Source organism: Citrus clementina, unplaced genomic scaffold (assembly GCF_000493195.1).
Source record: "Citrus clementina cultivar Clemenules unplaced genomic scaffold, Citrus_clementina_v1.0 scaffold_1, whole genome shotgun sequence".
In the NCBI taxonomy this organism is placed as follows: Eukaryota; Viridiplantae; Streptophyta; class Magnoliopsida; order Sapindales; family Rutaceae; genus Citrus; species Citrus x clementina.
Genome location: NW_006263303.1, coordinates 11,503,297 through 11,575,385, shown reverse-complemented (window position 1 = coordinate 11,575,385; position 72,089 = coordinate 11,503,297). Strand labels below are relative to the sequence as shown.

The window sequence follows — 72,089 nt, the reverse complement described above, 5'->3', positions numbered from 1 at the left end:
TAACTAATGTTGGGTTTTCTATCCATCCTTGTATGACCTAGTCTTCAATGTTATAACTTTGAAATAACTAATGTTAGGTTTTCAAATCCATGCTTGCATGACCTAATCTTCTATGCTATAAAAACTATGACCTGCTCTCCTATGCTATAACAACTATTATCGTGTAATGTAGAAAAACATTTGTCATGAGTTGATGCAAAATCTATATAAATTGTGTATACATTAACACGTCTTTTTCCAACAAATAAAACTTTGTCATCACATGCATTTTGTTTTATCAAAAATAACTCTATAGGTTTTATCACACGATTGTCTAATATTAAGCAAGTTATGTTTCAAATTTTCAACTAAACACACTTTTTCAATAAAGGTAGAGGAATCTTTATTGACATTCCCAATACCAATAATTTTTCCTTTTGAATTATCTACGACAGATACTCTTCCACTATTTTTGATCTTGGTAAAACTCGAAAACCAAGAGTAATTGCCTGTCAGATGTCTTGAGCATCTATCCAGGTACCGTTCTTCCTCTTTTTTGATCCTTATAGAAGAAATCTCAAGTTTCAGGTACCAAAGCTTTTTAAGTCCATTAGTGTTAACAATAGTTCTTTTTAGAACCTAAACACATTTGATTCTATAATACACATTTTTCTTAATTGGACATTTATAACTTATGTGTCTATTTCTATTGCGATGATGGCATGCAATTTGATCATTAGTGGATGTAGCTTTCACAAAGTAATTCTTGTAACATTTTTTTCTCAAATTTGGTAGTTCCCATCAAGAACAAATTTAATCTTTAAAAGTCAATTTAGTTATTAGACAGTCAAAAATGCATTTGACAATTTGTGGTGTTGCAATAACCCACAAGATAAATTAAAAGTAGCCAATGCACTCATGCATTATTTTAGACAGATTAATGAACATGTACACAATAATCACTTTTCATTTTTCATATTAGTTAGAGGTAGACAACCAGGCATTTATAGTCAGTGGAGAGAGGTAGTTGATTTAATAACCAATTATCTTGATCCATACTATAGAGACTTTTATACATTTCATGAAGCCAGAGAATTTGCTAAACAGAAAATAGGACCAAATTACCATGTTACCCATTTAATAAATCCTTTAAACAATGCATCAACATAATCAAATAGACAACGCATTATCATCATCATCAATACAATTTTGTAATCATTGTGAAGTCATGTAGGAACAGTTAGAAAGGTTAATGAAACCAGATATCATTTAGATAGCATAGTAGAAGCATGTAGACAAAAAATAAAAAAATTGCATTAGAAAGTGCTAAAGAAGAATTAGTTAAAAAAAATATTACATTACAAAATAAATACCAAATTCTGCTATTAGATCACCCAAAAAACCCAAAAAATCCAAATACAAAAACAACCATTAGACAAATTATTTTACCATACCCCAACTGGACAATTAACCAAAATCCACTGAATCTCATCTTTCCTTGGGGATACTATAGACATTGTAAAGGAAAAAATAATAGAAAAACTATATACAAACTTTGTTTCATTAGCCAATCAGTTATTCTATAGCCAGCTAAATTTCTTAATTGAATTTGGACCTAGTTGGTCAAAATTAAGAAACATTACTTTACTTAGACATGATTTTCCTACTATTTCCTCCGATTATTCCTTAGCCAAAATATGAGATAGTGAAGATATCTTGTAAAAGAAATGATATGTACTATTTATTTTTTTAGTCTAGACATATTTAAAATTTTCCCACCAACCCTAAACAGAGCTTTATCCATTATAAAACCAACACTTTTAATAATAAATTTTTGTTCCATACCACCTAGACCTCAAATAATCAATAAAACCAAAACCAGCATATCATGTCATTTTTATCTACGAAGAAGCAAAAAAGTTTAGAAGAAGATTTTATCATGACAAGCCTAGCTTCTCCGCGAAAGACATATACAGAAGAACCCATGAAATGGCAGCCTTCTACAAATGGGTAGATATTGATGACAAGATTATAGCCTAAGCAAAACATTATCCAATCATAGCTAAAAAAACATCTTGTCTAAGAAGAACTACTTATTCCTTCACTACAAATTAAAGTTGATAATTTAGAGAAACGTGAAGAATATTTGGAGGCGTGAATCGAAATCAATGACATGCCATCATCAGGAGCATGATCAGATGCTATAAGTCATCAATCTTTGGATGAGCATATCACTGGAGCTGTTGACGAAATGATGGACAAATAGGAGACACCATAAAAAAAATTAAGTCAATAATAAACAACTAGTATTAGTCAAAAGTTAAAGTAGACAAAGTCACGTATTTTTACAGATGGCCTTCCTTTACTTACTACCTGATAAAGAAAAAACTGTGAAAGCATCTTTTTTCGTTTTGTCTTTTATTACCGACAATGAGTCAGCATAAAAAACAATAGTCAGTCGCTATTTATAGATAGTGTGTCACTATAAAGTAACAATAGCTAGTTAGTCTTTTAGTTTTCACCTTTTTTAATTAATCATTGGCTTTTCACCAAATGTAAAGTGTAACTTTAAATTTTTGTCTTTTGTACAAAGTCATAAATTATGTCAATAACTGTCACAAGTCCTTAGCTGTATATATAAGACTCTCAAGTCAATTCGAGAGCACAACGACGAGAGAGTGTGTGCAAGGTGTATGTGAAGTCAATACTTTATACTCATAAACAAAACCAATAAAAAGTTCTTTATTCATAAATACTTAGCAATTCTTTAGACAATAACGAGCAAGCTTCTATCAAGTCAGTAGGTTAACTACTGAAAAAGAAATGTTAGCAGTAGTGTTTGCATTGGAAAAATTTTGGTCTTATCTCATTGGTTGTAAAATAATTGTGTTCACAGATCATGCTGCTCTTAAATATCTTCTCACAAAGAAAGATGCAAAAGTTAGACTAATTCGTTGGGTGTTACTTTTGTAGGAATTTGACTTGGAATTCAAAGATAAGAAAGACACAGAAAATGTTGTGGCGGACCACCTCTCTCATCTCCATTTTGACACAATTACAGAGCCATTAATATTGAATGAGTCATTTCCAAATGAACAATTAATGAGTGTGGAAGTATTACCTTGGTATGCTGATATAGTTAATTATCTTGTTACAAGTCAACTTCCAGAGCATTGGACCAAGCAAGACAAGGCTAAATTCTTTGCAGAAATAAAGAATTTCTTTTGGGATGACCCGTATTTGTTCAAGTATTGTGCCGATCAAATTGTTAGACGATGTATCCCAGAAAGTGAAATTCAAAATATCCTTTCATTCTGCCATGAACAAGCTTGTGGAGGCCATTTCAATGCTAAGAAAACAGCTACAAAAGTTTTACAATGTGGTTTCTATTGGCCAACTATATTTCGAGACGCTTACACTTTTTGTTCTTCATGTGATAGGTGTCAACGAATGGGGAGCATTACACGAAGGAACATGATGCCACTAAATCCAATTTTAGTGGTTGACATTTTTGACGTATGGGGTATCGACTTCATGGGACCATGTCCCCCTTCTTTTGGCCATCAATACATATTGGTTGTTGTTGACTACGTATCGAAATGGGTAGAAGCAATTCCATGTAGAACCAATGATCATAAGGTGGTGATAGGAGTTTTGAAAAGCAACATTGTTTCGCGCTTTGGATTCCCTCGAGCAATAATCAGTGATGGTGGTGCCCACTTTTGTAACAAAGCATTCAAAGCACTTTTGACAAAGTATTTCATCACACACAAAGTGGCAACCCCATATCATCCTCAAACTAGTGGCCAAGTTGAGATCTCCAATTGAAAAATAAAGCACATATTAGAAAAGAAGGTGAGGCCAGACAGAAAAGATTGGTCATTAAGACTTGATGATGCCTTATGGGCATATAGAACGGCTTTCAAGACCCCGATTGGGATGTCACCCTACAGGCTAGTGTATGGAAAAGCTTGCCACCTACCTGTGGAACTCGAGCATCATGCATATTGGGCTATCAAGAAATTCAACTTTGACATGCAGCAAGCCAGCTCAGAAAGAAGATTACAGCTGGGAGAACTTGAAGAAATTCGCAATGATGCATATGAAAATGCCAAGATTTACAAGCAACGAATGAAAGTCTTCCATGACAAGCAAATTATGAGAAAATTGTTCACTCCAGGTCAGAAAGTGCTTTTATTCAATTCTCGCTTGCACCTATTTCCAGGTAAGTTACGCTCTCGATGGTCTGGCCCATTTATTGTTCATACTGTTTTTCCACATTGGGCAATTGAAATTAAGGACCCAAAGAACAGTTTCACGTTTAAAGTTAATGGTCAAAGATTAAAGCCATATCTAGAGTACCAACCATATGGTGAAGACACCGAAATAAATTTGAGTGACCCACCAGATTTGAATTGATTTTTTTTTCTTTTTTTTCGTTGATTTGATTTTTCTTTCTTTCTTTTTATTATTCTTTTGCTAAATGAAATTATTTTTGCATAAGTGTGTTTGTTTAACTATTAAGTTTTCTCTTATCATTTTTAATCATGAGTACCTTACTTAGACCGTTCCTCCTAAACATTCTTAAACCACTTCAACGTGTCAAAACTCATCTCAAAAGACAAATTCAATTTTGTAAAACACATCGCATTTGGGCTCTACAGCCACCAGAGTTAGTAGCCTATATTGAGGGTTTAGAAAGCCAACTCAAAGACATTGAGAGAAGTGTTTACGACATCTAGTTGGAGCTTGAGGTAAATTCAATGAGAGGATGATTTTAATTTTCTTTGTGTGTTTTAATTTGTTTTTCTGTTTGTGTGCTTTAGTTTGTTACCCTGGTGAAGTGGCGGATAATGGTACTCCGTGACAATCAAGTCGGTTACTTCAGTTTCTCATAATAACTGATATTCTGAGGCGAATGTATAGACAGAAATGAGAATCTAGCAAAGCTTCATAAGCGATTCCCTTCACTTCCTCAGAATGCCCTCCTTACAATCTATAAAGCCCGGTCCGAACGCATGCGATTACTCATGAGGAATAGCATACCTTCTGACATCTGTTGGTTAATCGAGGCTAAAGTACGATCGACAAGTGAGTTACCTCTAAAATTTATTGCATACATGCCTGGTTGTGGTAAAGGAAATTATGCAAGAAAACGATGAGCTCGAAGAATTTCTGTTGCTTGTCATAAGTGTGCCAGAATGAGATGCGATAAAAAACCATGTTCTTTAGGTATGTTGTCTGATAACAGGGAAGATAAGATTCAATTCATTAGGGATGGCTTGAATAAGAAGTCATTGGATGATATCCTTCTGTCTCTTGAAACGCATCCCAGTGGATATGTGCAAGGAGCGATTCTCCAGTTATGGCCATTATTCCAGAAAGAGCATGCACGATATAGTCTCGGAAATCTGACTATAAACGACCTTGTCTGCCAGTTTATAAGAAAACTGGATAGGAAGCCTATCCTCGACCCATAGAGGGCGTTCAAGCCGTTTCTGGACGTAAAACCAGAGGAAGATGTGAGCGACAGTCGCAACTACCTGTAAATATCATTTTACTTTACTGTTATTTTATTTCATTATTGTTTTATTGTGTGCATTATTGTCTTTAATAATTTTATTACTGTTTACTTTTTCCTTATTACTGTTTGCTTTTTCCTTTTTACTGTTTCTTTTTTTACTTGCGAGCCACGTGCTTTACGCGTTATTTGACACTGACATGTTACCTCATACACAACTGTGACCCACTGTCACCAAGACTCTTAAATGTGATTTTTTTTGTCAAGCGCTCACAAATTATTTTTTGAGAAGTATCCCAATGGCAGCTACTCCCAATAGACAATTCAAGAACATTTGTGTGCTTTCTAGATTTAACTATGGCAAACATAAAGAGTTCGTTGAGCAGCCATAGATCTTGGTCGAAGCATAGCAGCGAGAAAATTACACTTGGTGTATGGAGGAGGTAACCGAGGGTTATCAAAAATGGTCTCAGAAGCTGCTTTTATCAGAGGAAGTCAAGTATTAAGCACCATCCCTAGAGCCGTAAAACCTTTAGGCAGTTTGTCTGACTCATCGACTGGAGAAGAGTTAGTCGTCTCAGGTATGCAAGAAAGAATAACTAAAATGCTTAATCATGCTGATGCTTTTATTTTCCTTCCAAGAGATCTTACAACACTAGAGGCACTTATCACACTAGCATCTTAAGCCCATCTGCACATTCACCAGAAACCCATCGGTTTGTTAAATGTCAATAACTTTTATGATGGCTTTATCGCATTTCTTAACCATGCAATAAAAAACTATTTCATTCCTTCCAATGCGAAAAAGCTTTTTATTTGCGCTCACACTGCTAATGAGCTACTTGATCTGTTACAAGCTTATAAACCGAAGCCAGACCCTTGGACCTTTGTGTTGGAGCGTCCAAATAATGATGGTAACAGTAGTCGCAGTAAGAAGTACAAATTAGATTTAACTCTCCACTTGTAAATATTTTCTTCTGTGTTGCACCACTCAGGTGATGTCTTCTAAACTCTACTTCTTTCCTTTCAAACATTGAGGACAATGTTTCGTTCTGGTTGGGGGGAGGGAATAGTCGACAATTGTGGAATCTTGGTTAAGTTTTTACTATTTTTTTATTGTAGAAACTAACAGTTGCTAACTTTTTATGTTGAAGATGGCTGAATATGGAGTGTAGTGACTCTAGAAACGCATCTTCATCGTTTGAAAAAAAAGCAACAAAAAAAAATTTAAAAAAAATTCAGACGTTTTCTTTTTCTTTATTAAGTTTTGATGTTCATTTTTCTTCTTCTTTTTAATTTCTCCTTTATAAATATACATTTTCAAATATTTGAGTCGAAGATGGCTGAATATGGAGTGTAGTGCCTCTAGAAACGCATCTTCTTAGTTAAAAAAAAACATTTCTTTTTCTAATTAATTTTTCTGCATCATTTTCACATTTCTGCATGCATATTTTCCTTTCATGTTTAGAATAGGTTGGGGGGTAGAATGTTGTTTAAAAAAAAATTATGATTTGTTTTAACATTGGATGACATGATTAATTTCAAATTTTAGTATTTGTATTATATTTGGTCTTAAGTGATGTTACCCTATGTTTGCTACTCTACATGTTGATGTTGGAGACAAATATGAGTTGCTTGAAGGAATGAACATGTCTTTTTTGAAAGGTTATTTAGAGCCCTAAAAGACGATGGAAATACCATTTTTGATCTTTTTGAGCCTTTCTAGTCATCCCTTTTTTGAAATATCCATAGTTAACCATTTTGAGCCTTTTAAAAAAAAAAGAAAAAAAAAGCCTTTTATTTGTTAAACTTATCATCTTGACCCACTCCGATTTGGAGTATTACCCGATGTCTTATAAGTTTTATCACCTATTTATGTTTGAGAAAAATGTAAATAATTATTTTGTTCAGTGACGTTGTGCCAAGCAAAAGCAAAAAAATAAAATAAAATAAAATTGTTTCAAAAAAAAGAAAAAAAATAACAATAATAGGTGAAATCCACCTTGCAACTTCCAAAAAAAAAAAATTCCTCTATATTTTTCTCAAACATACACTTTGTTTTCCTTATTTCCCTTCTTTGTTAACCATGTCCCTAGCCTACGTTATGTCCTAATAAAAGTCCTTCTTGATTTTAGGGAACTATAGTCTGAAGTAGAAGCTAGTTATATGGGCTAAAAGATGTAGTGATGCATAATAAAAGAAAAAAAGAAAAAAAAAGATAAATAAAGTGGGTTGACTACCATTTTTGTTTGACTTGAGATCGTATTATTTCTAAACTGAGGGCATATTTCTTTCATCTTGGTGAGAGCATGTGATATCACTTCTTTATTATTTTCTCTCAATTACCATTCATTGGAGTGACTATTTTTATTGGGTTTAATTTCTTTGTGAGAGTGTCACTACTTCCAGTGAGATTTTGGGGTTTGACATGTCATTCTTGAAGGTAGCTATGACAAAGTCTACTAGGCTTATTCATGTGGATGGTTGATGTGGGTGTGATGTTTCTTTAGACTTGAGATAATGCTTATACTTTTATTTGATTATTATCATTAGTCTAATTGAATAAACATGATAAACATGAGTGTTAAAAAATATATATATATATTATTTTGGATTTAAATTTTGTTTTCGCTTTATTTGCTAGGGACTAGCAATAAGCTGGTTGGGGGGTGTGTTAAGTGTTAGAAAATGTATATTTATAAAGGAGAAAATCGTCATTTTACACTTCAAGTTTTACTAACACCCTTACTTTTATGTATTTAACCTTCTTTTGATTTAATTCCGTATGTTTTATTTTCATTATGTTTTATTTTCATTAAGTATTTTATGTATTTTAGGGGCATTATAGTCATTTCATAATAAACAAGAGATCAGACGGTAAAACGGACATCACTTTTGAACTCAGAACGGTCGAAAACCTTAGGACGAGCATAAAAGGAAAAATGGCACTGTTTACATGTACGATACTATTCACGTGTACGGTACTATCTACGTTACTGTTCACGACACTGCTCACATAGACGGATCGATGACGTGGCATTGACCGATGATGTGGCATTGACTGATGAGGTGTCATGATTCTGTTGGACTAAAATTCTTATGTTCTATTGATGGTGACATGGCAGCATATCAGTGGACCAAAAATCTCGCGTACGGTACATGCATCACACAGGATTATTTTCAACCAAACCGCGTTACTGTTCAACCCGGGTCAAACCGTGTTACTGTTCATCCACGTGGTCAAACCGCGTACTGTTGACTGATGACGTGGCGCAATCCTGAGCGTCCAAACTGTTTTTAATCCGATGGCCATGATTTACTTCATGTATCTATAAAAAGGGGGCCTCCCTCCCCTAATTTGATATCTCTGAATCCATTTTTGGGATCCATTTGCTGTAATTCCTTCTCCATCTTGTATTTTCTATGTATTTTAATAAATTCCCATTTTACCCCTAGTTCAATTATGAGTGGCTAATTTTCTTTCAAGCTTGGGTTGAAGGTGAAGTCTCAACATGTGTCATGGGCTTTATTTGGTAAATTTACTTTCTCTTCCCCTCTAATTTTTGTGGATGTTTTGACTTCTCGTCGACAAATAATACTAATCTTGTCTGGTACCGTCTTGGTTTCACCGGCCCCCTAGTACAAGGTTATTATTATTTGGCACGATAAGCCCTTAGCACCATAATGATTAGAGTGTGGTTCGTGAGGTGTGGATTCCCCCCTCATGATTTAATTGGTATTAATAAGGAATATTTAGCCCATGATGCATGTTGATACGGATTCAGATACCCAAGTACGTCATCTCAATAGATTTCTCTTCAATTTATTCTCGCCACTTCAATTCCAATTTTAGAATTTATTCTCGCCATTTCAATTCCAATTTTAAGATAATCTAAGTCACTTTCACCAAAAATCCAACCACCCTCATTCAAAATTAATTCTAGATATAATTAAAATCCACCTCCTCATGAGATCGACACTCGTCTCCATTAATCTATTCTACAATAGGTTCGTGCACTTGCGAGTTCAATAAAATTTGCACAACACGCATTAAAAATATGGTGTCACTATTTAATAGGGTGTATTGTAAGATTTACATTTATCACAAGAGCCTCAAATACTTCTTTACACAAAAGGAGTTGAATATACGACAACAACGTTGGCTGGAGCTTGTCAAGGACTATGATGCAAAATAAACTATCATCTTGGAAAAAGCAAATGCGGTAGCAAATGCATTAAGTCGAAAGTCAAGCCTGTCAGTTTTAAGGATTCTACCTAAGCCATTACAAAATGATATATGCAAGGCAAAGATTGAGCTAGTAGTAGGAAAATTGGCCAATATAACACTTCGCTCGACCTTATTAGAGAAGATTAAGGAGCGGCAGGAAAGCGATTCCTAATTGAAGAACTTGAAGATAGAGGCCAGCTCTAGGGAGACGTCATTTAAGAAATCAGATAAGGGAATCATCTTGTTTAAGGACAGGATATGTGTGCCAATAATGAAGATCTAAATAAAGAAATCCTACTTGAAGCTCATACAACCACATATTCACTTCATCCTGGTGCAACAAAATGTATATCTAGCATATGTAATTTTTCACATTAATATATGATACTTATAATGTTATCTTTAGTATATTGTATGATATTTTTAATTTAATTATGTTAGCCAACCAAGAATTATTTAAGCAATTGAATTAAAATTAATGTATTAAATAATATTCAAATCTATTATAAAACACACTCAACTGAAGCCTTTTTATGTTTACAAATCTCATTCATGTTAAAAAAAACAAATTTATAGTTGCACACGCACTAAACAAAGAAAAGGGAAGCTGATAAATAAAAGAAAACAGGAAAAGAATAATCATATGATAGGAAATAAATGTACTTAATAGGGGAATTAATAAGAAAATATTAACGTTCTATTCAAACATTTTAACATTCATAAAAAAATTCAAAATATTTAGCTTTTTCTACTCAAATCTAAACATCTTATAATCAAACATAAATTATAGAAATTAAAAAAAAACTAATGATGTGTTTACTTGGAATGGGAAATCAAAATAGAGGAATGAGAATGATTATATTGTTTACTTGCTTATTTTATATTTGGGAATGAGAATGAAATCAGTGGAGCCTACCAAATTTGAGAAGGAAGAATGGAAATCCCACCCATGGCAAGAGGTGGAAATGGTGTTCTCAATGCTTGAACCAACTATAATAGTAATTAGTATCAATATAGTAATTAATTTACTGTTATTACAAAATTAAATAATAACAATAATATTAATTACTATATTGATAATAATTACTATTATAATATTTATAATTGTAATAATAATTACAATGATTAATTACACTAATAATAATAATGTAATAAATAATAATAATTATTATTATAGTAAGAATAATAATAATAATAATAATAATGGTTGTGTAACAAGTGAAGCAAATTAGTAATGTTTGAAACGACATGGAGTATCAGCGTGTGAAGTTGTTAGTGAATCAAACTCAGGAGGTTAAAACGACAGCGTTTTTGTGTGGATGTTATAAGCTGAAGTCACATGAAGAAGCACATGTTTCACTTATAACCAATTAACTTTGAAACAGTAACTTAGACATGTCGTTTTGAGCATCACTTAAGTGGTATATGTGAGAGTCATGTGAGCAACTTTAGCTCAGAGTCGTTATTTCCATTATCCACATGTCAACAAGCTGTGCAATCTGGATTCATGGTTCTTGTTACTGATGCAGTTATAAAGCTGAGTAAGGGGGTCCTTTTGGGCAATGACTCTAGAGTGATAGGAATTAGAGAGAGAAAATAATTGGTTCTAGATAATTCTTTGTATACTCTGGTATTACTCTGTAACAGATTCTCCATTGTTAATCAATAAAAGCCAATCAAAAAGCTTCTCCCATGGATGTAGGTTGTTCCATTATAGGGATAATAGAACCACGCAAATCTCTCTCTATTTCTTTCATGTTGGTTTGTGAGTTTATTTTCTTTAAACTTGACCTCGAATCTTGATTGTTGTTTATGGAATTCTTACTTAAGTTCTCTGGATTTAGTCTAGTAAATTAGCAACCTGGCTTAATCCTATTCAAGGTTCGGGGCAGTGGTTGATCTTGTAAAGAAGCAAAGCATATCAATTCACTATAACTGGTAGTAGAACTTTGGGGTTCTTTGACAAGATTTAAGTATGGCTACACCAAAGATTGATTTGGAGAAATTTCATCGGAAGAATGACTTCAATATGTGGAAAATCAAGATGGAAACCTTACTTATTACTCAAGGATTAGGAGATGCAATTGAACCAGTATCAAAGGTCGAAGGGAAAGAGGCTTCATCATCCAAGACTCTAGAGGAACTAGCTAAAACTAATAAAAAGGCCAGAAAAATTTTAATCTTGAGTCTAAAGGACTTAGTCATTAGAGAAGTGGCCAAGGAAAAGACTGTGGCTGGGTTATGGGCAAAACTCGAAAGTCTCTACATGACCAAATCCCTGACAAAAAGATTTTACATCAAAAAGAGGATGTTTTAGGATGGTTGAAGGTTTATCTTTGAAACAGCACATAGATGAATTCAATAAGGTGTGTGACATCTTGGAAACAATTGATAAAGGTTTAGATGATGAAGGTAAAGCTATCTTATTAATTAGTTCTCCACCTAAGTCCTTTGAACATTTTGTTGATGCCTTGATGTATGGAAGGCAAACCTTGACTCTTGATGATGTTAAGGCTGCACTTAATACAAGAGAATTATAAGAGAAACAAGATGTGATGGAGAATGGCACTAGGAAAGATTAACAGCAACAGGTAAATTTGACAAAAAGGAGGACAAGAAAAAGAAGTAGGGAAAACTGAAGAATAAAACAAAGACTTGGAAGTGTTTTCATTGTCACAAGGAAGATCACTTAAAAAGGGATTGCCCTGAGAGAAAGAATTAGCTTAAAGATTCTAAAGGTTAGAATGGAGATGTAGCTACTGTGGAAAATGAAGATATGAGTCTGCTGGTGTCTGTGTTGCAATAGATAATAGCCAAAAAGGTAAATGAATCTTAGATTCAGGGTGTACATATTGTATGAGTCCTTACTTTACTGAGGATCAAAAGTTTGATGAGGGTAAAGTATAAAATGCAAGTTATGCAACCCAAGAGGAAGGGTGAATTGAGATTTTAAAACTTACGCTAAACAATTCACACAATAATTTAATTTATTGCCTTAATCAAATAAAATAATAATAAATTTAGTAAAGCATAATAATAAAAGAGTAAGGGAAGAGAAAGCAAACACAACAATTTTTACGTGGCTCGGCAATCCCCGCTTACGTCCACACCTCCAACCCAACCAAGCTCGAGGATTTCATTATCCAAACCTCCCAAGACTTCAAGTTCTTACAATTGACTTCCAAGGTGCCAATGAATCTTTACAATCAAGAGATTATCCCCTCCAATCTCTTCATCCCAAGTGTTTCTCACATTTATACACTCACAATTTGATGAGAAATGAAAAATTACAACAAAAACTCTCTTTAAGAGTAGATTTGTAAATAATAGCAGAATCATGATTCAATAAATGATGATTTATGAAATGGAAGCTCAATATATGTTATATGATCTTGTTTATTCTTTCATTAGTCTTGAAAATGAAGATGGAGTTGAGTTTTTATAGCTAAAGCCTGAAAACTAGCCGTTATAGGCATATTCCAACGCTCCATCGGTTAGCCCCTTAATTTATCCAGCTAGCCACACCAGAACAGTGATGTTACCGTTAAATTTGAATTTTGCTACAGCACCACTGTTCACAAAATTACATTTGTACCTAAAACTTTCTGTAATTATACTATGACCCAAAACGTCACAAAACTTTACAAATAGGTCCAATTTCAGAATTTTTAAATAATACTTTTGCATTCCAAAAACTTTTTAAAATTATGATATGACCCAACATATAATAATCTTTTTCAAAGAGGTCCTTTTCAAAATTTAAAATAATACCCATAAATTTCAAAGCTTTTAAATCTTTTCAATTTAGTCCAAAATTTGAAAATATGAGATTTTCCTCAGGCGGTTAGCCGCTCACTCTCTGTCCAATTTTGGGTTTCAAATGTTTAAATTACGTTTGGGTCCTCAAACTTTCATAAAATTTGAGTATGACCCAAAAGGTTTCAAATATTTGCAAATAAGTCTAAATTCGAAATTCAAAACAATACTTAATAAAATCAAAGATTGCAAAACTTTTTTCATTTTAGTCCAAATTATTCAAATCCACAAAGTACTTTATCTTATAAATATAAAATATTTTGGTTTACAAAAAATAATGATTTAAATAAAATTTTGAGCTTCTTAAATGCTAAACCATGCATCAATTAAATCATACCGGCTTTACAAGATTTTTTTGCAATAATTAGCCCGTTGAGCTCTAAACTTTATTCTTGATTGCGCCATTATCCGTTGAGTGTCTTGACCTTGATTTCACGTTATTCACTTCAACATAAATATTATCCTTCAAGAACTAGTAAAATGTGAAATACAATATTTTTCAATTTACTTAAGACACATGTTAGTTATTGATAACTCTATGAAATAAGAGTTATTAAAGCAATTCTAGACTTAAATCAAGATCACTTAGAGAGTAAATGAGGTGTTTTTATTATATTTTTGTTATATTTTGCATAAACATTCATTTTAGCGAGTCTTAATAAGTTTTGCTTGGATTAAAGTAATTTGTGCTCAAAACAGGTGCATAATTGTAGGTTTTCAGAAGTTTATAATTCATGAAGGGATGTTGAGATATTAGACCAGCAAGAGGAGGACAAAATATTGCCACAAAAGAAGTTAAGCACAACCGAGAACAGTGCAGTGTTCTAGCCGTTGTCAGAGCAACCATTGTTGTAGCAATCCTAGAGCACTGAGGGAGAAAACTTAGTGTGGGTCAGCTGCAGAATTACGATCTGCAGTTTTTTAATTTAACTCATGCACACTTGAGGCTTTTGTTTACCCTAGTTTTTAGTTATAAAAGGAGGCGCGCACTACATAAAAAGGAGGCAAGAAATTATCATTAAAGGGATTTTAGAGAGAAAAAGAAGATGAAAGTCAGAATTCAAGAGGACGGCTTCAGCAGCATTGAAAAATCCCACAGAGTTATTTGGATTTACTTTTTACCGTTCTCAACTTATATCTTTCTTCTTTCTTCGTCTAATCTAATGTATCCCGTGAACAATATATTGATGTTTGTTTTTCTCTTTCAGAATATGAACTAAATTTGCTTGTAGTTGAGTAACGAACAATCTAATGGGTTCTTGACTGTTCTTATGAGGTGTTATGTCATTACTGTAGCATTTTACTCTAGTAGCTATTATTATAACTGTTATTTCGGTTGACCACCTATTTAATAGTTCAAGTTAAGATAGAGCCGCAAAAGGGCATGTCTTAGCAGATATTATTAAAGTAATACTTGATCTTAATTTAAGTTTCCTGGATTAAGTTTATCTTGAATCTCATAAGGGCTATACTTGAAGTTAAGATTTGTGACACACTAGACATAGGTACTTACCTTGTAGGGCGGAGAGACTAAAGGGTCATAAGGCCATGCCATATGTAGCATAGCAACTGGTCATTACTAATATACTTAAGGGTGTGAGAGTTCCAATACTCGACAGCTGAGGTTGCAGATTAATTCTGCCCAGTGCTGTAGCAATTGATGTAACAACTGGTATTAACTTGATGAAAATTAGTCAGCCCATAAAGAGAGTTCAATCATTCAATTACCATATTCTCAATTGAATCTTAGACACATTTAATTTAGTTTATTTCATTACTGCATTGTTTTATTTAATTCTTTCACAATTATCAATTTCGATAGAACCTACTTTATATTTATTAACTTCGGACTTAAGTAAGATTGCACTATTGTGATTGATGTAGCATTTCTAGTGACATCAATCCTTGTGGAGATGATCTTGAATATTCATCACTTTATTACTTGTTGTGTACGCTTGCACATTAACATTAATAGCATGTTATTATAAAAATTTACCAACAAGCCGGTATGATTTAAAAATTTATCAACAATTTACCAAAATTTGAAAATATGAGATTTTCCTCAGGCGGCTAGCCGCTAACCGCTAGCCCTCAGGCAGTTAGCTGCTCACTCTCTGTCCAATTTTGGATTTCAAATATTTGCAAATGAGTCTAAATTTGAAATTCAAAACAATACTTAATAAAATCAAAGATTACAAAATTTTTTCATTTTAGTCCAACTTACTCAAATCCACAAAATACTTTATCTTATAAATATAAAACATTTTGGTTTATGAAAAATAATGATTTAAATAAAATATTGAGCTTCTCAAATGATAAACCATGCATCAATTAAATCATACCAGCTTTACAAGAATTTTTCGTAATAATTAGTCTGTTGAGCTCTAAACTTTATTCTTGATTGCGCCGTTGTCCGTTGAGTGTCTTGACCTTGATTTCACGTGATTCACTTCAACATAAATATTATCCTTCAAGAACTAGTAAAATGTAAAATACAAAATACAATATTTTTCAATTTACTTAAGACACATGTTTGTTATCATCAAAATTACAATATGTGTAGCTCTTTAGGCTAACAATATGTGTAGCCCTTTAGGCTAACAATCTCTCATTTTTTTATGATGACAAACATCTCATATATTTTAACATTTATACTCCCCCTTAATATATGGCATACATGATTTCAATATATAAATCAAAGTTAAAACAAAACTCCCCCTAAATATATGGTCTATAACAATTTGTAAGCTCCCCTTTAATATTTCAAAACTATGCACAAATACTTCAAGATCAAAATACTTATTACCTGTCTCTGATTCAAAATACATGTCTTCTCCCCCTTCATCATCAAAATTACTATAAATCGATGCTCACACCAAAAATAACATCTTAATGATTAATCAAGAAACATATAAAAAAAATTAAGCATGCAATTAATCCAAAGAGTTATAATATTCCAAGAATCCAGAAAATATCATCCAAATATAAAGTAAGCTATGGCATCTTAGGTTGGGACATATAAGTGAGAGGGGACTGAAAAAGCTTGAAAAGCAGGGTGTATTAAGAGGAGATAAGACAGGAAGTATAGAGTTCTATGAAGATTGTGTGGTAGGGAAATCAACAAGATCTAGCTTTAACAGATCAGTCTATAAGTCAAATGCTATCTTAGACTATGTACTTTCGGATCTTTGGGGACCAGCTCAAAAACGATCTTTAGGTGGAAATAGATACTTTGTTACCTTCATTGATGATTTGTTTGTTGAAGAAATCATTATATGGGTTAAAACAGTCCCTACGGCAATGGTACCTAAGATTTGATAAATTGACAAATGGATTCAGTAGATGCAATTATGATTGTTGTGTTTATTATAAAGTAATGACGGACAACACATATATATATTTGCTATTATATGTTGATGACATGTTATTAGCAAGTAAGGATAGAGAAGTGATTGATGATCTCAAATTGTTGCTCAATTCTGAATTTGATATGAAGAACCCGGGGAAGGCTAAGAAAATATTGGGGATAGAGATCAAAAGGAATATGAAGGATGGTATATTGTTTTTGTCATAAGAAGTTATCTAAAGAAAGTGTTGGTTGCATATCAAATGAATAACTCTAAAGCAATACAAACACCCTTGGCCACACACTTCAGACTTAGTTGTTCACAGTGTCCAACAGAGGAAGAGAAGCATGAAATGATTAAAATCCCTTATGCAAATACAGTGGGGTATTTAATGTATGTAATGGTCTTAATTAGGCCTGATATTGCACATGATGTTAATATTTTAAGTAGGCATATGGCCTCACCTGGAAAAGAACATTGGATGGTTGTGAAGTGGATAATGAGGTATCTTAATGGATTATGGGGTTATGTAGACTTCGACTATACTGGAGATTCGGATAGAATAAAGTTTTGACTGGTTATGTGTTTATGCTCAATGGATGTCAGATTAATTGAAAAGATACACTGCAATATGCAGTTGCCCTTTCAACCACTGAAGTTGAATATACAGTTGTAGCATAAGCAGTAAAAAAAAATGTGGCTTAAAAGGTTGGTGTCGGAGTTGGGAAAAATGCAAAGGTCAATGCCAGTCTTCTGTGATAGCTCTAGTGTAATTCACTTGAGCAAGAATCCAACACATCATAAGAAAACCAAGCATATTGTAATAAAGTTGCATTTCATCAAATATAAAGTCACTAAAAGGGTTGTCAAATTGGTCAAAACTCATACAGACCAAAACCCTACAGATATGCTTACTAAAGTTGTCCCAACAACTAAGCTCAAGTTATGCTTGAACATAGCTGGGTTAAGTCATTTCTAAAGCTGCTGATGTTGGAGAAGGAATATGTTTGGGAGTATTGATTTGAGGTGGAAAATTGTGAAGTTGTTAGTGAATCAAAGTCAGGAGTTTAAAACAACAACGTTTTTGTGGATGTTATAAGTTGAAGTCACGTGAAAAAGCACTTGTTTCACTTATAACCAATTAACTTTGAAACAGCAGCATAGACTTGTCATTTTGAGCATCACTTAAGTGGTCCATGTGGGAGTCATGTGAGCAGCTTTAGCTCGGAGTCATTATTTTCGTTATCCACATGTCAGCAAGCTGTGCAATCTGGATTCATGGTTCTTGTTACTGATGCAGTTATAAAGCTGAGTAACGGGGTTTCTTTGGGGCAATGATTTAGAGTTATAAGAATTAGAGAGAGAAGAGGATTGGTTCTAGATAATTCTTTGTATTCTCTATATTACTCTGTAACAGATTCTTTATTGTTAATCAATAAAAGCCAATCAAAAAGCTTCTCTCGTGGATGTAGGTTGTTCCATAATAGGGACAACTGAACCACGTAAATCTCTCTCTTTTTTCTTGTTGGTTTGTGAGTTTGTTTTCTTTAAACTTGACCTCCAATCTTGATTGTTGTTTCTGGAATTCTTACTTAAGTTCTCTGGATTCAATCTTATAAATCAACAACTTGGTTTAATCTTATTCAAGGTCCTGCACAGTGGTTGATCTTTCAAGGAAGTAAAGTAGATCAATTCACTACACAGCGTTTAAAGGTTAAATTCCCCTAAGCGAAATGACGATGAGATGCGACGTTTTATACTATGAGCATGCTGCTTGATCAAAACGACTTAAAGTATTCCGTTTTGGTTTAACGAAGCATACTGTTTGGGGGAAAAATAGGAAAGATAGCAAAACGCCACGTGTCAACGAATGGAATAACTTCAGTGCAATCCGAGGTACCCGACAGCATTAGAGGTACCCCACACGATTAGAGGTACCCCACACAATCTGAGGTACCCCGCACAATCTAAGATACCCGGCATGATTCAAGGTACCCTGCGCAAATAGAGGTACCCCGCATAATCTGAGGTACCCCGCACAATCTGAAGTACCCGGTCTGATTAGAGGTACCCCGCATGATTAGAGGTACCCGGCGTGATTAGAGGTACTCGGCCTGATTAGAGGTACCTCGCATGATTAGAGGTATCCAGCATGATTAGAGGTACCTGGCCTAATTAGAGGTACCCCGCACGACTCAAGGTACCCTGCGCAAATAGAGGTACCCCGCACAATCTGAGGTACCCCACATAATCTGAGGTACCCCGCATAATCTGTGGTACCCGGCATGATTCAAGGTACCTTGCGCAAATAGAGGTATCCCACACAATTAGAGGTGCCCCACACAATCTAAGGTACCCCGCATAATCTGAGGTACCTGGCATGATTCAAGGTACCCTGCGCAAATAGAGGTACCCCGCACAATTAGAGGAACCCGGCTGATCGGATGCAAGAGAATCCTCCAAAAATATCTGCTATGAGAAACGTTTCCATCTCTTAAAAGATATTATTCGATTTTGTCAGAATTATGAGTCAAAAATGTCGTGCTAAAAGGGGGGACAGCCGCTTGTCACCTCTACCAAAAGTGAAGGACACTGTCCCAAGGACAGTGGTCCTCAACCGCCTACCCGACAACTACTGCAGAGGTACCCTGGAACACTCTCCAGCGCGCGCCACGTTTCCAAAAGATGAGATACGCCGCTAACATGCGCATAATGGCCCAAAAATCATAAAAAGGAAAAAGGACGTTAGCCAAAAAGGGTATGCCACATGGCAGTTGAGGTACTCCATATATAAAGGCGCCTAGGTTTCATTCTCCAAGAGGTCTCTCACTCACCATTAACACTCACACTCCAAAAAATAGGTTTCCTTTAACCTTAAACCCTAATTTACAAATGGCTAGCCAGCTCTTTTTGCCATAAAAGCTTGAGTTTGCTAACTTGAGCGTCAGAGTGTGAACGCCGAGGTACCCCAGCTTCACCTCTAACCTCTATTTCATTGTTTTGCAAGCGTGGAGCCCATTTTGAAGGACATCTCTCTTGGTTTTGACCTTTCACCATTGTTACCACTCCCCCTCCCCTTCTCACCTCCCCCAAATTTCAGATACATCGCACCGCACACAAAAAACCAGTGAGGTACCCCATCTTCCCTAAAAATACAAATTCATTGTTCTAGATAGGTTTGGTTTTTCCTCCCCCAAAATCTGTTGAAAACACATACGAAATGAACCTGCCCGAAGAAAGCTTTGGAGGTCTTTTAACAATCCGTTATTGCACATGCTGCTCTTGTGCATTTCCAGGTGTCATATGGGTTCACTACAAGTTGTTGACACATCTGCTTTCTGGGCAACAAATTCTGTTGCAGTGAGTGATATGTAGAGAGAGAATGCTAAATCGATTGAAGAATTCTTGTTCTATATATTGAGCTTTGAAAACCTTTATCACTGTTCTTGAAAAACAATCATTAAAGATGATTAATTTGTTCCTCTCGTAGATGTAATTTGGTTAATGCAAATTAGTTGAACCACGTATTCTGCTTTTCTATTCGATGTTGTGATTTCTTGATTCAATTTTGCTCTTAATAGCTTTTGTATAATCATCATATTGCTTCTGTATTCAATCTTGTTATTCACCAATCTAAATAATCTTTATAAGCATCTTTTTTATCTTGATTAGAAACCCTGGACAGTGGCTGAAGGTGTTTGTTTGCACAACCCTAAAATTACTACAATAATAATATTAAATTATTTTATAATATAATATTTACATTATATTATAATTTATTTATATATATTAGATATTCTAATATAGTATGATCATATTATAATATGGTATAATTTAATATTATAAAAATACAGTAATACGTTATTAAAATATAATCCTACATAAATACATAATATAATATAAATTATAAATTTATTTTTATTTATCAATGTCGAATATAATTACTTAATTTAAATTAATTTTTAATTTAGAATTTTAGTAAATAATAAATGATTAAATAAATTAAAATACTTTATACGTAATTATAAGTAAAATATTTAAAATAATTCTATGTATTAAAAGTAAAATAATGAGTTATCATTTATTATTAAAACTTTAGTTTTGTTACTGTCTTATATTATTATTTAAATTAATTTTTTATTTTACTATAAATATAATTTAACATTTAATAAATTTAAATTTACTTCAATTTATTAAATAATAAAGTCTAAGTAATAACATTTAATAAATTTAAATTTATTAAATAATAAAGTCTAAGTAATAACATTTAAAATATGAATAATATTTTAATGCAATACTTAAATTTTACTATTCTTGTGGGTTTATTTTATACACCTTTCATGGTATTGGTCACATTTATAATGCAATGTAATGTAACCAAAAATTGCAATCAAACATGGATTAGCATAATAATAGTATTTTAATGTAATGCATGCTAAGGGTACGTTTGACACACTATATTATATTATTTAATGTAGGTTTATTGTATTATATTGTATTATATTAACATTGTACCGTAATAATATTGTACATAGTTTGTTGCTACACTATACTGTATTAATTTCTAATTACACTCTATTTGGCATTGCACTACTTTGCACTGTATTAATTTTTTGGTTATTAATTTAAATTTTATATGTGGTATAAAATTTATTATTGCTTAAAAAACTAAATATAAAAATTCTTCAATTTAAAAAAATTACATCATTTTTTTGTATAAATTAAAAAATATCATAATTCTTCAAAAAAGATATATAAAAAACTAACAAATTGTAAAACTTTTGGCAGCATAACATTTATTTTTTCAACATTTCCCAAAATATATATCCTTTCAAATAAAGATCGAAGCAAACAATTCAATAAAATAATCTCCAAAAAAATACAAGATAAATAAATTGTTGGAAATACAAGATTTGTTAAAAAGTCGTCTAAAGATGATAGCATAAAATGTAATACATACTGCAACATAGTAACATATTCATAAAGTGATACAATAGATATAAGGGAAATTCACCTATTTGACCACTTTTCAACTTTCAATATAAAAAAAAAAAAACCAAACTTCAATTTTTCTTCCAATATCAACCGTTTGCAAGCTTTTTAGACCAAAATACCCATAAACCTATTCTTTCACCCAACATCTTTGATCACCCTAACTACCACCACGTCCAGTTCCAGTGTTTCTTGAATTCCTCCAAGTTCTTTCACTTTCAATGGTGATTTCGTGCGAGCTATAGTTTCAATTTTTAACAACATTTGGCTTAGGTATTGTTCTATTACCTTTATTTTTCATTAATTTAGATTAAATGTTGTTTAAATTGCTTGATTGATTGATCATTGATGATACTTAAGCATTAAGATATGTATTGGGCATGAAAATATTAGAACCTTCTTAAGATTAGGATTTATAATAAAAGGAACACTAAGTATTTGTTTAAATGCCTCTAAGAAATTATTGATCTAAACGTAATGTTATTTTAAGGTTAAAAAGATGGTTAGTGTGCCGACCAATTGAGAATGTGGATAGATGGATGTCTTGCCCAAAATTTAGCCATTCCAAGCTTAGGCAATGTAGGTGTCTTGTCCCCATCGCATGGCCATGCATGGGTAGTTGGCTGGGCAACACGAACAATAGGCCTGCTTCGCCTAGCAAAATGTTCAAACATTGTATGGGTTAAAGTGACACAATTGCGTCGCCCAATAAGATGCCCAACCACTGTAAGGGTTGCTGGCTGGGTAACGTGGGTGACATGCCTACATTGTCCAGTTGCCCAACATGCCTTTGTCCAAAGAAATTTGGGCGACAACAAGTTTTTTGAATTTTTAATTTTTTTAAAAAAAAATTGCTAACGTTGTCCTAATTTATTGATTAGATATGTCTAATAAAAAGATTCATCCCTAGTCACTAAAGATACCAATAGAGGATCACTTCGTAAGTTGCACTATAAATTTAACAAGATTTACTTTTGTGACTACACGTATACAAACCAAGTTAACTAATACTCAATTTGAGTTGTTCAAAAATCAATTTCTGATCATTTTTTGATCATTTTTTGTCCACCAAGAATCCTGGATTTATCAGCAATTTCGTTCATTATTTGTTAGTCAGACTAGTCATGCAATAAGTTAATGATAGAGTATTAAATGTGGTTTAGGATTGGCAAAGACATGTTACATTTATCAATTCAAAAAGGTGCTTGGTAACATAGAAATGTGGTAACACGAAAATTTTGAAAAAAAAAAGAAAAAGACTTTCGTTGCAAATATGTGATCAGTGTTTTAGTATAGCATAGTACTTTCAGCTTAATAAATTAGACAGTAGGTTTGATGATCTTGATTTCATTAATATTTGAATTGACAACACTGACATTGATTAGATCACTGTAAAAGTGGAATCAGGAGTAGTGTTTAAAGGCTGAAGTTTGAATTAATGGCTTCGAAAGAGGTTCTACCAAAACTTTATGAGTTGTCATAAAAAAAAAAGGAGTACATGGATAGTTGATTGGATCAGAGCTCACACACATAATATCCCTCACCAATATGTCTTAAGGAGTAAATTTGTGTCGAATAAGTTGATTTCACATTTGCCTTCATCGTAGGGGAATATTCATTCAGACTTTTGTTCAGAATTTCATACAATGTTGTAACAAAATTTTCAAACATTGCATCTTCTAGAAAAAAAAATGTGATAACTTTTCCATTATCGTAATCTATATGACTATCCTTTAAAGTATCCTATGCTCCATTAATATATGTCTCAAGGACAACCGACTCCATTAATCTAATGCAAAATAATAATAATAATTTAATAATATTGGTCTAAAAAAATTACATTATTACATTAATTAATAATTAATTATCAACAAATGCGAGCGATTTGGGTGACAGCACTTGTTGACCAGGCAATAGAAACAATCACCTGAATTACATAAGATTGTATGTTCAGTGATGCAGGCAACAATCACCCAATATACAATATCCTATCACTCGGGCAAAGAGTCATTCTAAGTTTGGGCAACAATAAATGTTTCATTAAGATCCAAATAAAATTCAGTCTTTAATAACAATATAAATTTTTCAGTTGCTTCAATTTCAACTGTCCTACCATCGCTTGCACAAATGTATCTTTCACTATCACTTAGCTTTTGGCAACTCAGGCAAGCTTGTATAGAGACACTGATGTGAGTGGTTGCATCAGAACCTATCCACCACACATGTCTAAGTACCAAAGTTAAATTAACTTAGAATAAATCAAATTAAGAAGCTTGCTCTTCTTAGGATGCCATGCGTGTTGGTACAATGCTTTTTCTTATACCTTTGAGCTCCACAAAAGAAGTAACTAGTTCTTTACGGATCATTCGATATTTTTTGTTGTTTCTTTTGAGGTGCTATATCTGTAGCTTCTTTATCCTTATTTCTTTTCTTGCTGTTATCCTTACCCTTAGAAGTAGAAGTAAAATGAGCACTTTTTGCCTTATATTTTTTTCAACTTTTCCTTTTCTTAAACATAGTGTGATATGAGCTCATTCAAAGACCAAGTCTCTTTCTGACAGTTGTAGCTCATTTTAAACTAATTAAACTATGTTGGTAAAGATATCAAAACCAAATGCACTAGCAAGTTCTCAGAGAGTTCAAGCTTAAGTGCTCTTAGCTTAGAAACAAGATGATATATCAACAATGTAATCTCTGATATTACCTTTGTCTGCATACCTCATTGAAATTAGACTTGTCAAGAGTTTACCTATTTCAGCCTTTATATTTCTTGATAAACTTCATCTCCATGTCTACAAGGCACTCCTTAATCGTAGTTATATTTTCATATATTGAGCTGCTAAATGCTTCTGGAATGGCCTTTTTCATGATTAATATACACATTTGATTTGATTTCTCCCATCCTTCCAAATCCTTCTTGACATCAGAGGTACTCTCATCTGAAAAAGATGGCGGAGAATCAACTCTTAATGTAAGGTCGAGATCCATGACTACAAGAACTATTAAGAAGTTATCTTACCATGACTCGAAGTTAGAGCCATTTAGCATAGGAATAGAATTGATGTTAGTAGTAATAGTCGCAAGAGTCATAACTAAATAGAGAACAAAAAATAAATAAAACAAGCTCATATAAGTATCAACAAAAATAAATTCAAATAAAGGTAAACCCTATCTCAAGATACCTAATACTTCATTAATTTTTAATTTTTGGACAAAATATTAAATTGAGTGATATCTTTGTATAGTAATCAAACGAAAATAATAACAACGTGTCAAATAATAAACCTTCCTTTGGATCGATTTATTGTTCACGTGTAAAACTGAAAAATCGTCACACGTTTACAACCACAAGTGCACATGCAATTCTGTCAAACATGTTCCTTCATTTGGATATATCAATATTAATAGATTTTTTTTCCACAAGAGAGGTAACTTTAGCGACATGTTGATTCAATTAATTCATATAAAGAAGCTAATATTTGAATACAAAATTATACCAAAATTACCCTTCAAAAACATTGAGTCAAAGTCAAAGTCAATAATCAACAGTCAAGTAGTGATCGGTCAATTATTGACCGGGTCAAGGACAACCATGATATGAAACTAGCCCTAAATCTTGAAACTATTTTTTTGCTTTTGTTGGGCTGGCTGCTGGCACGGCTGCCCATTCTTTTTTTTTTTTTAAATGTCACCGCTGCCCGTTTCCTTTTACCACAGTGTTGAGCCGTGGCAATTCCTTTGCATTGCGGCCTGGACAACCTAGGCTGAAGTCCAAGTTGCCGATGGCAATGGCTGCCACTGACCATTAGCTCGAAACCTTTTTTTTTTTAATCAACCTGAATTTCTGAAAAAATTAAAAAATTAATTTTCCAAATCTTAAAAAAATAAATTTCTAAAATTCAGAATTTCCAAATACTTTTCTTAATCTCATAAGACAACCAGCAACTATTCTCAGTGATTCAACATGAATAAGTTTTGATGCCATTCGTTAGAATAATAAATCCTTTGATAAAAATCATTACCTAAAATTCAAGAACATTGATACTGTATCACCAAGAATCAACAATTAAATTTGTAAAAGCATACCCAAATCCATAATGCTGAATCAATCCCTTGAGTCGTGTGCTTAGCCTTCCATATTAGCACATTATCCTAGAGAATCTTTTAATTTTCCTCATTGCACACTCTTTGATGATGGAATATTAGAAAAATTAGAATGTTACATGTGACCTGAGACCATAACAATTTTTATAAATAAAATTCCTCATATCATTACGTATTCTTATTTCAACCTATTATAGAAATAGAAATTACCTTTAAGTCTTTACTTATTAAAAGTCTACACTTTATCAAATACATTGAAGCCCAAATTACCAAAACCTTAATAGTTTACTTTTAATTGGACTTAATCTTATATGACAGTTCACAATATATAATTATTCACATACAAGCCCAATGCTGATTAAAGATCCAACAATGTTGGATTAAAGATCCAACAATGTTGGATTAAAGATCCAACATGACTTACATCTAAATTGGATTGGTACATTGACTTTTTCTACTAAGGGTTCATCTGAAATTATTTTTGGGAGGTTTAAAATTAATTTTGTAATGTTAAAAGTTAATTTTAATATTTAGTAAATTTTGTTAGAAATCATTTTTGACAAAATCACTCCATCCTAATAGAAGATTTTGAAAATCAAGAAAGAAGTAGTTTTTGAGAATTAGTTTTATACTTGATACACACACGCGTGCATATGTATGTATGTATGTATCTTATAGAAATCTAAAATTATCCTTATTAATTAAGAAATAAAATCATTAACTTTAAAAAGGTTATTATTATTACTAATTATATTGAGATAACAAAATAAAAAAATATAATTGATAATATAAAATATTTATTTTAGTTATTAATAATTATATATAAATGATAAAAAAATATTTTATAGACATGTTTATAAGTGTAAATAATTTTTACTAAGCATTATATTTAATTCAATCATTTACATTTTTACAGCAGTTTCACAATAAGATTTATAAAAATTTTATGATTGCTTTTAAAACTCACAGCACTTTCAAAAATGAATTTTATTACACATTTAATTGATTTTGTTTATAGTTGATTATTTCTATAATATAGCTAACAACAATTATTTTAAAAATTAAAACATCACCAAACTAGCCTAAAGCCTTGTAAGATTTGGATTCAACAATTAAGAGTGTCCAAATCAGTTCTAATTAAGTTGATCAATCTAAAACAAAAGAATAGTGGGGCTTTTTAGCTAATTAATGTATTCTTCAACCCACACTTTTTCTTTTAAGCATTTCCAATTTTTTTTATATTTTTTTATTATTATTCTAGTTTAGTTGATCATAAACACAAAAGGACCCCCTATATTAAAAGAATTATCATTCGAATGATCAACAAATCATATATGTAAAATGTATTCACGACCTTGTTACATCAAAACAGCTCACAGCAAATAAAAGAATCATATAAATAGCTCACACATGTAAATAACTATACATATACAAACCAATAGAAAATAACCCTTTGGTGAAACCATCATCTAAAATTATGGAACATTATATTATACCACCATGAATCAATAATAAAAAAAAAATGTGAAAGCTTACTTAAATTTATAATAACTAATTACTCTTTACATTCGTGTGGTTTGTCTTGTTTTCTAGTACAATCCTTTAATCTTCTCTCAGCACTCTCTCTAATAATGGGATGTTAGAAAAGATTAAAATGTTATGTATGATCTAGGAACTATAATTACTTTATAATTTCTTCGTTACGTTTTGGTAATTTTATTTTAACCATTATAAAAATAAAAATTACTTTTAAATCTTTACACATTAAAAACTCACGCACTATCAGATACATTAGAGTTTAAATTACCAAAAGCCTTAATAGATCATTCTTAACTAGACTTAATCTTTTAAGATAATTAGTAACACATAATTATTTACATGTAAATCCAACGTTAAATTAAAGATCTCACACATATATGTTGTATTTTTTTTTTTAAATTATACATGGTTAAAAGAAATGAAGATAACATCCTCCTTGGGTTCAACCCATGGTCCCAACCCAACAAATAAGGCCAAAATGATGAACTCATCATCATTAAAACTGTGATTCATGCTTTTTGCCGTAAAAGGAAAGAGTTGGGATTATCAGAAGCTCCTCTGAATCACGAAATTAATTATGGCCCACGTCGAGTTTCAAATCTATAAAAACAAAATGATCAGATTCTTTTTCTTAATTTCATTATTACAAGAATTAGGGATGCGCGCTTATTAACCAAAGTTGTTTAAGAACCGTTTTGGTTTCATTTTATGTAGAGGGAGTACCAGAAATACTGATTTGTGTCCCCGTATATAGCAAAAAACACCCCCGCTTCTCTATCATTTGGTTTCTGGATTGCGAAAGAGAAAATGAACAATGTTAAGCGATGAGACGGTGGAGGAGACAAATGGGGATTCATTTGGAAAGGTGAAGCAGAGATTCAAGGATCGATCTCAGGTAATTTTTAATTCTCAAGTTGGTGATTTCGCTTTGCTTTTGCCTTTTGTATGCTGCCTATGATCTGGGTATGTTTTGTTTTGTGTAGAAAGTGGTTCAAACCAAGGCGATCATGTCTAAAAAGGCTGTTCAGACAAAAGAGATGTTATCCAAACAAGCCGTTAAGATCGCTAAACAAGCCGAGGAACATGAAAGATTCATTAACAAGGTTAGTATTAGAGTTACTATTACATATCATCCTTCATCATTTGATATGTTGGTGTTGGATTGAACTTTTTAATTTGATTTGTACTTAATATGTATCTTTTTAGGTGACACATCTTCTGGGGGTTCTTGGTTTTGGAGGATTTTGTTTCCTATTGGGAGCAAATAAGTACAACAGTTTGATTGATTTTCAATATGCATTAAAACCGTTGCTCCTTTGACAAGTTTATTAGTATAATTTGTTTGTTAATTTTCGATTCACAGGACCTCATGATATTCATTATGTATATTGTTTGTTCTATATCATCTTTGTTCCTCTTCGGTGGATTTATTATCGGTTCAAGAAATGGCATTACTATCTTCTGGTAAGTAAGTTCTCTCGCTTTATTATTGCAACAATGACTTATTTATTACAGTGTGCAAATTTAGATTATGGTGTCTGTTCTTTTTAGAAGCGGTAAGGTGGAGATTGGACAATAACAGAGGATAGATATGAAAGGAAATTGTGATCATTCTTATGATATGCTAAAGATGCTGGAGTAGTCGATTTTTTCATATTCAACATTGTTCAATGCCTATTACTACTGAAAGCAAAATCAACATGCTGTTGTTTGTATGTTGAGTAGAAAGCTCAGAGGAACTACTTTCATCTCGTTGGCTTTCTCGAATGTTAAACGTAGGGCTCCCATTTAGTCTGTTTCTTCCAAGACCAAGGGAAGAACATCTCTATTTATGTAATCTTAAGTATTTGCCTGCTATGTTCACTTTATTGAAGTTTCTACCATGTCCCAGAAAGATGACAAGTGAGAAAAGTGACATGTATGCTCTCGTGTGTCAGGATTTTTGTTATTATGCCAATACAATCTTCTTGGTTGACCTTCTTATGTATCCAAAAAATGAGAAGCTTTTCATGGTGTGCTTCTCATTTGCAGAGGTAAGCTAAGAGTCTTGAGTTACCTCTACCCAGTCTAGTGATGAATGTTTCACTTTGTTAACTTTTTTCATCCTCTGAATTCTTCTTTAGGGGCCATTAGTGTGGGCTTTAATTGTTTGGCGTTGTAGCTTGGTTTTCAATTCCGTTGACAAAATTGTTAGTGTCCTAATCCATCTTTTACCTGGTGAGTTGGATCTTTTACTAGTTACATTTGATCAACTTATGAGCCATTATTTGTTAATAGAACAGAATTTTCTGTGGTCATGCCTGTTCATTTCATTCTATTAGTTCTTATTTATATCAAATTTTCCATTCTTCTTTTATAAGGAGTTCAACATCAAGTTTGGCTTTCTGAAGTTATCTGCTTGTAGCAAAATATAGATCTGTATAATAAAGTAACTTGTAGTTTATTTTAATGATGTACAATTTAGTTTGTTGTGAGTTGAAGAATTTAGAGTTGTGATTGAAGTGGTTGCAAGTAGAAAAAGGGATGCTGGTTTCATTGAATATTGATGTCAGCTCTATTTCATTAACTCCCCCCCCCCAAAAAAAACAATAATAATATTAATAAAGGTTCACTGCTACCAGCAAATCAATTGGACCAAATAGAGAAGGTTTGTTCTATTTGGTATACTTTTGACAATCTATTTTCACATTTCTGATGCAATATCTTGTCAGGGTTAGTTTTTTTCACCATTCGTTGGTGGAATCCAGAAAGTTTTGCTGCCATGCATCCTGAAGGAAGTTCTCGAAGAGCGTCGTGGCCTTATGTGGAAGACAAATCCTACCTTTTGACTTGGCTATTTCTGGTTCCATTAGGGGCTTACACCCTCTGGCAGGTTCTTTATTTTCTCATTGTCAATGTACTACGTCGACAAAGGCTGGTAAGGGATCCTGAAGTCATGACCTCTTACAGGTTCTCAACTCCCTCTTAACTTTTCTACCCACATAAGATCTGTTGTATTAATACAGCTGTTTCCACAAATCAAGAAGGATTGCTATTCTTTTACATTCTAATTGTGACTTGGTTTGGTAGGGAGCTCTCGAAAAAGGCGCAGAAAGCTAATAATATATGGTGGCGTTTAAGTGGGTTGCTTGGCGATCAGAATCGCATGTTCATGTATATTGCATTTCAAGCCATATTCACTGTTGCAACCATGGCACTCACTGTCCCAATTTTTCTGTCATATAAATTGCATGTGATTTTTCAAATACTCAAGATTTCTGCAGCCATATGGAATGGAGGAAGCTTTCTGCTTGAAGTAATGCCTAAACAGGTGATTCTGAAAGAGAAGAAGAAAGCAGAGATACAGCCGGCACAGCCTCAACGACCACAGGATCAATCCTTGGTTTTGATGGAAAATTCAATTGAAACCAACAGGTCTACTGAGGCGAGTTAGTCCTATCCGATGTATACCAGTGTAATAGATGTAATACTTTATCATGCTTTGCAGGTTTTTCCCTCTACTCGTTCTTGGCACTTTCTATTTGGAGAAAATGACTACATTCCTGTTTCTCACTAAAAGCAGTTACATTGTTTTGTTAAGCATGTCCTGACAGAAATTTTGATTATCTTGTAATTTGTGTAGTACTTTGTTGTATGCTCACAATGGAACCCATATTTTGTAGAAATTGCATTCAAAATCTGATCATCTGATGTTTGAAAATGACATGGTTGAATAGTTCTGTTTTGGATCAAGTCATGATAATCTCTTGGTAACTTACAGGGGTTCTGCTTTTCCGTCACCATTACACAATTGCTGGAGCATCACTTAGTTAATTGGATGTATTATGGATTATGGTGACTCGATTTAGAAGTTCTTCTAGATGGTATTACATGATTGATATCATCAACAAATATTGATTATGGTGACTAGATTTAGAAGAAGTTCGTCTAGATGGTATTACATGATTGATATCATTAGCAAATATTAAGCGCTCTGGTTCGAGATTTTTTCATCATATGTTGCTATATTCAAATTTCTATCTTGCACACTGCTCAAATTTCTCTAAGTATGGATGTTTCTGTAGAAAGAAAAGTGGCTCTGCGGGGGATGAGCTACAGGTCTTTTCTGACTTGCTATGTTTTATAAATCAATAGTACGAACAAATTAGCATGCCTGCTTCTTATCCTCGTGTGCGCTAATGAATCCACCTCCTGCTTGGGTGACTAGGCTTTTAGTATCGCTGTTTGGCTTATCTCTAAGCAGAACATATTGATCTCAACATCATAAGAGCAACATTAATCTTTTCTTGGTGATTCATAACTGCTTCTTCAAATTGCCACTAAAGAGATGTGCTACTGTTTTTCTCATTTCGGAATCTCTCTCGAACCTCCATTGTACATGCAAAAAGATTTGTACTGTCAAAAATTCTCGAGAGTTAAATGCATCCACAAAAGCCATATCTAGAATCCCGAGTGTAATGTTACTCTTTAGAAACAACTCACAATGGCTTCTTCAATTTGTCAGTGAAGAGATGTATTACTGCCCTAATGAAGTGATTGATGCCGTTTTTGGAGTACTAGAATTTAAATGTAATGCCAGAGAGATAAGACAGAAATCTCATTTCCTTTGCTTCCGGTATTGAAAGAAAATAAAATGTTACATTCAATACAAATGCTTCCTCGTACAACACAATAGCCTACAAAATACAGCTATTGTGTTTTAAAAAAAAAGAGGGAAAAAAGGCTTTTGAAAAAATATTAAAAAAAAAAAAGCCCACTACAAAACGATGTAAACCCCACAAATAACAATATGAAAGAAGCCTAAAACAAAATTGAATCAAAAAAATCGAAAAAGAAAAGAAAGCAATCCAGGCATGTCAGAATTTGCCCAACACGGATGCCTGGTTATATAAAAACTGCACATTATCACACCGAGTGATATGGCCTCAAGCAAACACCCCTCCTGTTGAAATAACGTGAGGGAAAGAATAAATTGACCCAGATGTCAATGATTGTAGCATGGGTTGATAGAGAATATATTATACACATGATGGTGGCAGACAATGAGATTATATGCACAGATATGCAAAGCGTGCTGGGCTGCTAGCGCACCATGAACATGGGATTGAAAATTTGACTTGTTATTTTGAACATCACTCTGTGCGTGGTAGTAAGAACCCAAAACCTGAGTTTTCACGAATTACTGCTGGAGGTTCAACATCAGCTATGTCCACTTGTTGCAATGACTTGGAGATGTCATCAACCGTAAAAGGGATGCTGTATTGATAATTAATTTGTAAACAGACCGACAATGGATTGTGTTAAGTACGAAAATAGACAAACAAGTAGGTGCAGAAGGTATTGGAAAATATTACCTCGAGTCATCATCTAACAAAAAGGAACTGCTGACAGCGTTGTTTGAGTCCTCAGTCATAAGAACTCTCATACTCGAAATAACCTGCATTAGAGCACTTTCAGAATTATATTCATCCTTATGTGGAGTTCAGCAATCAGAAAAAGCCAGAAATAAGTTTGCTCATAAAGAAACTTTAACATGGGCATTAAAATTACTATTTGTTAGTGCCAATTTCAGTTACTTACTTCTGAAGAGACGCTATGTGTACCATATTTGTCATCCCAGTACATTGTACTGATCCTGTATAACTGTTGTATGCTGAGTACCTGAGGAAATCGCAAGCCAGAAGATAAAATAAGAATGTAATATAACCACAAAGGTATAACAAGAAAACATAAAATCAAACATGAACTTTCTACAAGCTTGAACAGGAGAAGGCACTAACAGGGCAAAGTTCTTTCGTGATTTCATTCAAAGTCTTCTTGGGCTTTTGATTTATGACCTGAGTCATAAAGTGAACAAGAAAAATAGTAATCAGCACAGTATAATGATAATTATGACAATCAGCTACTGAATGTATAAAGAAAAGAATCTTACAAGGAACCCTACAGCCTGCCTAATATGCTTCAACTCATCCCAAGCAGAACCTGCATACTGAGCACACAAAGAATATAGGTAAGCCATAAAGTGATGATGCAGGGAAATTAAAGGATACGAATGATTGTAAGGTGCTTACTTCCTCAGTTGCATCATAGCACCACTGTTCTAATTCAGCCAAACCTGCTTTTACATACTCCCCATTACTAAATGAGCAGCACTCGCGCCTCAGAAGAAGACTGCAAAGGTTATGAGATATATTTCACATAATTCCATATTTGGTGCATACAAACAGGCAGATAGCCATATGCTCACACACACACACATGCACGCACACACACACGCACAGAGAGAGCGAACCTATTGAACAGTTGGACATTGATGAACGAGAATATTTGTGTGAATACTTTACGGACTAAGAAGGGGGGAACCTGAAAATCCAGAACATGGAATGATGTTATTCCTAGAGGTAAAATCACAAGTGATCAAGTCATTTTCAATGGAACTCATAACTCACATAGTTAACTTTCATAGTCTTCAAATAACTATTCAAGCTTTTCACAATGCTTTGCCAATGGGCAATTAATGCTTGCTGAGCAACAGCATTAGCTTGTGAACGCCCTTTAACTAAACTTGCTCGTGAGGTCCTGGGTGCCTGCATTGTATAAATATATTTAAAAGAATGAAAGATTATTGCTTTTAATCCCACCCAAGAGGTATTCAGCCACATTTGGAGTGGAATGACCTCAAATCAGTGCACATGGATGCCCAAACTCTTTTAAGAAAATACGTCATTAATAAGAGAGCATTATTGGATTTAGGCCCTGGTAGCAAAGGGCAGACCCAGAACTTTTTCATCACCCTGGGCTAATTTGTAAAATTATTATCAATATTTATGTGACCGTTGGGTGCATATAAATAAGTAAAAAATTCACATATCAAACAACATGACATCAAAACTCTTAGCACAATATATATATTTAATAAAAGATTGACAACAATATCACACATAAGCTTAAAATATAAATTATTAAAATTGTACCATTAAAAAAAAATTTAAAATCCCTTTCAATTTTATTGATTGAGAAAGTGAAGTCTTTGAAATTCGATACAATGGAAAGGAAATGAGCAAATATGACTGAAAAAAATAAACCATGAAATTGTGAATATGTAAATTGTCACTAAATGTTATTTTTTTAACCAAGAGAGGGCATCTTTACAGTTGATCTATTAAAAAAAATTATAACTTATTAAAAAGTGGAGTTCACTCTTATTTATAACTAACCAAAATTTGGATTAGAGCTTTTTATTATTATACAAACGTTAATTCTTATATAGAATATCACTATAGAGAGGTTTTACTATAATATTAGTGCCAATGTTATAATATATTGACATACTTTTCTTTCAATTAGAACATTTGTATAATACATTAAAGCAATAATAACATTTTAGCCCCCTTATGATTTTAATTTATTCAATAGATATTAATTTAATCATTTTATAAAATAAGTAATTAACTCCAAGTGAAGAAGAATTAGGGACATATTTCAAAATAAAATAAAAACTCTATTATTATATAAAAATGAATAAAAAATAAGGGGGTATAGATGATTTTTTCTTGGGCTAGACCTACAGGTGTAGGTCCACCTCTGCTAGCAACGGTGAAAAGAATGTTTCTTCTTCCTTCTCTGTAATCAGCAAACTAGCATTTCAAGGAAGGGACAAGTTCACTAGGGTTATTACAACTATTTTCGTACTTTTTCTCTAATGTTTGGACCCAGTAAAAGCAAAGTCTTGTTTCCGGTTTTCTTAAACAAGCTGTTGTTGATATTCCTTGGTACTGAATAATTAATTTGCAGGTATTTCTTTTCCTTTTCTCTAAATATTCGTTTTGTTAAAAAGTAAAAACAAGACATATCATGAAAAATTGGGGGGCGGGGGAAAGAAAAAAGGTACTTCACTCGAACCTGAATACACAAACCAAGCAATGGAGAGATCTCTTTCTTTAGATTGTCTCTTATCATCCCATATATTTTTTCAAGGAAGGCAGTAAGCTGCTGCTTAAAGAGCAAAGCTGGATACTTGGCCTCGACCTGTCGTAAGTCATCCAGCCTACCAAGCCCTCTACCATTAAGAAATGAGAGCCCTGCACTTTGAGGAGAAGCACGCAACCCCTAACATTTGCAGAAGGGAGAAGAAATATTCAAAGATGAAGGGTTAGGAAAAATGTACAAAACAAGAACAAATCACTTTAAAGGGGAAACCTGCCCCACCCCCCCAACCCCAGAAAACCCCCCTCCCCCGAAAAAAAAATGAGGAACTTGTTAATGGGAAAGCTGTTGCTTCTCACTTGAGACATCCTTCCAAAAAGAGAAGCTGATGTTGTTCTACGCCGTTGCGGGGTCAAGCTAGCCGCACCACTTGCTTTGAGTGTGTGTTGAAGCAGCAGCAATAATGTTGATGAATTAGATAGCCAATAGGCTAATACATCATTATTATCCTGGACCTTCAATAAGTTGGATGTTGCCAACATTAGTGTTATATAAACCATGCGTCTGCACTTCCTTGCACCGACTTCAAATGCAATGCAATTTGGATTGCATTTCATGTTGATGAATGGAACTGAATAAAGAACTATAATGCCACCAGAAAGAATACCTCTATAGCTGAAGCTATTGTCTGGATGATACGGTCAAAAACAGTAGTTCTTTCAACTTCGAATGACCTCCAGTGAAGAAGACACTTGTATATGACAGAAGCAGCAACAGGTTTGCTACGAGAGAATCCCAAGTTCTGTGATACGCACTTGATCAGAAGGTCTTGGTTCTCCTGAAACAAAAGAGTAGAATACATAAAAACAAAAAAGAACCAAAAAATTAACCTTTGGAGTACTGGAAATTAAAAAAAAAAAAAAGAAAACTAGAAGTAAATGCCATGATATACAATAGCATGCATTATGGTGCGAATTTTCTGATGCATTTCACCCAAATATTTTGTTTCGTGGGCCACCAACCTGCTGCTTTTCATTAAGAGATTTTTGAGGTTTTTCTTCAGATTCAGGCTCACGTGCACTGGTTACAGCAAGAGTCACGTCCTGCATACCGAGAGTAAGCAATAGAAAAATTAACAAATTCCATTCTTGAGAGCTTTGTCCAAGCAAATTTATTAAAACTTCAGAAGCACAATGCTTCCTTACTGGAGTAACCTTCATTTCTCCATTTTGAACATTTCCATTCTCTGGAGTTCTCTGCAAATTAATGAGTGTACAGTTTCATAAGCTTCTATGTAATAATGCAAAGGATTGTTAATTAATCATGCACATTTATACCTGAATAACCAAAGTCTTCGGTCGTGCAGACAAAGATTTCCCTGTGGGGGACATTGCCAATGCCTGCTGACGAATTACTTGATTCTCTGATTCTGAATTGCAAAGTTTCTCTTCCAGCCTGATCATACAAAAATGAAAGAAAAAAATGTTAAAAATGTATGATGATAAAAAAGAAAATTCAGATAGAGAGAAGCATAATTATACTTGCAGCCACATTGGAAGCAAAGATGGTGATTAACAATAAGCAAGGTATTTATTTGCATGAATAATACAAAATAAAAAGAACTGCTTTCAATAGCATCCACAAACCTCTGCATAGATTCCTGAAGTTGGCCCACTTTTTCTTCTGTATCTTCAAGTTTCTTAACCAGCTCTGTATTTCTGACCTCAGCATCCATGCAAGCCTTTCTGGCCTCTTCTGCTGATTGCCTTTCTGATAGCAGCAAAGCCTGTGAAATATGAAAAGATCATAAGACACTAATTCAGATATCCAATCTCTAGGTCACAACTCGATAATCATCAATTATCCACTCATCATACTTATCTGTGGAAAAGTCAAATGTTTTCTATCCTATTTTTAAGGAAAAAAGATAGGGATAGAATTTCAGTTTTTTGATAGAGTTTGTTTCCTAGTTTCTTGGTCTGCAGTTAGTTGTTTACTTTCCTACTCTTGCACGTTATGTAGTTTAGAATCTATATATGTATTATGTAATCCTATTGTAAAAGATAAGAAAATGAGATACATATTTCTTCAGTAATTTTCTCATGGTATCAGAGCCACTCTTTGATTCTTGGGTTTAGTTTTCAATTCTATTTGAATACCAATGTCAAAGTATAGCGAGCAAGAAACTTCTGAGTTATCTTCAGAGCAGTTGCAACGGCATCTACAACCATCAAGTTATGTTTCTAATGATAGTCCATCACTTCAGATCACAACCCATAAATTGAATGGTCAAAATTTTCTTCAGTGGTCCCAATCCGTGAAGATGTTTATCAGAGGTAAAGGGAAGATTGGTTACCTTACTGGTTCAATTAAAGAACCAACTGAAGAAGACCCAAAGTTTCAAACTTGGGATGCTGATAACTCAATGATCATGTCATGGTTAGTGAATTCAATGGAACAAGAAATAGGTCAAACTTACTTGTTTCTGCCAACAGCAAAAGATTTGTGGGATGCTGTCACCGAGACCTATTCTGATTTGGGAAATTCTGCTCAGATTTATGATCTAAAAACCAGAATTCGAGAAACCAAACAAGGTAGTCAAGGAGCGACTAAATACTACAATATTTTGAAGGGCTTATGGCAAGAGTTAGATCAGTACTATGATGGCGAGTGGGAATGTGCCGCTGATAGTGCTAAATACAAGAAGATGTTAGAAAAAGAGCGTGTATTTGAATTCTTAGCAGGTTTGAGTTCAGACCTTGATGAAGTCCGTGGGCGAGTTCTTGGCAAGGAACCTCTACCTTCTACCAGGGAAGTGTTTTCTTATGTAAGAAGAGAGGAAAGTAGAAAGAATGTGATGATGGGAGGTTCTTCAGCAGAGAATTCGGCCTTGATCTCTGTTACAGCAGAAGCTCCACTGGTTGGGGGAACAAAAAACCTGAAGAAGAGTGATGAGAAGGACAGAGTTTGGTGTGATTATTGCCACAAGCCAAGACATACCAGAGATGCATGTTGGAAGCTTCATGGAAAACCTCCAAATCTGAAAAACAATAAATTCTCTGGTAAACATAGTCGTGGTTTCCAAGTTGTTGGGGAGAATCAGCCGACAACCAACACTGGAGAAACCGAATCTCAACTCTTCACTAAAGAGCAGTTAGAGCAACTGTACAGGTTTCTAAATCAGTCACAATCTCTCCCAAATCCTTCATCCTTTAGTTCTTTAGCCCAGAAATGTAATAATTTCACTGCTTTAGGAGTTTTTTATGAGAAACAAGATCCATGGATCATCGATTCAGGAGCAACCGATCATATGACCAGCCATTCTAAATTATTTTCTTCATATATTCCATGTTCTGGAAGTCAAAAAATTAAAATTGCTGATGGTTCACTATCTTCTATAGCAGGAAAAGGATCTATTCCTATCTCCACAAATTTGGTGTTGACATCTGTTCTTCATGTTCCTAATTTGTCTTGTAATCTTTTATCTGTTAGCAAAATTACCAAGGATCTTCATTGCATTGCTAAATTCTCTCCTTCCTATTGTGAATTTCAGGACCTGTGTTCGGGGAAGAAGATTGGCAGTGCTAGAGAGGTAGATGGTTTGTACTACTTCGAGGAGGATGTTAGTTTGTGTGGAGAAGCTCAGGCAGCAAATAATGAACTAACTTTCTCTATTGAAGATGAAATAATGTTGTGGCATCTCCGATTAGGTCATCCTAGTTTTTCTTATTTACAACATTTGTTTCCTTTACTATCCAAGAATAAAAATCCTTCTTTGTTTCAGTGTGAAATTTGTGTATTGTCCAAACATCATCATGCATCTTTTCCTTCACAGCCGTATAAAAAATCTGCACCTTTTTCTCTTATACACAGTGATATTTGGGGACCCTCTCGTGTTACAAACATTTCGGGGGCTAAATGGTTCATAACTTTTATTGATGACCACACTCATGTTTGTTGGGTGTACTTGCTTAAAGAAAAATCAGAAACTGCAACAGTTTTTAAAACCTTTCATACCATGATTCAAACACAATTTCAAGCACAAATCCAAGTATTTAGAACTGATAATGGGGGAGAATATTTTGCTACTGCCCTTGGTCATTATTTCATGGAAAATGGCATTGTGCACCAATCCTCTTGTGTAGATACTCCTCAGCAAAATGGTGTTGCTGAACGGAAAAATCGACACCTATTAGAAGTTGCACGCTCTCTTATGTTCACAAATAGAGTGCCAAAACAGTTTTGGGGTGAAGCCATTCTCACAGCATCATACTTGATAAATCGTATGCCTACCCGAATCTTTAATTTTCAGTCTCCATTAAATGTTTTCACAAAATTCTATCCCTTCGCTAAGGTTTTCACATCTTTACCACCAAAGATTTTTGGGTGTATTGCTTTTGTTCACGTTCATAAACAGAACCGGAGCAAACTTGATCCTAGGGCTTTAAAATGTGTATTTCTTGGCTATTCTCCCACTCAAAAAGGCTACAAATGTTATGATCCATTGTCTAAAAAATTCTTCGTCACAATGGATGTTACATTTTTTTAAAATAGGTCTTTCTTTACCAAAACTTCTCTTCAGGGGGAGGATCATACTCAGGAGATCATTTTTGGGAATTATCTCTTCCAATGCCTATTATGTCTTGTGTACCTCCTGTTCCTTCTACAATGCCATCAATTGTGAATAATGAAAAATCATTAGAGAGAGTTCCAGAACCAGAGCTTCAAGTCTACACACGACGGAATTCGAAAAGGTCAAATCATCATTCCTCTCCTCACTGATCCAAAGACAAGCAACTTGGAACTTGCAGGTAACATTCATTCTAATCCTATTTCAGAATCTGTTTTAGAAACTACAAATGATCTAGATGTTCCAATTGCACAACGGAAAGGAACTAGGTCTTGTACTCTTCATCCAATTTCTAAGTATGTGTCATATCATAGATTATCTCCATTTTTTAGAGCTTTTACAGCTAACCTGTCTGTTATAGCAATTCCAAAATCTGTACAGGATGCTCTTTCTATTCCAGAATGGAGAGATGCTGTGTATGCAGATATGAGAGCTCTAGAAAAAAACAAAACTTGGGAACTAGTCAAGTTACCAGAAGGAAAAAAACCAGTGGGTTGCAAGTGGATTTTTGCAGTTAAATACAGAGCAGATGGGTCACTTGAGCGGTACAAAGCTAGGCTCGTCGCGAAAGGTTTTACACAAACATATGGCATTGACTACCAAGAAACGTTTGCTCCCGTGGCAAAGATGAATTCCATTCGGGTTTTGTTGTCTCTTGCAGCAAGCCTAGGATGGCAACTACAACAGTTAGATGTTAAGAATGCGTTCCTTAATGGAGAGCTTGAAGAGGAGGTATATATGGATCTACCACCAGGTTTTGAGAATGAATATGGTATTGAAAAAGTGTGCAAGCTGAAGAGATCACTTTACGGCTTAAAACAATCTTCTCGAGCTTGGTTTGACAGATTTACCAAATCTGTTCGTAGCTTTGGATATTTATAGAGTCAAGCAGATCATACAATGTTTTTTAAACACTTCACTGATGGTAGTGTTGTGATCGTCATTGTATATGTAGACGATATCATCTTGACTGGAAGCAATGTAATAGAAATGGAAAATCTCAAGAAGGTTCTTGCTAGAGAATTTGAGATGAAGGATCTTGGACCCTTAAGATACTTTTTGGGCATGGAAATTGCAAGATCCAGTAAAGGCATTTTTGTTTCTCAAAGGAAATATACTTTAGACTTGCTCAAGGAAACTGGCATGTTGGGATGCAAACCTGGAGACACTCCTATTGATCCTTATCACAAATTGGGATATGCAATTGAAGGAAAATCAGTGGATAGAGAAAGTTACCAAAGGTTGGTTGGTAAGTTGATATACTTGTCTCATACTAGGCCAGACATAGCCTTTGCAGTAAGTGTTATTAGTCAATTTATGCACTCTCCATGTAAAGAGCACTTGGAAGCTGTTTACAAGGTTCTCAAGTACCTGAAAAAAACTCCAGGAAAAGGTCTGCTATTCAAGAAAAATAACAATCTGCAAGTTGAAGTATATAATGATGCAGATTGGGCTGGATCTGTTATTGATAGAAGGTCAACTTCAGGGTATTGCACATTTGTGGGAGGAAACTTGGTAACTTGGAGGAGTAAGAAGCAATCAGTGGTTGCAAGAAGCAGTGCCAAAGCTGAATTTAGAGCAGTAGCACATGGTATTTGTGAACTTTTGTGGTTAAAGAAGCTACTTGAAGAATTGAAGATTATTATTGATGTTCCTATGAAGTTGTATTGTGACAACAAGGCAGCAATAAACATTGCTCATAACCCTGTTCATCATGACAGAACTAAACATGTTGAAGTGGATCGTCATTTTATCAAGGAGAAAATAGAAAGTGGTTTGATATGCATGACCTTTGTTCCAACAACAAAGCAGCTAGCCGATATTCTTACTAAAGGACTTCATAAATCAAGCTTTGAGTCACTAACTAGCAAGCTGGGAATGATTGATATCTTCGAACCAGCTTGAGGGGGAGTGTGGAAAATTCACATGTTTTCTATCCTATTTTTAAGGAAAAAAGATAGGGATAGAAAAGAAAAAAGATAGGGATAGAATTTCAGTTTTTTGATAGAGTTTGTTTCCTAGTTTCTTGGTCTGCGGTTAGTTGTTTACTTTCCTACTCTTGCACGTTATGTAGTTTAGAATCTATATATGTATTATGTAATCCTATTGTAAAAGATAAGAAAATGAGATACATATTTCTTCAATAATTTTCTCATTATCCAATGTTTGAAATGTGAGAAACTAAAGAATGAATATCCACCAGAAGTTGTTAAACTTTTAAAGACTCGGAAAAACAAAAATATGGATTGACGGATCAGCTACCTATCAAAATTATCAGCCCAATAGGTTAAAACATAATTAAACCCTAGACACATATAAAAGCTACTACATTTTGTATGTTTATGGATATCAATTGTTATGCTAATAACTAACGCCAAGATGATGATAAGATGGATTAAGTCAGAGAAATGAAAAAAAAAAAAAAATGATGCCAGATTGTAGCTAAAAAGGAATTCTAGGAAGACAAAATATTAATTTGAAGACACTTCTGCAATTATAATAAAATATTTTTGGAAGTTAATATGCAGTCATAGTCATGTGCTAAGATATAGCAAACTTATTTGCACAGCAGGGAAAAATGATTGCTTAATGAAGCAACAATTCAAATTTAGTCATTTTGGTTGAGCTTCTTTTGCATGTAACCATAGCACCAAAGTCAATTTGTCATTGCTAGAGAACAGGATGTCCTTACCTCCTATAAGCCTTAGCTTTTAGATTTAAGTGCCAACGAAATAAGGTATACAAGCAGGTATTGACCAAGAAGTCATGTGCAAATCCCCTACATGATAGCATTGTATTTGTTTCAATATATGTTGTGCATTTGATTGTGCTTGCGATTTGTTCATGTGACAAGACCATTGATCAAATTCGATCCTGAATATGAGGGCTAGTAAAGCTTAATACTATTGTTTGGGCCCTCACCTACTGGCTTAAACTTGTAGGTCAAATGGTAACTTGACAATTATGATCACCCAGTTCAGAGTGCACACCTTTAGGCTGTCCACCTCAGCTGTTAATGACTCGATCTTTTCTGTGTCGTGAACTATTACAGGAGTTTCTTTAACAATTGGCGGTGCCTCTTCAATAGCTTTCCTGGCCGCCTCTTGTTCTTTCAGGATCCTGAAATTTGCTTCTTCTACTTGAAGTTGCATTGCTTGCAAAGCATCCTGTAACTTGGCAATTTCTTGGGCCTTTTCCTCTTCCAAGTTAGTCTGCAATGCAACCAGATTATGTAAAAATATAATCCAATGCATTTTGACATCACAGCATATGAGATTTTAACATATTTAATTACCCTTAGTTGTTTCTCAAACTGCAATCTCCATGTAAGTTCTTCCACACGCTTTTCTAGTTTGTCTTTTGCTTCTTTAAGGGCCCCAGTTTCTCTTGCAGCCTAAATGAATTACAAAAGTAACTTTATTTTTGTTATACATAAAAGCAAGAAGTTAACATGTTCGCTATAACAAAAACACATCAAGGAGGTCATCTGACCATTTTAAGATTTCGAAGCTCTCTTCGAGCAACTCTTCGCCTCCAACCACACTGGGTGATTACTGCTGCCTTCTTGAGACTCTTATAATAAGAACATGCTGTGTGACGACGCAGATAAGCCTGAAAGTGACCAACAAAAATCATCACTTAACACTCATTGCTGATGAAAATGATTTATTATAAATTACTTTGCTTCCACTGCACCATAGCAGCTAAACTCACAAATCACTTCTAAAGGTCAAATGTCTTCTATTCCAATTTCTTATAACATATAATCAGACAAGGAGGCGAACAAGACCTCAATGATAATTGCGGCCTTCGTTTGCTTTCGGAATCTAAATTCATTGCGAGCAACCATCGCTCTTAACCCTGTCTGCAATTGAATTGCAGATGACCGTGCGGTTAAATAGGATGTCCTGGCAGTGTAACTATGGAAATTCTTCTGAATCTTCAAAGCTGCTGCTTCCCGCCGCAACTGCTCATACAGTTTGCAAGCCAATATGCCTATTCACAATTGGAAATCATAGAAAAGAGTAACTGTCCATATCCCATTTTTGAAGGGCCAAAAGATGTCATAATAGGAAATATTAATTTGTAATTATGTACGGATAAACATCAAAATTCCTACAAGTTATAATCAGAACAATAACAGTGTGGGTTTTTCATTACTTATGAAAGACAAACTTCAAGTTACACAAGTAAAACAATAAATTGAGCAAGCATAGTTTGACAGCTTAAGAAGATACCTCGCCAATAAGATTGCAACACAATAGCAGCTTTGCGCAATGCAATGAACTCCTTTCGTGCAATATAAGTACGAATCTGTCTTTGGATGATTCTGGCAGCATTGCCTAGCACCTCAGCTCTTCTTGCATCCAGCTCAGCCATTTGGCCAGCTCTTAAAAACACTTTTGTCTTACCTATCTGAAATGCCAATTACATTCAACAGCCATCTGGAAGTCAGAGCCAACAATAAAGCACTTCGCAAGTTCTCTGTATTCTATATGGATGATTATGCAAACAATTTTAAATGATAATCATTGAAGAAGTTTTAGCTACAGGTGTCACAGATGCTGTGAGTAATGTCTAGCTAGCTGTTGAAATTAAATCTAAAAATTTTCTTCGAGCTACTAAGCAACGTAAAAATTGCAATTGGCTGTATCAGCTGGGTTTCCAATCAAACCAGCCATTTGGGTAAGGAACTACAGGCCTAAAACCTAGCTGGCTGATAAAGACCTTTACTGCCAAACAATAAAGGTTCAGGAAGGGGCTAGGTCTTAGTCTCCACCTTGGAACACCCTGCCAAGAGTATAATGAGCATGATCTTTAAGTTTAATCTCCTATCATGTGGGGTCCTAAAACGATGGGGGGAAACTTTCCATCAACTACTCAATGTATTACCATCAACTAGAGAAGGTAATGGAAAAAAGGTCCTTAATAAGTCATTCCCTGTCCACAATTCCACCCTCCCGCCGCCCTCTTCCTGACTCTCCAAGGATGCTTGATTCATTTGCTTGGCACACCAGTGTCTGTAGCTTTGGTAATCAGCCACCAATCAAATGAATCAATCAGCCCATAGCCTCTTGTTTTAAGATAATACTCAATTAAATCAAATGCCCCTTGGCTTTCTGAAATTTTCATATTTTGTCACCCTAGACATGAAACAGGAATGTATTATTCTGTACATATTCTCGATGAGGCTTAGGTCTCCTATTCTCAAGCTCAGGGCATTGCAGTTTCCATTAATATCATCAAGATGACAAGTTTAAAAAAAAAAAAAAATTAGGTGCTTAAGTTACCTGATAACCCTTCAGTCCCATTTTATCCAGAATCTTTTCGCATGCAACCTTGTCATCATAACTGCACAAAAACAAAATTTCATGAAAAAGAAGTCATACAATATATGAGTAACTAATGATGATGATGATGTCGCATTCATTTACATGCTATGCAGATAATCACCGACTGAAAGCAAAAAATTTTAAATCAATTCCTGAATTTCAAATAACAGGAAAAGAAAAAAAATACATAACCTACTTTCCATCTAGAACATCCGGAGCAAGAACACCAAAACGGTGAAGAAACTCATAAAATGTCCGTCTTGTTGGATATCCAGCACAGCTTATCCTAATTGCCTCAAGAACACCCTAAAAACGGAACACAAAGACGCAAAAAAAAAAAAAAAAGGGTAACCAGAACTGTAGGTTTCATAAAACATGGTAGTTGAGTGTTGCATATTTGACGAATTAAATAATGAATAACAACCAAAGAATAAAACTGCAGCCAGACTATACTCACACCACATCTTAATTGCTGAATTATGTTGGCGTTCTCAAAAATAGCTGGCCTGAGGGCGTTGTTTGGCTTCACACATCTGATATAGTGAGGTTCTGTTGAATTCAAGGTCTCCATCAAAGATTGAAGTTGTAGCTACAGTTTTGAGAACATATCTCACCCGTTAGAAAACAAATGTATCACCAGAAATCTTGAGGGCATAAGGTGAATAGCTGCATATTACTTATAAATACAATTTCATGAAGAATGCTAAATGTCAAATTTGTGCACAATCTCCCAAAAAAATTACAGAATCCAAAATTGAGTCATATCTTAATCTGTTCATCAATTATAAATGCATTTTCATGAAGAGTGCTAACTGTCAAATTGGTGCACAATCTCCCAAAAAAAATTTACAGAATCCAAAATTGAGTCATATCTTAAGCTGTTCATCAATATAAAGCAGCACCATGAAAACTGAGTTACTTTTTCTCCCTCAAAGTAACTACCACTAGGAAAATGAACACTAAGGACCAAAGGGAATTTTCCATTTTTTCTTTTTTTATTCCTGGTTGTAATCATGCATTGGATATCATACATGCTGAAACAGTTATAAGCTAGGCAAAAACTTGGATGCAAGTTTGTAAGCTAGCTTTTATATTACATAAATAGCAGCAGTCAAATTCTTCACCATTGGACTTGGTCAAACATACATCAAAGGGTGTATGTCTTTGTAAGAGAATTGCATAATTGTCAGTATCATGTCATTGACCATACAGTTATGTTTCTCTATCAGTGACAATGGGAAGAAATATCTGGATCTGAAAGAAGTGAACACCAAAACAAATTACATCTCATCCAATAAAGACACTAAAAGCCAAGCAAACCATGCACACCTTAAAGCGGGATCCAATGGAAGAAAATTTAGAGGATTTCGATGATTCCTCTGGAAGCGGAGGAAATAGACCAGACACAAAAGGGCACTTTGAGGCCGTCAACAGAACCTGATGTTCAGCCACTACATAATCTTTGTTTTTGTCAAGGAATAGATCAGCCAGATAAGTTACCTAAAAAATAAATATCAAAAGAAAAATGTCAACAAATGCAAAGCAGAGAGAAGCAAGGCAAAAATACAAGAGGAGAATTATGTTAAAGAATAATAAGTTTACCTCCCCTGCATAGTGAGATATAGTAAAACTAGTACGAGAAAGCTTAGGTTTAATAAACCGCTTGTTGCTTTTGAATGTCTGGTACAACTTCTGAGCAAATGTTTCATGTGTGGATTTGGGGAACATACTGTCAAAAGCAAGGACATACACACATGGAAACCAACATAAATAAATAAAATCATAGAATCATTGTTGCTAACAGTGTATAAAGTTTGCTGTTATTCATTATTATATCAGATTACATCAGACGGACAGACATACAAATTCCGATATGCGCAACGGAGAATGCTACTCAAGATAAAGCTTAAAAGAAACTAGATCAATAAAGTTTATCAACAGCTGCATACCAGGCTTCATCAAGAAGAGCTATGATCCCTCCAGGTTTCTGCAAAAGTTGTACAAGTTAATCCATAAATATCTGAATTGATGCATCAGAATTCAAGATTTGCTTTCAATCCAACACAATTCTTTATATATATATATAACCTAAACATACCTTCTCAATCAAATCCAACACATCTTGGTTATCAACAAATTCAATGTAGCTCCAATTGATTTCTTCTTTTGTATATTCTTCCTGTTCCATCTTAAAGACATGCTGCAAATAGAATTACCATACATTCAAATCAAGAGAGGCTCAAAATAGTATCCTGAGAACAAGGGAAGAACCGTGCCAAAAGTTACCAAACCTGATTAAAATGCTGTTGCAGTTTTTCATTCGTAAAATTGATGCAGAACTGTTCAAAACTATAAAACATGAAAATCTGTCAGCTTCAGTGATATACATAAAATTAAAAGGTAAAACTTGAAGTCAGTTTCTTACCTATTCAACTTGAAGCTTTCAAATCCATAAATATCGAGGACTCCAATTATTGTTCTTGAGTTTGGATCTTGGCCAATCGAAGAGTTAATCTTGTCCACAAGCCTATGAACATATGAGGATAAAAAGGCTAGGTCAAAATGATCAAATTATGAATTAATTGACCCGAATAAAATATTTAACTTTCTCAATGAGCATTAAATTTATCATTTTTGGCCAATATGTTTACAAAGGACAATAGAACATGAGAAACACCCGGGCCAAGGAAGTCCCCTACCAATCAAACAAGCGAGAATAAACAGTTTTAGCCAAGGCATCCCTGCTACTCACAGCAGCAACAGGATCCAGAGTTCTTGTAATAACTTCTTCTGGTGTTACCATCACACGATTTATCAGAGCATCTTCCAAGCTCTTGGCATCACACCTACGGTTCAACATAGTTAATAAGGAAATTAAATCCAACCAAAAGAAGAAAAATGGACAGACAACCAGAAAGATCGTCCCCAGAAAAAGAAGGAACATATAGATCGTACTTGAGAAGTTCAGCTGTCGTATTAAGATGGAACCTAGATTTCTCATCCTTGATCACAGATGAGTCCGCCTCCTCCCCCTTTGCAAATTCAATATTTCCAAGATGCAGAATTGCAGCTACAACTCTAAAAATTGCATCCTTAAAAGAGAAAATAAATATTAATCATCAAAAAATCTGAGTGTAACAGCAAGTACTCACTAATTCTCAATATTAATGGAAACACTAACCTGTTCTTCCTCACTGATTCCAACAATATCCATGGCCCTTCTGGTTGCAAGGTACTCCTCAGTATCGTCTACTCCGTCCAGTGCATAACAGTTGGACTGATTTAAGTAATGGAATGATTTAGGGTCTCCCAACTTAAACTTTTCTCTGACCTAGAAATTTAGAGGGATAACAACAGATTATAGCTTACAACAAGTCAGCAACAACATGAGAAATCCTGAATTTGCACATCGATAAACATGAAAACGAACAGAGCACATATCAATATAGATGTTGAGCATCAATACCTCAGGTGGTGCTGCACAAAGAAGGTAAAAGCAATGATAATTTCTTTCAGGATCTGAAATTTGGCAGACACGAGATCTTTCAAGCAAATAAGTTCGTACAGCTGCCCCAGAAATCCTCCCATTCTTATCAAATTGAAGCTCAACAAATTTACCAAATCGACTATATTCAACAAGATGGACAAAAAGGAAAAACTGAAATAAGCCCACAAATTTATCAAAGTGGCACCAGATTTGAAAAACCCCATTGTCACAATACACTTACCTGGAGTTATTGTTTCTGACAGTTTTAGCATTGCCAAAAGCTTCAAGAACTGGATTTGACTGTAGATTAATAATCAGAAACATCAATCCAGACATATGTTCCCCCCTCTTAAAATTAGATGATAAATCACAAAGACTACAGGAAGTACATAAGAAAGACAGTTCTAAACCAAAAAAGATATCTTCATCTTACTTCTAGAACTTGCTGTTCAACAGTCCGTCCTTCTACTCCAGATCGACCACCCAGGTAAGCAAGATATCTCATGAGCATCTTTGTTGTCTCAGTCTTACCTGCACCACTTTCTCCACTAACCAGAATAGAGTTGCTCTTCCCCTCATTGATCATTGCCCTATTAACAATAAGATAAAAAAGCAAATGAGAGAATGCATGACTAGAAAAACTATGATGTCAAATGGAGATATTAATGGGTTATGGAACAGGATTTGATTCTTCTCTTCCATTGGACGTCAACTACAAGAATTTTCGATATTACCATTCTTTTACATTCAGCTTGATTGGGATGCAGTTTTGGGTCTATTTTGTTGGTTTGCAATCTTATTCCTATGTCTCCAGTTTCAAGGTTTCTTTTTTCAAAGTTTTGTACAGATTTTGGTGTTCTACACTATGGGGAAGATTTTAGTTTATCGACCTCTTGCTCACTTTTGTAATGTTTATTCCCTTTTAATTTTGCATAAAAGTTTCTCTGTTTCCTATCAAAATGATGTCAAATGGACATGAAGTTTACCTATATGCAACATCTGCAATGGCAAAAACATGAGGACTTAGCTCTCCAAATTGAGCTCCTTTATACTGTTCCATCATGTGAGTATCATACAAATGCGGTAATCTTTGGAATGGGTTTATAGCGATCAGAATATTCCCGGTGTATGTCTGTCAATTATATTAAACAATACTTCAGCATGTGAGAAATATAAAAAGTATTTTCATTGTATATCAGCAAATATCATAAATAACTATATTTCAGCATATGAAATTGTGAAAGGGAAAACAGAAAAAAATGTATTACATAGATTTCGTTAAGTTCATATCGTGCTGCCAAGTTGTGAAGCACTCCTGGTTCATGCAAATATGAAAGCTTTGTCATGTCATCTACACCTCCAGGGGGTGCTTCAGTATCTTTTGGAAATACCTTCGAAATATTTGTGATAACCTGCCACAGTGCTGCCGCTCAGAGTGATGATACTTAAAATTATGATAATACAGATAACTAAGAGGAAAGTTCAAGTTATAAATTTGCGAAATATTCATGTTGCACTGAGAAATAACAATATAACTTAAGAAGCATAACTGCAAACTAGATGTATAACTGAAAATTACTGACCAACGCTAATATTAGAATTTGTATATTAACCTTTCAAAAAATAAATTTTAACAGTTTCCCTAAAACCAATCATTTATGATTGTAGAATTCAAATAACGTAAATATTGATGGGTTCAAAAAAGATATCATTTTATCCTAAGTAGAACAAAGCTAATGATACATGCATAAGAGCCACCATTTGTACTCTATATAGAAAAATAGCTACAGAAATATACACTGCAAAATAAACTAGGCAGTTAAGGTCAACTCACTGTTTGGCCATTTGTGGTGTGAACATGAACTTCTTCAGCACTGATTTTAAAAACTTCTCCATCAACCCATGCCAGCTCAGGATGTTCAACCCAGACATGAGAACCAACAATAATGTTAACTGGTGCAGCCTGCAAAAAGAAGAATGTAAAGGTGAAAAAAAAATATTTGAGAGGATGTATAGAGAATGATGTTAGTCAAAGGATGCCAGAAAAACTTAATATTTCTCCACCATATATTCGCACTAAAAAAATCAATGGAAGCATCAAGAATCACTATTTCTTATTTCCAACTAATGATAGGTTCTTCAATAAATAATGTTCTGCTTAGCAGCCAATCCATGTTGTAACAATACTTTCTACCAGCAAGCCCCAAAGGAGTGGGTGGTGAAACTTATAAGGATTGACACATGTTTTAAATTTCCCATCTGATTTTCAAAAGGTATCACATTGTTATGGAAAAAAAAAAAAAAGGGAACAGGGTGATAAAAACAAACTTAATAACACTTCATGATAAACAAACTGGTTGAGAGGTTCCATAGGAATTCTACAACAATAATAGTCTTGAGCTTGAGCTTGTTTTTAAGGACATAAGTCCTCAATGATAGGCCATTTACTAGCCTGCCATGCATGTTAGATAAGTCAAGAGTTGAAGTCACAATTTCTGTTCTAACAGACTAAGGATTACATTGTACAACAAAAATAGCCAGTGAACTGCAGTTGGTCAAGAAACTGAAGACCACAACCAAAGCTTTTGCAGGCACTACCACAGCATTCTCAATCTCTATCTCATTCGTTGACTTCGGAATCGCACAGCCAAAACCAAGTCCATGCCAAGAAAATTGTAATATCCCACATTGCTAGTGAGTGAGTTCCTGGACTGGTTTATAAGTCATGGGCTCTCCTAACTAACACCAAATTTTGGGTTGCAAAGAAATAACAAAACTAACAGACTGACTGGTAGCAGAACTTGCAACTCAATGTATAGATAGATATATTGATGATATGGTTTTGTTCCATACTTCGTTGTTGGGCCGGACCTTTACAAAAATAGTCATTAAAGGGCAATACTACCACCATCTACGAACAATCCTACGAAACAAAAATGTGAATTTAAATTTGTTCTCCGACTCACTAATTCCAAGACCAGACTTAAGGATCAAAGAATACAGGTTTCTTCACCCCTGTCATAAGCCTTTAGCAAGTAAACCATTTTTCACTCTCAATGAGCAAAGGACTTGTTATTTCTACTAGAAGTTAATCAATTACCACCAAAAAGAAAAAGAATTTAACTGTATCTATAAGACATAATTTAAATACTACAATAGCAAATACAGGATCGTTTGATTATCAGGATCATGGATCAGCAATGTAAAACATAAATATTCAAATAAATCTCCAAGCTCTTCCTTCATATTTTCCTCTCGCAAATAACAATTCAACAATGCTCAGTACATGACCTATCACAATATTCATCAAAAATTTCTACTCAGATAATGCAATCATCAAATTTCAATATCATATTATAATTTTAAAACAACTTAAAAGATACAGACAGCAACCAATAGCCTGATCAAACTAAACAAATCAATCAGTTACAAAAGTGATCAATCAGTCCATCTTCAAAATTACCATGACGATTGTGTGCAGAGATCTTCTCCTCTAACTCATCGAAGAAATGTCCGAGTTCAGGAAAGACGAAATCACTGTGTCAGATCGGAGAGGCAGCTGTAAAGTCCCAATAAAAATTGACAAGAAAATAACAACAAAAAAATAAATAAATAAAGGTATGCAGTTTATGAGACAAAAAGAAAACGATAACGAGAAGAAAACAAAAGCTTTTCTTTTGTTCGGTTAAGAGAAATTGCAAAAGCTTTCGATTTTTGGTAATGGCGTCTCTCTCTCTAAAAGAAGAGATGTGAAATTTATATACAAAAAGTAATGTTAAAGCTTTCGCTCTCTGTAATCGTACTGGTCAGCTGGGGTCCAAATGAGGGAGAGAACTAGTTGGACATTCGTGGTCGCCACATAGTGGGAGCATTTCACTAAAACCGACATTGAACAGAGATTAAGGGGATAATTATGTCTTTTCGGGCTTTTGTTTTTTTATTTGGGTTTTCATTTTGTGTTATTTACGGGATCCACCATTGTGATCATTACTCGCATAAAAGGAAAAGTGGTGGCAATTAAATTAGTGGAAGAAACCTGTGGTGCAACTGTGATACCGTACTATAGTTGTATTCAGTCGTTGAATATCAGTAGACCCTATTAATTTAAATGTATCTAACGACTGAATACAACTGTAATATGGTACCACAGTTGCACCGTAACCTGATCTAAATTAGTGATGTATTATCCTCTAATTCAAGCAGTACGTCATTAACTGGAATATTTGACTATTAGTTTATTTAAAATAACAATCTTATTATGCATCTGCCAAAAAAAAATTATAGTCAATTGGGAACTTTTTTATATTTTTATCTTCCAAAAATCATTTTATTTATCAAATTTAATAGATTTTTAGGAATTATGAATGTCAAAAGGATCAGGCTACGGTGTAATTGTGGTACCGTATCACAGTTGCATTTATCCGTTGGATACACTTGGATTGGTGGAGTTCACTGACATTCAACGGCTGGATATAACTATAATACGGTACCATAATTACACCACAGATTTCCCATGTCAAAGATACTCTCAAGATAATCCCATCCTAAAATAATGTAAGAAATTTTGAGAATTTGAATAAGTCTGTTAGGAGACTGTGGGCTTTGGAGGGTAAATATGTAATTATAGATTTCTTACGATTCAATGCATTTTCCGACCAAGAATAAAAATATGATAATAATAGTACTTTATGACTATACACTGTCACAATCTGCTATCCGCCCACCAATTTGCTGGCGCGTAAATATTTTAGCTAAATATTTGGTGCGGGATATCCTAACGTGAAGCAGACGGAGACCACTTTACTGCATCTCCTGTGGGTACAAGCGAAAATCATAACGGAGGTTTCACATGTAGATTAATTACAACCGTCCGATGTACGCTATTATGACTAAAGATGCTTGTCTGTGCTACAGCCTACATGGGTCCACTTTTGTTGTTGATCACCCATTTAAAGTGTGACACGATTGCATATTGCTATTATGAACGTGTATAATGATTATACGTAAGAATTATTAATTGGGAAATCGGTGGAATACACGACAGTAGAGAATAAAAGAGACTCGTGCATGTGGGCAGCGGCAGGCACAGACCTTCGCATGGACAAGCCGCCCCTGGCCGGAAAGCCACCGACTTCTATTTTAGGTTTCCACAAAGTTGCGAAGAAAACCATTTACACATCATAGGGATGGCAATTCTTTCTGCAAATCTATCCAAACTCGTCGGTCAAAACCCGTTTGCTGCGGATAATTTTATGAGTTACGAACGGATTTGGAATTATTAATTAAAATCCGTATTTAAATACGGGTGAATTTAGTATTAACCAAATATCCAACGGATATCCGCATAGATATCTACTAGACCCGTAGTTTTTTAAAAATATTTTTAATTTAATTTTAATTAAAAAATATTTGAATCTAAAAAATATATAAAGAACATAATGCAATTATGCAAAGTGCCAGATAACTAAAGTATTTTTGTATGGTCTATTTTTCTTTAACTTAATGCATGAATTATTTCATTATGGTAATTTTTTTTCGAATTAATATTTGAAAATATTAATCTTAATCATTATTGTAGGCATCATGTTAGATGGGTGCTAATGATGGTGAATGAAATGAAAATATTATCTTGGAGACTTGTGTTGAATGATAATATAAAATATAATTGTTATTTTTAGATACTCGTATGTGGATTTTTTTAAAATGGATTTGTGTAGTTTATACTTCAATTTGAGAATTTGTGTTGGATTGATGTTGAAATTTTAATTTTTCATTTACATTGGTTAAATTTAATATTGAGTATGTTATTTCGAATTTGAGGTTATTATTGTAAATTTATATATTGAACATTTTGTGATTTTAAATGTATAAACTCGTAAAAAAATCCGCCAAATGCCATTGAGTGTTTGGTATAGAGATGGCCAATGGGCTGGACGGCACGGGCACGGCACGTGTCCGTACAGCACGGCACAGCACGAGCACGTCTCAGCAGAGCACGCGGCACGACACAGCACGCATGTGGGCTATGTCAGGCTTAGATTTTAGGCACGCGGGCCTTAAAAGCACGGCACGATTAGAAATGGGCCAAAACACGGCACGCGAAAAAGCACGTTTTATTTTTTAATGAAAGTAAACTTAAAATTTTATGATTTTATAAATAACTTGAAATTGAATCTTTTAATATATTTTATTGGCTCAAGTTTTTTAATTTTATTTAATTCTTAGTTTCAAAAAAATTATTATTGATTTATGTTTATAATTTATTAAATAAATAATTGATATCATGATTTTAATAAATAAAATTATAAATATCATGATTTTATAAATATGTATTAATATTATTATAAACTATGATATATGACTCTACATAATTTCAAGTTAACAATTAAGTTAACTCTTAAAAAAAATTATTATTATTGTTATTGTTAAGTACTAAAAAGAATTATAATACCATAGAATCAAACTTAACAACTAATATTACATTCTCTTATTATTATTATTGAATATGAACTTGAGTTTTGAATTTTTTATTCTATTAAATTTAAATAAAGGCACATGGATCCAAAAAAGGTACATATGCTTAAAAAAATAAGATAACAACTTGGCATGCGTTCTTAAAAAAATAAAAAAAAAGGAAAAAAAGGTTATTGGGCTATTTTTCCTAGGCACGGCACGGCACGTGTGGGCACGGCACGAGTGGGCACGAGCACGAGCACGTGTGGGCTTCCTTTGATGGGCCTAGGCTGGCACGGCACGGCCTATTGGCCATATCTACTTTGATAATTGTCAAAACTCACAGCGGATAAGTTTTCTTAAAAAAAAAATAAAACCCGTGGGTTGTGGGTGGGCTTAGTAATTTAAATTTTGGGATTTGGGTTTGGTAATGACAAATCCGTTGCGGGCGATGCCCATTTCCATCCCTAACTAGAGATGGCAAAAACTCAGGTAAGGCCTAGGTATGAAAATGTCCAAATTTGGTATGGATATATTTTTTAGACCTATAGATTGAACAATTTTATATGGGTATTTTAAGTTGGATTTTATATTTTATAAAATTATATGTGTATATTTTATTTTATTTTATAATTTTTAAATGTTATTTTTAATGAAATTGAGCTTAAAATATGAGCTTGAAATATTTAAAATTTTAAACATATGTAATCAATAGGCAAATGAATATAATTTTTTAAAATAATATATAGTTTATATATTTTTTTTATAAAATCCGATTTTTTAACGAAACCCAGGGCATATCAATTATCAAGTAAAGCCCTAATCCGATCTGCCTCATCCTCGAGCCGCATATTACCTCGCCCACGCATCACTTACATGGCGGCTATTTTTGACATCCTAAATTGTCACTAAACATAATTATGTGCTTTTTAACTAAAAATTATATGTTTTAACTATAAGATTTTTTTTAAATGGTTACAAGCTACAAATGTAATAGAATATAAGATTTATTTGCAAAGACTCTATATACAAACATTTATAGTAAGACTGTAAAATTTATTGATACGAACTTAGAAATCTACTCTCAATAATAATACTGGGGGTAAATATATCCCTATTTTATTTTTAAAAAAAAAATGAGAAAGATTGACCTCAAATTGATATCTTCAACATTATTGAGAATACTCCCACAAAATTATATTCATTGAGTTACCAAATTATTGACGATTTCCAGTCACCAACAGTGAACGATGTAAATTGACCCTTAATCAATTAGTAGTGGCAAGGATCCCAGCATGCATGAAACAACGAATAAGTAATCAATAAGAATAAATAAATAAAGCTGGACAGGCTAGAAGGCGAATAAAAATACACCCAGTTGAGGCCCAAATTCAAGAAAACCCTCGTCAATTACACTTCAAAACCTCGACAGGAGGGGACCACCAAACAAACCACACAAAAAGATCCTCACAATTCACGCAAATTTGTAGGGTTGTGTCCACCAAACCAAATGAAATTTGCTGGTCTAAAATCAGTCGAGAACGCGCACGAGGAGTCAGTATGGGCGGTCACGTGGGTACCGGCGACCGAGACTCGACCGGCGCTCTTGCTGACGGGATCGTTGGACGAGACCGTGAAGCTGTGGCGGCCCGACGACATGCAGCTGGAGCGGACCAACACTGGCCACTGTTTGGGCGTAGTCTCTGTGGCAGCGCACCCGTCTGGTATTATAGCTGCCTCTGCTTCTCTCGACAGCTTTGTTCGAGTATTTGATGTCGACACCAACGCCTCTATTGCTACTCTCGAAGCTCCTCCTTCTGAAGTCTGGCAAATGCAGTTCGATCCTAAGGTTTTGCCTTCTTTAATTTCTCCCTCCTTTCTTCTTCAAACATGTGGGTGAGGCTGAGTTTGAGTGAGTGATGAAGACTGATTTCATTTCTGAGAATCCAATTTTTGAGAAATTTTGTGCTTGGGCGCTTCTGTATACTCGTTAATTATTATTTTTTTAAAATCAATATAAAATGAAACATTTTACGGGTCACCACAGAGTAGATATTTAACTGATGCAACAAAAATACGGGACAAGCTTTTCACTTTCTGATATGGTTTGCTCTGGATTGTGTTTTACTTGCTAGGCTCGGAGGAGGCTTCTCTAACTTAAAGTTTTATTTTGGTCATCAATTCACTGATTCAAAGATAATATTGTCCACTTACTATAGCTAAGTTGCTAAGAAGATGCTTGCTAGCTGAAAGTAAAATTTGTATTTTGTGTTTTTTGTCCCTACATTTTACAATGTTTATTTATTCAAACGTTTTTCTGGGTCATTCATGTTAAGATGTGTTACTTTAGTGATTGGGTATATTTCCCTTGTTAGACTTCCAAAGGATGTGTTTTGAAAGAATTTTTTATATGAAATTTCCCTCCGTATTTTTTTTTTTTTTTTGGGGGGGGGGGGGGGGGTGTTTGTACAGTGAAAATTCCATGTAGCTGTCACTTGTTTGTCATTTATATATTTTTTATTTCTTTATAGTGCATGGAAGTGTTTTCTTTTACTGGGTCAAGACTATTTTATCTCTATATGGAAGAATATCTTTATGGCAAGTGACGGGATCTGGGTTATGATAATTTTCCTTTTTGATTTGTATAATTTACCAACATTACAACTATTAACAGTTGCAATATTCATGCACTTAACTTGAATCCATCATTACGCTTGTCTGGTCTATCATAATGACTGATGATTTGATTCCCAAGATTCATGTAGAGCTGGGTAAGCTCTACACAATTTGTTTAAAATTGAAGCATTCACATCAGTGTTGACTTTTAAGGTCCTATCAGAAGAGGGTCTTGACTTCACAAGAACTTCTACCCACTTGAAGATCCATTTGATTAAACATAGTTGTTAATGTAGTTGCTATTTCAATTATTATTATTGTTATTTTGTTACCGATCAGGTACTCAATTTACTTTTTGATTATATTAAAATGAATGTGTATGTCGTCTGTTTCAATCCTTTTCTAGTCTTTGTATATATGTGTGTGTTTTACAGTGGTTGGCTCTGCCTATTTAATTTTTATCAGTGAACATGCCATTGTTTCTTTCATACTTGATAAATATAGAAGAATTTATTTACTATGAGTAAAGATGTGCTTTGTGCACCAGTTGATCAAAATGGAAAGTGGAAGTCTTTAAGCTCCTTTTGTAAATTTTACTGATACTTGGTGCTAATGGTTTTTCTCCCATCAGGGTACCACTCTAGCTGTTGCTGGAGGGGGTAGTGCATCTGTAAAGCTCTGGGACACAGCCACTTGGAATCTGATTGCCACCCTGTCAATTCCTCGTCCAGAAGGACTGAAGCCGACAGATAAAAGTAGCAGCAAGAAGTTTGTTCTATCAGTTGCATGGAGTCCTGATGGCAGACGAATTGCTTGTGGTTCAATGGATGGCACAATTTCTGTTTTTGATGTTACCCGTGCCAAATTCCTGCATCATCTGGAAGGCCATTTCATGCCTGTGCGTTCTCTTGTTTATTCCCCTGTTGATCCACGTGTTCTCTTCTCTGCATCAGATGATACTCATGTGCACATGTATGATGCTGAGGGTAAAAGTCTGGTTACGGCAATGTCTGGTCATGCTAGTTGGGTGTTGAGTGTTGATGCAAGCCCCGATGGAGCAGCTATTACAACAGGCTCAAGTGATAGAACTGTAAAGCTCTGGGATCTTAACATGAGAGCAGCCATGCAGTCAATGACTAACCACACAGACCAGGTCTGGGGAGTGTCATTTAGACCACTAGGAGGTCGGGTTGTTAGCGTATCAGATGACAAAAGCATATCACTCTATGAATACTCCTGATGATAAGGCATTTTCAGAGTAAGACTATTGCAAAGTTTTTGTTTGTTATTTGAAAATGCTAATGCTATTGTTGTTCTTAACTGCATTGGTCTGAAATTGTATGACTTTCCAACCTATATTAGTCTTCTGCTTAACTTGTTTTTTTGATCATTTTCATCATCTGATCTTCGCCGACATTTGGTGTACTGATGTCTAGTAGTTGTGCACAATTAGTTGGCATGGTGGTAAAGTGACTTCTCACTTTGCTTTGGATGCTAAGAATATGATGAGATAGATCTACATTACCCTGTCTTTTTTACCCCCTATTCAAAAGCTTTGATTATTGATGCAATTGTTAGTTTTGTCATATTGAAATCAACATAGAATATTTATGCGCATGCTATTTTCGTAATAGGCAATAACTCCATTGTATAAAAAGTTTTAAAGCAAAATAAGGATAAATGTGTTTGCTTGATATTTTATTTTAAGAATATAAAATATATATTTTATTATAAGAAAATATGTTTAAAAATAGTAAAAAGTATAAGAAAAATATTTATATTAATTTAGAAAATATTTTATTATTAATTTTTTAAACTTTTATTTTTATTTTAATATTTAACTCTTTTAGTTTAATTTTAATTTATGTAATTTATTTAATTAATAATAAAATAAATAAAAATGTATTTAAAAATAAAGTTAATACTGTAAAATTACGATGCTGGGTATTTACCATTATAAAAATAATAGGGATTTAAATTTTAAAAAAATTATCTCCCTTCACATATTTATGAGTGGTTTTCACATTAGGAATTTCTGATCATATTAAAGTTATGAATAAATTAGAAGATAAAAAAAAAACATATATTAATATAGTACATGATAAATACACATATTAGAGTCTTTGTTTTAAAATATAAATTTTAATACATTAACAAACAAAAATATATATAACTTTTAGCGAGGGTGCCGCTAAAATACAAAAAAATATATATTTTAATACATTAAAATTTTTTTTTTTGTCTGTTAATATATTGAAATGTATTTTTAATTTAAAAGAAATTTGTTACATTCTTACGCTGGTACACCACGTTACGGGTATTCCATCTCTATAATAGCCACTTTTTGACTAAATTAATCTCCAATTCCAAATTTCCAATAATGGTTACAAATATTTGCTGGATTTTTTGTTTTAATCTCTTTGAGCCAATAAAATAATTCTCAGCAGTGTACTGTGTAATAGGGTGATGATATTTCAAAAACAATAGTAATCATAACAATTCTTAGCTCCCGGACTGATACGATAATAGCACATAGGTCACCACCTTTATTTCCACAGAAGTAAAAGAAAATTTTAAATTTTAAGAATAGGGTAAAGATAAAAAATAGTGAAAACATTCTTAGGTGGCCAAAAGGCCAGCTTTTCAATGAGAAGACTTTTATCGTTGATACAACTTCAATATGCCGTCACTAAAAAGCTAAAATCATATGCTATCTAATGCGGCTGAAAAACATTGGTTGTTTCAACACACCCATCCATCCATATACAAGATAAACATGGTCACGATGTTAACCAATGACATACCAATCATTAGAAATAAGGTCTTGTTCCTTTATTAAGTCAATGTCTAACTCTAGTAGGAAAGAGCAGCCTTCAAGCTTCGATGAACATGTGAGTTAATAATAATAAAAAATTAGGAGTTGTTCCTTTCAAATGACTGCTAATTCATTCCTTTTATCTCTCTGTCAGGTAAGTAGAAAATTTGTCAACGAAAATTCGCTGTTACACAATTAATCCAGTGAAGACTGGAGCAGAAAATACAACAAACCTTCATTCTTGATGATTACAGACTTCAGACGGTTGCAAAGTGTATCAGAGCTACTGAAACTATTCATGCTGTTCTCCAATTTCACATCCATTCTTCTGGTTCTTTTAGAAAACTTAATTACTCAAAGCAACAGTAATGTACCGTATGAGGGCACTAAACTTTGAATTACAACCACCTAAACATAGACCAAAATTGTGCTGTATATAGTCAGAAGGTGAAATGTAAAAGTTGAGGCAAGGCGAGATCTACAATTTATTAAACTTGCTGATCTACTAGTAGAGCAAAGAAAACATTTTCTACAAGTTCATTCCAAAAGAAGAAGAATACGCAAATCAATAAAAACTGACCCAGATGGTAAAACTTATACTAGTAATTCAAAAGAATTTATTGAGCCTTGCAGATTATTTCTACTCACTGTATTCTATAAATGAAACGAAGCAAACTGCCACCAAATGCAGCATCAAAAGTCAAAAAACCAAACATTAGCAAGAATACAAATGTTAACTTACTGTCTCCATCAGCTATATTGGAGCTTTGCTTCCCAAATACTTCTTCAACACATCCATTACTGCTCCAAAATCAGCCTTTACTTGCACAGGTGGATTAGCGAACCGGCAAGCCATATCCTTAATCTCCTTGGAATGATAATCAATTTTACTCTGTGTGAACTTCAACCCATGAGCTGTACTGACCACCACCGTCCTATCCAAGGGGCCAATAACCCCCGAGTTCCTAAGCTTAATCAAGGCTGTCAACGCCACCCCAGTATGGGGGCATATAAACATTCCAGTGGAATCTGCCTGTGCCATTGCATCCATCAGCTCCTCCTCAGTTGCTTCCTCAACAATCCCATTACAATTTTTCAAGGCATAAACAGCCCTATCTATAGACACCGGGTCGCCTATCTGAATAGCAGATGCAAAGGTTGTACTCGCTTTGACGGCCTTAAAATCCTTCCATCCCGATTTATAATACAAATAAAGCGGATTAGCATTTGCCGCCTGAGTACAAACAAGCCGAGGCATTCTATCTACAAGCCCTAATTCATGACACATCTTGAAACCTTTGTAGAAGGCATAAATGTTACCAAGATTGCCACCAGGTACAATCACCCAATCTGGCACTTCCCAATCAAACTGCTGCAATATCTCTACGGCAGCAGTTTTTTGACCTTCAAGCCTTAAACTATTCAATGAATTGGCCAAATAAATCGGCAATTCAGAAGTAACTTCTCTAATTAACTTCATACAACCATCGAAATCAGTATCAATACTCAAAACAAAAGCCCCATTGGCAATTGGCTGCACCAATTGAGCTATTGAAATCTTATTGGCAGGTAAAAACACAATGGAAGGAATACCTGCTGAGGCACAATAAGCAGATAGAGCAGCTGATGTGTCACCGGTGGATGCACAGCCGACTCCGACGACGGGTCGTTTCATTTTACGAAGTCTGTTGACTTGGCTGACCAAAACGGTCATGCCCAAGTCTTTGAAACTCCCAGTGTGGCTAATACCGCAGTGTTTAACCCACAAATCATTCATGCCCAGGAACTGTTTGCCAAAACGCTCCGCCCAGAACAAGTTGGAGTTCCCTTCAAAGGCCGAAACAATGTCGTCAGGATCGATCTCAGGTAGGACCCACTCCTTTTTGCTCCACACTCCGGAACCATAAGGCCAAGTGGTCTTACCCACGCGAGAGTCGAAGAGGTCTCTCCAGTAGGCGCCGTCGAATTTCTTCAACGACTCCATGTCGTGCTGAACGTCGAGAAGGCCGCCGGAGCGGCTCCGGTAGACAATCTCGTCGAGCGAGTAGAACTCGGGTGAATCAGGACCCGCATTGAAGGGTACGTACTTCGCGGAAAAAGTGTTATTTGTAGTGGAACGTTGTCGTCGAGCTTCGTCACGAATGTTCTCATCGGCTGCGCGGCGATTTTTTGAAGCCGCTGCTGGTGGAGGAGGAGAGGAGGGATTGGATGTGGAGAAGCTGCAAGAGATAACGGTGGGCGGACGGTATGTGAGGCGAGGGTGGTTTTGATTGAACGGTTTGATTTTGGTTTGGGGGTGAAACAGTGAGCAAGATGCCATGTTCGATAAATGCTCACAGCGGCTGTCGTTTTGGGTATCTTTGTGCTGGTGCTCGTGTTGTGTAGTCAGTTGCTTGTCCAGTTGTTTGTGTGATCCTTAAAACTAGTGACTGATACGGCGCCGTTTCGATTATCACTAATCAGCACCATCTTTGTTCTTTTAACACGTACGTACTACTACGTGTGTTTAATTTGCGTTGTCGGTAGTTCAGAAACGGTGCTATTCAGCAGGAGAAGCGAACAGGTTGGCGGATCGGCATCATGATTGTGGAATTATAGAAATTTTAATTTGTTAAGTATTTTCTGTTTTTATTTATTAATTATACAAGCGGAATTTTATTAATTTTCGTACGTTTTCTTTCTTAGATGTCCAATTTTGCTAATCAGGTGCAGAAGCCGGAAACTTCAGTTGCAGGGGGAGTGAAAAATGTTAAAAAAATTTATATGAAATAATAATAATTAGGGAAATTATCATTTGTATACCCTTAGTTTACTCCATTATCAAAAATACTACAATACTTTAAGGGTGTATCAATCGTCCACCCTAAGTTGACAAAATATATCAGCTGACCACTAAACCGTTAGTTGCCGTTTACATATGATGACGTCAGAAGGATAATTTGGTCTTTTCATATGATACAAGTGATAATTTAAGGGTATACAAGTGATAAAAAAAGAATTTAAGGGTATATAAGTGATAATTTTCAAGGGTAAAATCGTCAATTCACTGTAACTTCGTTAACTTTCAAACGACAACTAACGGTTTGGTGGTCGGTTGATATATTTTGTTAACTAAGGGTGGACGATTGATACACCCTCAAAGTGTTGTAGTATTTTTTTATAACAGAGTAAATATAGGGTATATGAATGATAATTTCTCTAATAATTATTTGGATGACCATCACAGTAATTTTTATCTCTCTAAGTCTACATCTCTTTAAACTCTCATTATTTCACTTATAACTAATTATGTATCCATTTACTAACTATTTACTTTATTTGTATTGTTATGAGACTATAAGAGAAGTGTTAATTTTCTTATTTGTATATATTTGAAATTGAATAAAATTAATCTCTAGATATCGTGTCTCTTAATTACTTTCTCTATTTCTCTTACTACCTTACTGTGCTCTTAAATGATAAATAATTTAACACATTATCAACACAAGCCTCTCCCACAAGTGATAGTATGATCAATCTCTCACTTTGATTATTTCTTACTAAATTTATACAATATATGAAATTGTTTCTTAATATATTTAAAAATCTCGATATTGTAAATATTCATACTATTATATGCTTATGTTGGATTTTTAGTACAACATTGGGCTTATATATGGATAATTATGTATTGTGGACCGTCATATAATGTTAAGCTCAATTAAAGATGATCTATTAAGGTTTTCGGTAACTTAACCCTTAATATATATGATAAAGCGTGGACTTTTAATATATAGAGATTTAAGGGTAATTTCTATTTTTATGATAAACTAAAATAAAAATGCCAAAATATAATAGGAAAGCTATCTATATATAACAAATATGATCCTTAGATCACACATTACATTTTATTCTTTTCTTACATCCCAACTTTAGAGAGAGTGCAGAGAGAAAGTTAGAGGACTACCTAGGAAAACGTGTTGACCTGGAAGGTAAATCATACAGCTCTAGAAAACAATTGGTCATTATGGATTTAGGTACTCTTCCGCATATTCGACTTATTGACTTTTGATGATACAACATAAATGTTGGTGGAATTTAAAGCGAAGGTAATCTTCTAACAAGCGGTATCATAGCCTGTTCATGTTGAATTATTGAGAATTGAATTTATTTTCAATTAATGATTAAATTTTTAGTGTTCCTGAATTTAATAAGTCTGGTATTATTGAGTTTGAGAACAATTGGTGGTTGTCTTCTAGGATAAGAAAAAATATTTGAAAATTAGATGGAAATTATTATTTTTTTCTCTTTAAGTTTTTATCGCCGCCAGCTCTAAGTTTTCAGGTAGGGCAACAATTGTGCTAGCAAGCAAGCTGCAGGCACCAAGTCAAGGCACCTTAGGTAAAAGCGATGACCATACCCGTTGCATTAGGAAAAAGGAAAAAGAAATTAGGATTTGAGTTGCTCAACCCATGACTCAGGATGTGGGGCTGGTTGATGATCCAGGTTGGGTTGACTCAACCTGGTTTAGCCCTGACTAGGTTAGTAGTTGACTATTGACTTTGATCATTGGTAGTTGACTATTGATATTTACTTTGACCTAAAAAATTTTTAAATTCAAATATTGTTATGTTTATATCCATCTTGAAATAAATTAATTGAAGCAAAATATCACCAAAGTGACCTCTCTTGTGAAAATTAAAATATTTTAGAATATAAACAGTTGTGTGTATGTAATTTATATGAATATTAATCAGCCCAAAGGAATATCCATGTTTAACAAAATTGTATGTGCAACTGTAGTAATAAAAACATGATGATTATTTGGTTTTAGATGCAAACAATATATCAGCCCAAAGGAAGTTCATTATTTGACATGTTCTTGTTATCAATATTTTTTTTTATTGCTACATCAAGATATTACTTACAAGTTAGTGTCTTGTTTGAAGATGAAGCATTAATGGAGTGTTATATCTTGCGATGGGGTTTACATTTTTTTGTACTTATATGAGTTTGTTTTGTTTGTTTATTGTTTTTTGTTTAGCTATGGCTCCTGGCAATATTACTGCTGACATCAATTCTATTCATATACTAAATAGCTCTAACTTCAAGTCATGGTAAGAGAATCACTTTGGCAATAATGGATATTGACCTTATGTTAAGGATTGATTGTCCCCTAACTCTTATGGATGAGAGTACCTTTGATGTCAAGAAAGATATGGAAAAATGGGAGAAATCAAAGCGCATGTATATGATGATCATGAAGAAGGTCATTCTAAAAGCATTCAAGGGCTCTATGTTTCAAAAGATAACTACGACTAAGGAGTTCCTTGTGCAATGAAAAGATATTTGTCAATGAAAAGAAAAAGCAGAAATAGGTATGCTTTTGAGAAGTTTAATTTCAATGAGATATACAAGCAAAGGCAATACCAGGGAGTACATCTTGGAGATGTCTCATGCTGCCAAACTGAAAATACTTAAGCTTAAACTCTCAGAAGACTTGCTAGTGCATTTACTTTTGATATCTTTACTAATACAATTTAACCAGTTTAAGGTGAGCTACAACTATCAAAACGAGATTTGGTCTTTGAATGAGCTCATATTACACTGTGTTAAAAAAAAGAAAGCCTGAAGAAAGATAAGGCAGAAAGTGCTAACCTGGCCTCAACCTCTAAGTATAAGGACAAAGGAAAACAAAAAAAAGGATAAGGAAGCTGTGGATACAGCACCTCAAAAGAAATAATAGAAGAAACCGCCTGATTTGAAAAATATTAGTTATTACTTTTATGGAGCTGAAGGACATAAAAAGAATCATTGCGCAAACAATCATGTATGGCATGCTAAGAAAGGTATTATTCTTAATTTGGTTTTTATGAGGTTAATTTAACTTCAATACCTTGGTACATGTTGTGGATAGATTCTGGTGCAACAACTCACATTAGTGTATTTATGTATGGTTGCTTAAGTTATCGAAAGCCAAGTGATGGTAAAAGATAAATTTATGTGGGCAATGACAAGATAACTGAAGTTGAAGTAATAGGAAAATTTAGATTATTGTTAAAAATTAGATTTCATTTAGATCTTGATGAAACATTTATTGTGTTGTCTTTTAGAAGAAAATTGGTTTTTATTTCTACTTTGGATAAATATGGTTTTTCTTGTTCATTTGGAAATAAAAAATTCAGTTTGTTTAATAATTCAAAATTAGTTTGTTCTAGTTATCTAATTGATACAATTGCTTTATTTAATGAATCCTTATAATTAAGCACATAAGGTGCAAACAGAAAATTAATCAATGAAAATTCGGCTGCGTTAGGGCACACAAGATTATGTCATATCTCCAAACACAGAATAGAGAGACATACGTCAAACAAAATTCTAAACCCTTTAAATCTTATAGATTTTGTTGTTTGTGTTAAATTTTTAATATGTAAACAAATCAATAAAAAGGAAATTTGAAGTAATACGTCTTGGACATCTTAAAACTAATACATATAGATATGTGTGAGCCATTCCATATGATTGCTTGGAATGGTCAAAAATGTTTTATAACATTCATAGACAATTTTTTTTAAAATATGCCTATATATATCTCTATAAAAAGTCATAATCGTTGGATATGTTCAAAACCTTCAAGGCTAAATTTGATAATCAACACAACAAAAGAATCAAAAGTGTTAGATTCGACCATAGTGGTGAGTACTATGGCAAATATGATGGTTAAGGTTAATAACATCTAGGACTATTTGATAAGTTCTATAAGAAACGGTGCCATCCCACAAAGCATTATACAGGTTTCGCCCACTATGAATGGTGTTGCTAAAAGAAAAAACAGGACACTTAAGGGCATAGTAAGGAGTATAATTTGTCATTCTACTTTACCAAAATCACTGTTGAGAGAAGCACTTAATACTGTAGCATATCCTCAGTAGGGTTTCAATTAAATCAACGAACAACCCTTTATGAACTTCAAATAGGTAAGAAGCCTAATTTAAAGCACTTGCATGTTTGAGGATGTTTGGCTAAGGCAAGGCTTTATAGGCTTAACAAAAAAAAAAAAATTGGACTTAAGGACGATTAGTTTTATTTTATTGAATACTTTGAAAGATCTGGGGGTACAAACTTTATGATTCCATGAGTAAGTCAATTTTCAAGTTAGGAAATACCCATTTCTTTAAGGATGTCGAGTTTACGGGGGGAGATGCAGTTAGGAACTTTGTCTTTGAAGAGGAATATGTTCATATTCTCATAGGCGTTATTGGCATTGATCACGATCCTATTTTTGACTTTGTTCAAGACATAATAAATGAAGACAAGGTTAGAGAACCCCTATACAGGAAATTGTTCCAAAAGAACCAACTTTGCCACCTTAAGGACCATGCCATTTAGGTGATCCACTACATAGTGTCAGATGACTATATTGTATTTCTCCAAAATCATGAGGTGAACATTGAAGTAACCGAAGTGTTGAGTACTAGAGAATGTATATTTATACAAGGTAAAATTGTCATTTTATGCTCCGGGTCTCACTAACATTTTCACTTTTACGTGTTTAAATCTTATAAGCTTTTATTATGTGTGTTTTATTCTAATTTAAGTATTTTATGTATTTTAAGGATATTTTGGTCATTTCACGACTAACGAGAAAGTCGGACAGCAAAACGAATGGTATTTTTGAACTTAAGATGTTCGTAAACCTTAGGAAGAGCATAAAAAGGTATTTAGTACTGTTCACATGTATGATATTATTCACAAGTATGACACTATTCACATATGCGGTACGATGACGTGGCATTGACCGATGATGTGGCATTGATTGATGACGTGACATCATCCTATTAGACAAATGATGTGGCGTCGACTGATTATGTGACAAGATGTTATTGGACCAAAATATTGATGTGGCGTTGACTGATGATGTGGCAACATCTTGTTAGATCGAAATGTTGAAGTGGTGTTGACTAATGATGTATTCCAACCAATCAAAATTTGTCACGTGGCGCAATCTTGAGCGTCCGAATTATTTTTATCCGATGACCATGATTTATCCATTGTATCTATAAATGGAGGACTCCCCCCTAATTTAAGACCCTTGAATGCATTTTTGAGCTCTATTTTATGTAATTCTCCCTCTATCTTGTATTTTCTACATATTTTAATAAAATTATCATTTTACCTCTAGTTTTATTATGAGTGGTTAATTTAATTTCAAGTTTGGGTTGAAGGTGAAGCCTTAACATGATCCATGGGCTTAATTAAATAAGTTTATTTTCTCTTCCTCTATGATTTATGTGGTTGTTTTGACTCATTATTGGCAGACAATGTATCATGTTTAGATTTCGCATGGTATACTGGCTCCCTAGTGAAGAATTGTTACTGTCTGGCACAATGAGCACTAAACACCATATTAATTAAAAAGAAAATTCCCCTCTAGTATTTTGTGGGTCGTCTTGACTCAGTGTTGACAGACTTATTTAGTGGATAGTCTTACCACGTTGTTGACGTAAAGATTATTTTCGTCTAGCACAGCTTGTTTTTGACACCACACTCGGTGGAAGATCATTACCTTTGGTACACTGAGTGCTTGATACCATGTTTATTAGAGTGAGGATTATGAGGAGTGAAAATACCCCTCTCATGAATTAATCGGAACTAAAAAGGAAATATTAAGCCCACGGTGTATGTTGAGTATGAATTCAAAGACTCAAGCATTTCATTTGCATTGGTTTCATCTTTAATTCATTCCTGCCTTTTTATTTTAAATCTTAAAAAAAAATTCACTTCCAACCATCTCACAATACACATAGAAATTAACCATATGCATAATTAAATTTACCTCCTCGTAGGATCGACATTCGTCACCATAAATCTATTCTACAATAGATTTGTGCGCTTGCGAGTACAACAAAATTTGCACAACAAGTTTTTGGCGCCACTGCCAGGGAGGTAGGTCATTTTAATTTGTAAAGTTAATTTTCTTTGTAAATATTGTGTAAATAATTTTGAGTGCAAGTTTTTAGTGTGTGTGTAGTTACGTGATAAGGTCAGTATCATACTTCTCCTCTCTCTCTTTATTTGCATCTATTTTGTTTTTTATTTTCAGATGAAGATGTTAAACTTAGACTATTTTAATTTTCTTTAAAAGATAGAACTCGTTCATGGTTCAATACATTGTCTGCTAATAGTATCACATCATAGGAACAAATAGTAACTAATTTTTTAAATAAATACTTCCCAGTATATAAAATCAATGCTATTCGCAGTACAATTTCAAAGTTTACTTAAAGAGAAGACGAAGAATTCTTTGAAGCATTGGAGCGATTCAACGGGCTACTTTTAAAGTGTCCACATCATGGGTACGAGAAATGACACCAATGTCAATATTTGTTGGAGGGACTATTGCCATATGTGTAAAAATGGCTAATGGCAACAAGTGAAGATGAGCTCATGTCTAAAAGCGCATAAGCGATTTGTGATTTCTTCCAGTGACAAGCAGATAATTCCCACAGAGTCGATCATTCAGGAATATGAGAAAAATCAAGGGAGTAAATGAAATCCATGTTGGTGAGTCAAGATTAGAAATCAAATAATTCAAAGTAATAATTGAAGGACTCTCTCGCCAAATAGCATCATTGACGGCTACAAAGTCAATAAAGCCACAAACCTACAATCAATTTGACCATGATTCATACTTAGATCAAGTCAATGTTATAAATATAATGGGAAAGTAGCCAAATTACAACCCTTACTCCAATACCTAGAATCCTGGATAGAGAGACCATCCCAACTTTTCATGGTCTCAAGGATTCTAACAAAATAGAATAACAACTCCAGCTCTATTAATGCAACTAGTTCATTAAGCTCCTCAAGTCGCTTAACGACCATCCAGACCATATAATTAGAATTAGAGTTACTCACAGCCAAAACCATAGGAAGATGCATTCTGTAAATTAAAAAATTCAACCCACCACACCATTGACGAGATACAGAATGAGATGAGAACTGACTTCAATTCACAAGCTCAATCAATCTCAAACCTTGAGAAGATGGTTGACCAACTTACCTCTTTAGTTCAAACTTTGGCGATAACTGTTGTGAAAGACAAATTTCCAAATCAGCCAGTGCCTAATCCTAAAGGGGTGGATGAAGTGAGTACAAGTTTATCCTAGTATCATTAAGAGGTCAAAGCCGTTATAACCTTGCAAAAGGGCAAAGAAATGAACAACAAAGTGGAGATGCCGGTGACAAAGACAATTCAAGAATTTGAGGACTCATCAACAAAGGAGAAAGAAGATAGTAGCCCATGAGAATACATACCCAAAGCTCATTTTCCTCAGAGGTTAGCTAAAGTAAAGAAGGAAAGTACCACAAGTGAGATTATAAGATTTTCAAATAGGTAAATATTAAAATCCCTTTACTTGATGCTATTAAACAACTGCCATCTTATGCCAAATTTCTTAAAGAAGTTTGCGCTAAAGAGAAGCATTCATGTCTAGAAAAAGGTATTTTTAACAGAAAACATTAGTTCTATACTTCAACATAAAATTTCTCTAAAATACAAAGACCTAGGCCGCCCTACTATCTCATATAGCATAGGAAACCACACATTTGAGAATACTTTGTTGGACTCAGGAGCTAGTGTAAATCTTTTGCCTTACTCGGTATTTGTGAAACTTGGACTGTGAATCTTACACCCAACTCCAATTGTGTTGTAACTTGCAAATCGATCCATGAAAATACCTTGCGATATTGTGAATGATGTGTTCATCCAGGTAGACAAATTTTATTTTCCTACTGATTTCATTTTGATTGACACTCAACAAGTGTAGGATTCATAGAAGCACATCCTCATTATCTTAGACCGACATTTTTTCGCAACTGTCGATGCTCATATCTAATGCAGAACTGGAAATATGCAGTTGCCCTTTGGCAACATGACTATGGAGCTAAATATATTTAACATAACCAAATAACCCTCTGATAAAGATGAAGGAATTGTAGATGTGGATTTAATTGATAAATTAGTTGACTTTTCCTACTAACCTCAGTGATGACCCTGACATGTTTAACTCACTTTGGCTTAAATTTTAATATTGACAGATCGATTGATGAGGCTAATGCCTTACTGGATTCATCACCATGCATGGATATTGATAAATGGAAGTTAAGTATATAACAATTAGCACCATCAGGGGAAAATCTCATCCCATATTAGAATGATCACTAAAACTCAAGCACAATCCATTACCTGACATTTTAGAGTATACATTCCTGTGAGAAGAAAAAACATTGTCAGAAATCATCTCATTCTCCCCTAACATCAA

At 34.1% G+C, this 72,089-nt stretch overlaps 4 protein-coding genes and 1 non-coding gene across 12 annotated transcripts; 2 read left to right on the top strand and 3 right to left on the bottom strand.

The window, feature by feature from the left end:
- Positions 1-27,953: 27,953 nt before the first annotated feature.
- On the top strand, positions 27,954-31,209 carry LOC18053766 (uncharacterized membrane protein C776.05). 2 transcript variants are annotated; one of them, XM_024192455.1, is made up of 8 exons: positions 27,954-28,421; positions 28,510-28,629; positions 28,733-28,790; positions 28,890-28,990; positions 29,464-29,559; positions 29,650-29,743; positions 30,244-30,475; positions 30,596-31,209. In XM_024192455.1, the coding sequence occupies exons 1-8, from the start codon at positions 28,341-28,343 to the stop codon at positions 30,957-30,959; spliced, it is 1,146 nt and encodes a 381-aa protein (XP_024048223.1). In that variant the 5' UTR covers positions 27,954-28,340; the 3' UTR covers positions 30,960-31,209. The 2 variants fall into 2 exon arrangements, with proteins under 2 accessions (XP_024048223.1, XP_024048222.1); XM_024192454.1 differs by having other exon boundaries at positions 30,238-30,475.
- Positions 31,210-32,096: 887 nt separating this feature from the next.
- On the bottom strand, positions 32,097-52,796 carry LOC18053764 (myosin-17). Of its 6 annotated transcripts, XM_024192449.1 has the most exons (40): positions 52,706-52,796; positions 52,366-52,461; positions 50,737-50,865; positions 50,171-50,314; positions 49,889-50,034; positions 49,336-49,492; positions 49,144-49,202; positions 48,882-49,041; positions 48,597-48,746; positions 48,371-48,507; positions 48,115-48,261; positions 47,841-47,942; positions 47,707-47,764; positions 47,514-47,615; positions 47,365-47,402; positions 47,018-47,144; positions 46,745-46,915; positions 45,873-46,004; positions 45,612-45,721; positions 45,374-45,434; positions 44,321-44,498; positions 43,873-44,078; positions 43,575-43,694; positions 43,378-43,476; positions 43,073-43,294; positions 37,099-37,238; positions 36,790-36,907; positions 36,658-36,708; positions 36,475-36,555; positions 36,120-36,290; positions 35,812-35,967; positions 35,429-35,635; positions 33,976-34,113; positions 33,819-33,889; positions 33,598-33,697; positions 33,459-33,515; positions 33,307-33,363; positions 33,107-33,187; positions 32,881-32,963; positions 32,097-32,782 (listed from the first exon to the last, which is right to left on the bottom strand). In XM_024192449.1, the coding sequence occupies exons 2-40, from the start codon at positions 52,366-52,368 to the stop codon at positions 32,659-32,661; spliced, it is 4,593 nt and encodes a 1,530-aa protein (XP_024048217.1). In that variant the 5' UTR covers positions 52,369-52,461; positions 52,706-52,796; the 3' UTR covers positions 32,097-32,658. The 6 variants fall into 6 exon arrangements, with proteins under 6 accessions (XP_024048217.1, XP_024048216.1, XP_024048218.1 ...); XM_024192448.1 differs by having other exon boundaries at positions 52,366-52,778; XM_024192450.1 differs by having other exon boundaries at positions 36,667-36,708; positions 52,366-52,778.
- A 3,820-nt stretch (positions 52,797-56,616) lies between these two features.
- LOC18053763 (WD repeat-containing protein VIP3) lies at positions 56,617-61,029 on the top strand. 2 transcript variants are annotated; one of them, XM_024177495.1, is made up of 3 exons: positions 56,617-57,204; positions 58,603-59,229; positions 60,941-61,029. In XM_024177495.1, exons 1-2 carry the CDS (start codon positions 56,866-56,868, stop codon positions 59,209-59,211), a joined length of 948 nt encoding a protein of 315 aa, XP_024033263.1. In that variant the 5' UTR covers positions 56,617-56,865; the 3' UTR covers positions 59,212-59,229; positions 60,941-61,029. The 2 variants fall into 2 exon arrangements, with proteins under 2 accessions (XP_024033263.1, XP_006451553.1); XM_006451490.2 differs by lacking the exon at positions 60,941-61,029 and having other exon boundaries at positions 58,603-59,502.
- A 75-nt stretch (positions 61,030-61,104) lies between these two features.
- Positions 61,105-63,378, bottom strand: LOC18053762 (threonine synthase 1, chloroplastic). Its single transcript, XM_024177494.1, has 2 exons — positions 61,529-63,378; positions 61,105-61,194 (listed from the first exon to the last, which is right to left on the bottom strand). The coding sequence occupies exon 1, from the start codon at positions 63,104-63,106 to the stop codon at positions 61,541-61,543; it is 1,566 nt and encodes a 521-aa protein (XP_024033262.1). The 5' UTR covers positions 63,107-63,378; the 3' UTR covers positions 61,105-61,194; positions 61,529-61,540.
- Positions 63,379-70,020: 6,642 nt separating this feature from the next.
- On the bottom strand, positions 70,021-70,124 carry LOC112095951. Its single transcript, XR_002904111.1, has one exon. It is a non-coding gene; the product is annotated as a small nucleolar RNA R71 (small nucleolar RNA).
- Positions 70,125-72,089: the final 1,965 nt, after the last annotated feature.

Excerpts from the sequence above, each read along its gene's own strand:
- LOC18053766 (XM_024192454.1), top strand. The coding sequence starts at position 28,341 with ATGTTAAGCGATGAGACGGTGGAGGAGACAAATGGGGATTCATTTGGA. Across the intron at positions 28,422-28,509 it reads GATTCAAGGATCGATCTCAG|AAAGTGGTTCAAACCAAGGC; the intron begins GTAATTTTTAAT and ends TGTTTTGTGTAG. Across the intron at positions 29,744-30,237 it reads CCTAATCCATCTTTTACCTG|GGTTAGTTTTTTTCACCATT; the intron begins GTGAGTTGGATC and ends ATATCTTGTCAG.
- LOC18053764 (XM_024192449.1), bottom strand. Across the intron at positions 43,695-43,872 it reads AGGCCGCAATTATCATTGAG|GCTTATCTGCGTCGTCACAC; the intron begins GTCTTGTTCGCC and ends GGTCACTTTCAG. Across the intron at positions 36,556-36,657 it reads GAGAAATGAAGGTTACTCCA|GACGTGACTCTTGCTGTAAC; the intron begins GTAAGGAAGCAT and ends CTCGGTATGCAG.
- LOC18053763 (XM_024177495.1), top strand. The coding sequence starts at position 56,866 with ATGAAATTTGCTGGTCTAAAATCAGTCGAGAACGCGCACGAGGAGTCA. Across the intron at positions 57,205-58,602 it reads AAATGCAGTTCGATCCTAAG|GGTACCACTCTAGCTGTTGC; the intron begins GTTTTGCCTTCT and ends TTCTCCCATCAG.
- LOC18053762 (XM_024177494.1), bottom strand. The coding sequence starts at position 63,106 with ATGGCATCTTGCTCACTGTTTCACCCCCAAACCAAAATCAAACCGTTC.